At 59.1% G+C, this 51,071-nt stretch overlaps 1 protein-coding gene across 3 annotated transcripts; it reads right to left on the reverse strand.

Moving 5' to 3' along the window:
- Positions 1–17,022: 17,022 nt before the first annotated feature.
- Positions 17,023–25,165, reverse strand: HES1 (hes family bHLH transcription factor 1). 3 transcript variants are annotated; one of them, XM_088131617.1, is made up of 5 exons: positions 24,810–25,165; positions 24,612–24,707; positions 24,058–24,145; positions 23,438–23,547; positions 17,023–23,151 (listed from the first exon to the last, which is right to left on the reverse strand). In XM_088131617.1, exons 1-5 carry the CDS (start codon positions 24,915–24,917, stop codon positions 22,663–22,665), a joined length of 891 nt encoding a protein of 296 aa, XP_087987743.1. In that variant the 5' UTR covers positions 24,918–25,165; the 3' UTR covers positions 17,023–22,662. The 3 variants fall into 3 exon arrangements, with proteins under 3 accessions (XP_087987743.1, XP_087987744.1, XP_087987741.1); XM_088131618.1 differs by having other exon boundaries at positions 22,868–23,547; positions 24,810–25,163; XM_088131615.1 differs by having other exon boundaries at positions 22,868–23,547; positions 24,612–25,165.
- Between the last annotated feature and the right edge of the window lie 25,906 nt (positions 25,166–51,071).

Raw genomic sequence — 51,071 nt, forward strand, 5'->3', positions numbered from 1 at the left:
AACTCTGTGATATTAATCCTGACCTTGAAAGCAAAGCTGTTCCTTCTTTGTTTTTCAGGTCCTGAGTAATAAACAGTGTGATCTCCTGACTGAAAGTGTCCCATCCGAGTCCATCTCAATTTGCTGGTGCCTAAGTCACCCACTTGTAATCATTTCACTTCATCTTCCGCTGTGTTGAGGTTTCCCACGTTCGTGCTTCTCACGTTCCCTGTTCCTCCTGTAATTCCATCTTTGCAGCTTCGGATTTTCTTTTCCTGAATGGCAACATCAGCCGCTAGGCGTCCTGAAGGCCTTGATCTGGCCGCCCCGTAAACACCATTAGGGCTCTGAAAGACCCTCAGCTCTTCCTCAGGAGCATGCCGAGTGCCATCAACCTGAGGGGCCATCAGCCGGCACTACATTGCCAGTCGTGTCATATTTTCTATCCATGCTGCCTTCTTAGTAAAAATACAGGAGTGGTTTACCATTGACTTCTCCCGCGCAGCATGACCGGACGCCTTTGCCGTTGCCACGAAATGGGTCCTCTGCCTCCGGCATCTTCCTCTCGCTGCTGCCCCACACGGGGGCCCGCTGGCTTTAGCTAGGCAGCTGGGGCGACCTCCGTGCCTCGGGTGGCCCCACTGGGCACACGAACTGTTCCCTGAGCACACGCTCCAGGCGTTCTTCACTCATCCCTCCCAGGAAGAGGCAGCACAGGACTGGGGGGGGGGGCTTGGCCCCTTACCTCCCCAGAAAACGTGGCATATAGTTTTCAGAATCACAGGTTTTGACCCAGGCAGAGATTTGAGGTACTAAACACACATACCACAGCAACCGCAGACAGAGGAAATGGGAAAATTCAGGAAGGAAAATAAAAGGCAAAAACGTTACTGGGGTTGTTCCCACAGGGACTGCTGCAACATCAGCTTCAGCCTGTCTCCTGGCAGGGGGGCTCCTGCCCTTTTCCTCAGAAGCCCCCTTCATGTGCTTCCTGTTCAGAAGGGCTGCAACACAGATGATTCTAGGTAATCGATTGCCCCATGATTAGTCAGTTCTTATTCTGCACTGTGGATAGCTTTAATTATCAGTTTACACTCTTCTTTTTTTAAAAAAAGGTTTCATAGTTTAAAAAAAAAAGCTCCGAAGCACCAGCAGACAGGGCAGAATGAGAGGCAGAAGCCACAAGAAGGAAAGTTTCATCAGAACTCTGCTGAGTGACGTGGAGTAAATGTTACCCAAGGGAGCACTGCCAGATAATTTAGTCCTCTGTGTATTGTCGAAGGCTTTCACAGCCAGCATACGATGGCTGGTGTGGGTCTTCCGGGCTGTGTGGCCGTGGTCTTGAAGTCTTGTTTCCTAACGTTTCGCCAGCACCTGTGACCGGCATCTTCAGAGTGCAGGAGCACAGACAGGAGCGGTTCTCTCCGTGCCCAGGGTGAGGTGACCCTTCTGTGGGTATTTATAGAGATCTGAGGGGGGGAGAAAGGGGGGGATTGGGGGTGTGGGGGGGGTTGAGTTACTGAGTGGCTGCTTTAGTCCTCTCTTTTTAGTCCTCTCTTAATCGCCACGTGGAAGGAACTGCTATTTCCTGCTGATGGTGGAAAAGCTGGTTCCGTGCAGTGGAAACCACCTCTACAGGAGGCATGCGCTGATAACATTTTGCTGAGCAGCTAATTTAAAAGCCAAATGAATGCAGTGTGGTGCCCCAAATCAGTTCTCAGAAAACCTTTTCTTAAAATCAGCCAAAAGAGAGGAGGGATTTGGACTAGAAACACGCAGGCTGGATTCACACAAGATGTTTAGCCTAATTGCAGAATGAACCAATTTTCTGGGTTTACCCCACGCTCTGAACCATGGTGTCACCATGGAGCTGAGGGTTGCCCAACTCACTAAGCCACCAAAGAAAAGTTAGCCAGGATTAACACTATCCAAATTGGCATGTTCTGTGAATGAAGCTGACTCATGTGGTGGCTAAGTCAGGGTGGGGCAGAACCTGCCACAATATGTGTCTTTTCCCAGAGGCTCCAAGCAGCCTTGGAGGCTGGGGGGTTACCTGATCTATGCTCTGATCTGTGGAAATGGGCGAGGGGAAGGGCTCGTGCCTGCCTCCCCCCAAACTGGGGCTCTAATTCAGAGGAGCCCCTTTGGCTAAAGAAAGAAAAGTTCAGAGATTTGCCTCACACAACAGGCCTTGGGTCAGGATGGAGGTTGACTCCTCTTGGGTTTTGGTCTGTCTTCTGGTCACTGTATTTTTTTTCTTAGATATATGTGGCTTTCTTGTTAACTTTTTCATTGGAAGCTGCCCAGAGTCACTGTGTAGCTGGGTGGTCTCAACATTGAAATGATAAAATGAAAATGAACTGGGTTGACGTGCTTCACGCAAACAGGGAAACCCAGCCAGATCTGGGGCGTTTCAGCCCAGGAGAGCCGTGGGCCTGCAGCTTGGGAACAACCAAGAGGAGGTCTTTCGGCTACCGGCTCCTGGCTGCCTTCGAAGCACTGAAGAAGCAGTATAATACTGTATGTGGGGAGAAAAGGGCCTTGTGGGAAAGTGGGGCTGGGGGAGGGAAAGCAAGACGGAGGGGAGGGGGAGCAGCATTTGCTTGCCCTAGTTGTACCTGGGCCCCACCTGTTGCGTGGCTTCCTCACCGTGGCCCTGGGGGAGCCCATAAGTGGGACCCCACAGGCGGCGTACAGCCTTCATGCCACGGAGGAAGCGGGCTGGCCACGTCTCCGATTTCTATGTTGGGGGAGGGGTTGAGAGGGAAGGAGGGTTGGAAACCCATGCCATTACCATGCCTCATATCGGGGGGGGGGGGGCTCCAATCCCATCTGCTCATAGGTTCTGCGGCTTTGGCCCCATGGAAGAAGCAGGAAGAGTCCCTAACTGGCCACCTTTTTGCTGGAGTTCAGCGGGCAGCTGCACTCCTGCCGAGGTTGTCCCCTTGCGCTTGAACCGCACCTGCCCAGCACTGGTGCTGGTGCCCTCAGGCCTCCTCCTCTTTCCCCTTCTCTTCTGGGCAGTATTTTGGGTCCTGGCCTGAAGGTTAATGGGCAGCCTGATGGGGCTCCTGCCAGCTTCCTCTGTGCCTGGCGGCCCCTGGGGTTGGTCTTTGTCCAACTCCGGAGGGAGCAGCACGCGATGCAGCTCCAGCAGCAAAGCCCCTCCACCTCTCCGGCCACAGGATCTGACAGGAATCGGGGCAGCCTTCGAGTCAGCTCCCCCAGCAGAGAGGGCGTTGCCCTCTGACGACGAGGGGAGCCCGCCCAGCCCAGGAGGAGTCTTATTCCCTGGGGGGGCTCCCCAGCACCCCTACCAATGCTCCAGGGATCCCTTGCCTGCTGCCTCCTTCCTTCTGGGCTGAGGAGAATTCTCCTCATTCCAGCCCTGCTTATTGGGGGGGGGGGGACATCCCAGCCTCGCAGTGGAGAAAAGAGGCAGAAATGAATGTTCTTCAGGTCATCCTGCAGTAACAGCCCCTTCCTTCCCACCCCCCGGGCCCTGCAGGAAGGGGGGCAGCCCAGGAGCTCGGCCCAGCCCATTTTCCAGGAGAGGGGCCTGCCCACTTCCCAGGACCGCTGGGGACAGACCCCAACTTTCTCTCCTGAACGGCAGATCTTTTGGCACCACCGGATGTGTGGGTCTTTTGGCGGGGGCTTACTGCCATCTGTCTTCAAGGGAGCCCTCCTGGATGTGCCCTTCCTTTCCCAGGCTCTGTGCTGGTGCCACCTGTGCATCTTGGGGGTGAGAATCAGTGGAGCCCCTTAGCAGAAGGAGGAGTTCATGACACCACATCCTCTTTCATATGTGAACACCAGGCGCTCCAGGTGCAAAGATGGCAGCCCCTGAAGGGGCTCTCGGAGGGGCAGAGGTGGCTCCAGGAGTGATGCCAGGGAGAGGGGCTGTTTTCTGCAGCCAGTTTAGGGGTACGGCTGTGTGTGTGCAAATGCTGGGCCTCCTAGCATGGCCCTGGACAGATCCTTCTTCTAGACCCTCAACCACCTCAAATATACGCTGCAATGAAATGGTAGTACTGGCGAGAAGGAAGAAAACCCTTTAGAATAACAGGAGAAGCAGCAGTCATGTGGGGTGATCCCTTCAGCCTTCACTACAGCAGAGCAGGGAGGAAGAGGAGGAGTGGCCTTTGACAGAGAGACAGGCCTGAAGCTCTGGACGAGCGGGCGGTGGGTGGGATTCTCCTGCCGAGGTCCTGGGGTCATGACCGTATGCAAAATGTCTGGAAAATTTCTGGAAAAAAGCTTTCGCTCTTTTAAGGCGGGGGGGGGCATTTTCCAGAAATTTTGCATCAGGTGATAAGCCATGTAAAATGTCTGGAAAATCCCCTCCCACCCTTGTTCAGCACACAGTCCAGAAGGGTTGGACTTCCAAGCCAGGCTGGAAATTACGGGAGCTGGAAGGAAGGGCAGGTTTGGCCATCGGACCCCTCTCCTACCCCACTCCCTGGCTGATTAAAGCATCCCCCAGTGAAGGCTGTCCAGCCCCTGCTTGAACATCGCCTCCCCCTCTGGGTGGCCCATCGGCTCCCCCGGAACAGTTCTTGCTGCAGGAAGCCTCTTCTAGCGTTCAGCTGGAATTTTCCTTCCTGTAACCTGAACCCAGGATTCCGTGCCTGCAGTCTGGAACGAGGGGGAACAGGTCCTCATTGTCTTCTGCGGACTTCCTTTCAGCATTTTCCACCTCTCACTCCCGCCTCACACGGGGGCAGCAAAGACTCGGAAGAAATGTGCAAAACGAGTTGGGATCCAATTAGCGGCCTCGATCCGGGGATCAGGCATGGTCAAAAAAGTCAAGATTGCCATGACTGTGCAATCAAACTTTCACCGGTGCATCACAGATTTCCAGAAGATCGTCCATGGGAACCACCATCTCAGGATTCATTCGTGATGCAGCGTCTAGAAGCAACCGCGCTGCCTCATGTGTGGATCCATTGCGTGGACCAGCGTTTCTCAACCTTAGCAACTTTAACAGACCCTACAGTGACATCAGGACTCAGAAGGAGGACAAGATAATATCAGAGCATTTCAGCCTTCCAAGACACTCCATTGCAAATCTCAAAGCTGCCATTTTGAACAAGGAAGCTATGCCAGCATCACAGAGTGACAGACTGCCAAACTCACATACATACAAACAAGAAGTTTCACGCTGTCTCAGAAGATAGTGACAAACATATTGGATGTTTTAACCCATTACAACTCCTAATTGATGAGGTGCAGGTAGTTCTTTCTTAACCACGGTAATTGAGACCAGAATTTCTATCAGTAAGCAAAGCAATCATAAAGTGTGACGTGACTGTGCCACATAGTGACAGCAGTTCTGGCATTTCTGGTTGCCGTCGTTAAGCAAATCCCACACTGTCATTAAGCGCGATGTCATGTGGTCACCATTTGCAACCTCCTGCCGGCTTCCCCATTGACTTTGCTTGTGGGAAGCCGGCAGCAAAGGCCACAAATGGCAGTCATGTGACCGTGGGAAACTGCAGTGTCATAATTGCAACTACGAGGACTGGTCGTAAGTACAACTCCTTCAGCATCATCGTTTGAACTTGTCATCTATCTCACGTGTAACCTGCACCTGCATAACCGCCTTTTCTCTCCTCCCCCCACTGTCTTGCCCCATCTCCTTCTCAAAGCGTACCTCAGTTTAGCTGCCCCACACCTCTGATGAAGTGAGCGACACTCACAAAATCTTTGAGTCGGAAGAGGCACCGCAGGACTCCTGATGTCCATTTCCAGTGGGTTTCCGCTGGCTCTCCTGTAGATGGTAAAACACATTCTTCCCAGGATGCATTTGGCTCATTCCCTCTTGAGTGGATCTTAGCTGCCCAAACGGAGCAGCACAGAAAGTGGGGCCCAAGCCGGCCCTCCCCTATACACCCCCCCAGCCAGCCTCGGTGGCAAGTGCTGAGCCCGAGGCCAAGTTGCAGCTGCAGAAGTTTCAAAGCCAAGCTCGTGGGCCCTCTGCACATGTTCCAGCTGCATACCTTGTTCTGCCCTCTTTCCCATCTCACCCAATGAGAGACCCCCACAAGCCACAGGGAATGGGCAGCCTGCCATTGGCCTCTTTTGCTGGCTGGAGGTGGGGGGAGCCTGGAAATCTGGGCTGGGTGGTCCGGACACACTTATCCAGCCAGTTACTGATCTCTGCTTGGCTGCTGCTAAACTGGTTTGCTTCTTCTCGGGTTAGTGTGTTGTGTGAGCCCATCGTATGCCATTCCATCTGGGCAGAGACTGTTCTGAGCACATCGTTCCAAACAGCTGCCCCCCCCCCCAGTGAGATGTCACTTGGCTTCAGTATGAAAACAAAGGAAAATCTTCCTTGTGCAGAGAAGGGTCAAGGATGTGGTGAACCTCGTGTCATTGGACACAGGATGTCACGGGTTACGTAATTTGCGCACATAGTGATATTGTCTCAGGCATGACGTCATCGCGGCTTGTCCCAGGGGCCTATTCTGCCTTGCAGAAGCTCTAGCAAACACAAAAGCCCGGCCCGCCCAGGTTCCTCATCTTCCAGCTGGGGAGCACAGGGCCTGAGCAGCTTCCTGCCCACGCCTGCCCTGGGCCATCTTCCAGGCCAATCCCCAGGGGCTCCATGGAGAATGGGCTGGTTGACCCCAGGAGAAATGACCTTCCTATCCTGCCAGCCTGGAGAATGTGGCATCGGACAGGATGAGCGTGGAAGGGGCAGAGCCCCGCTTGCGGCCCCTGGGAGCGACCTGCCCTTTGGAGCCCTGGGAGGTGCCTCCTACCCCTAACCAGGCAGCGTGCCCAGCAGCTGAGCCCTGATTCTCTTTCAGAAGGCCTATGGTCGCCCAGGACAGCTCCCGTCCCTTCTGAGACAGGAACGGTGCATGACTGCTACGTACAAGGCAACCAGGTCGGATAAAGAAGCTGGCAGAGGCAAGTTAAGCTTGGTTAGTCTTCTCACAGCTCTTGAGCTCTCCACGCAGCAGGGAGGCAGGCGCTGTCGCTTGGGAGAGGGGCTCACGCTGCCCAGGGGCTTTCCCTTTCCTTGCCCCATCCCACACTTCCTCCGGGTGAATTGGGGTTCCAGCACTCCGGGTGTGCATGTTGTGGGTGGGGAGCTTCCCCCACGACTCTCTGGGTGGTACCAGAGACCTGCTCCACGTCCTGAGAGCATCCTTCTGGCCTGGATGCTGGGAATCCTTCCCCAGAAGCCTTTCTGGGGCTCTGGAATGAGCATGGCCTCCCTGCAGCCACACTGGTTGCAGGGAACACTTAAAAGCTCCCTTCCCCAACCCCCCCTTTAGCTTTAGCCACAGGAAGGGAATGACGGTGGGAGAGTGAAGTGACCCAGGAGGGGGCTGTTGAGCAACACAGAAAGGTGACCTTAATTGGCTCCACTCCCAGCTGAACTCCCCCTTAAAGCTGTCCCCCTGGCCTGGAGGCTGGGCCTGAGGTCACTGTGGCCAGGGGCAGCAGTGGGAGCAGCATGCATGTCCAACGGGGCCAAAGCCCCTGGCTCGGAAGTGGGGGGGCTGCTTGCCCAACCTTCCCCCCAAGCAAGAAGGCGCCTGGGAGCACCTTTTCTGACTGACCGATGGCAGCTGCAGAAGGTTACCGGGAAAGGTGCTCCCAGGCCCAGGCTCTGCTTCCCAGCCCCCCAGCCCCCAGGACTCCCCCTGGGCGGCTTGGCCAGGAAGGCCTCTCTAGCCCAAGGGGCAGGCGGTTGCCAAGACCGAGGGCGCCCCGTTTGCTGGGCAGAGGCTGCAGCCAGCCTGGCCAGGGCATCCGGAGGTCGCGTTCCACCTTCCTCGAGGGCCCAGGTTACTGAAAGCCTCCGCATGGAAAGAGAAGGCAAGGCAGGCAGGCTTCAGGTGACCAGCCGCAGAAGAAGGAAACGGACCGGGGAGGGTTCGCCCGGCCTAGAGCACCCGGAACAACCCCCCAGGCAAGGGTTTCCTCCCTCCTGCCAGCTCTCCCTCCCTCGGGACGGCCCCCGCCCTCGGTGGCTGGGCCGGGGCAGGCCAGACGCTGGCCGGCCAGGCGAGGGTCCACGTGGCCAGAGGCGGCCACACAGGGCGCCCCGCCCGCCCCGCCCCGCCCCCCAGGACCGATGCCCACGTGCGCAGGCGCCTTCGCTGGAGGCGGGGGGGGCTTCCTTGTTAGCGGCTAATTGGCGGTCCCCTGAGGCGAGGTGAGGGGCCGCGGCGCGGGCTCAGCAGCGCCTTGTCCGCGGGCCTCAGCCCTAATCAAGTTATCCCGCCGGGCGGCGTCTGAGCCGCCAGGCTGGGCGGCGCTTGTCAAGGGGAAAATGGGCTGACAAATTCCAAGCAGCGGGGCGCGGCGCTCTCCTGCGGGGGGCCGTGAAAGGTACCTGCCACCTCGGCGCGGCCTCGGGGCTCCCCCACGCTGGGCGTGTGCTCCTTTCGAGGCCAGCCCAGCGGTGGCCCGGTCCCGGCGCTATTGTCCAGCCCGGGAAGAGCCGCCGGCTGCTCTTCCAGCCCCGGGACCCGCCGGCCGGCCGGGCGCGCGGAGGGAGGCGGGAGGGGCGCGGCGCGGCGCGGCGAGCAGGCGCGCGCCCTCGCGCAGTGGGAAGAGCCCTGCGTTGTCCGTCGCTTCCTCTGCAGGCAACGACCGGAACGGTCCCTTTGCAAAGAGGGCGGCAGCCCCCCCCGCCCCCGCCCCTGCGCCAGCTGGGCTCGGAGCTGGCACGGCCTCTTCTGCTTCTGGCTGGGCCCTAAAACCTCCCTCCTCGACTCAGCGCTGCTCCGTAATGCCAGCCCAAAGCCTGCCCTGCCCCCGCTGCCCCCGCTTCAACATGTTTCCGGAGGGTTTGCTTTCCCAGGGAGGAAAAGGAACGTGTTTCCTGCAGGAGAGGAGAGGAGAGGAGAGGAGAGGAGGGGGCTGGCCAGCCCGTCTTCCTAGAGCCGGACTGAAGGGAGAGGTCCTTGGGCAGGAGGGGGGCCTAGGAGGCTCAGCTAGGCTGATGCGGGGTCTTGGAAAAAGCGCTGTACCTTCTTCCAGGTTGGAGCCAGGAGGGAACTCCCTCCACTCACCGCTAACGGGCACCCTTGGACTTCCCCGAAGGCATCTGGGGGGAGGGGGGGAGTTGGACAAAGAGGCCTTTGGTACCTTCTGACGCCCTCCTTGTACATCTCACCCTTCGCTGCCTTTTCAAAGCTTTCCTGAGAATTATCTGTCCCAAAGTCCCAAGCAAACCACACAGACGTTGAAGATTCCTCATCCTGCCCCCACTCCCCATGAGAGGAGATCATAGTTGGGGAGAGAAAGGGGTTAGGGTTAGGTCTTGTGAATGGTGTCTCTTGAAGGTGTCAACTCCACACTCCCCCAAAGCTGGACCAGAAAGAGACCACCCTATAGGTAGGTCCAGGTGGGAAAGTCAGGAAACCTGAAATGGTCTGCAGGACCAAGACCAGTTCTTGGGGCTTTGCTTTCTTCTCCAGAATCCCCTCCAAGCACCTGAGTGACCGGGAGGGAGGGAGAGGTCTGGCTTCCCAGAAAATACAGGGACAACCTTCTTTGGTCCTTCAGAGGCATTAGGATTTGGGAGGGCAATGTAGGCAAAGAGCTTCCCTGATCCCCTGGAAATTAATCTGTGCTCCTAGCAGCTAGGTCTGCAAAGGAGGCCCCTTGCATTATTTACTCTGAATGGGGAACAGCCCCCTCGCCCCGGTTCCCACAGAGCCCGGCCCTCCATCAGCCCCTCTTCTCCCGACTGAAGGCGTTGTCCACCTCATCTCCTGAGCCTCCGCAGTAAAGGGCTCTTGCTAAAAAAAGTGCATGCTGCTAATCTGGAAATAAAGGTCACTTTCGCGAGCCCTCGGCCCTCTGCCACAAAGGCCCAGGTATGGTGTGCTGGCAGGGAGCGACCTTTACGAGCAGCAAGAAAGCGCATCACAAACAGCTGCACAAAGGCAGCCGGGCGCTGGGCGGGAGAGGATTTGGCCTGCCCGGGCTACCTGCTGCTCTGCCACAATGGAGGCCTGCGCTTATGCGGCGAAGATGCGAAGAGAAAGGCCCGAGACAATGAGGAGACAGGCCATGTTCAGAAGGGCCTTGGGGGCCATTTGATCCACCATGAATAAGTTATGTGCCCCCTCCCAAAGCTGCTTTTATGTGTCCCCCTTCTCCACGAAGGCCTCTGATCCCAGGAACAGCGCAGTGCCACCCTGATGCCACTAAGTGAGGTGCCGTCTGCTGCCTCCAGGCTGTGCCCTTGGGGCACTGGGGAAGGAAGAGGGTCCAAGGCTCAGGTGTCCTTTGGATTCTGGAAACCACAAGCTGGCCATGCAGAGGTAGCAGATGGGTGCAGACACCCCGCTAAACTTGGTTAATCCTTAGAACTGGCATAGGTTTTCTGTGGCTTAGCCTTCTGCTGAACTCAGACTGTTTGGTCAGTTTATGGTTATGGTTTGGTCAGTTTATGGTTATGAATTAAATCAGCTCCAGGTCAAGAGGGTTGTGTGAATACAGCCATGAAGAGGATTAAGAGCAGTAGACTCTTTGGCCAGGGGTCAGCCCTGGGGTGCCATCTCCTGTTCTCAAACCGTCAGGGGTCGTGAAACAAAACACAGTGTCTTCCCTCCCAAATGAAAGCACCTCAAGTTTCAAAGAATGGGCCTGCTCCTAAGATGCATCTTTATTGTTGCGAGAAACATGAAATTTGAATATTTGAAAAAGCGTGGACTATGCATTGTGCACATGACAGACGGAACCTGGGATGGTGATAATGCTGGTTGCGTTATTGATATTAGAGTAGGGAAACATATGATCCAGCTGGTTACTGAATTAACCTGTACTTTGGGTTTGCAAGAACCATCAAACCAGGAATGAGCCAACCAGATTTAACGCTAAATAGGCTTCTCAAGTGCATGAACGCAGCTGTGAGGTCTCCAACTGACCTGATTCAGCATGTCGTGAGGATGCAGCCAGGGAAGTCACAGGCAGGACAGCTGTCTCCAGGAAAGGGCGTTCTCCACAATTGTCAGGCAAGTGGAGAAAGATCTGGAAAACATCCTGAGATTTCCAGAATGCTTCCAGTGAAGGCCCTCGATAAAGAGTCCCAAGTAAATGCAGCGGGATAAAAGTGGTTGAGGCGAAATGGACAAGCTGGAGGAGAACTGCAATCTATTCCGGACTCTGGTGGGAAGAGCACCAAGGGGGTCTCTCCTTAAAGCAAGCTAAATGAACTGGGGGAGGAGAGCAGGGAACAGTCAGCCCCCCTGCTGCACCAGGCGATTAGCAGCAGAGAGGAGGGGGACTGCAAAATCTTCCTCGGAAGAGGCCAGATCTCAGTGCTGCAAAAGCAACAGACGCTGCCCAGAATCACTTGTTTATGAGATGGGTGGCCATATAAATATGATTGATTATTTAATTAATTAATTAATTACTGAAGAACAGAGGTCAGGAGACTTGCAGACCTGAGGGCGAAGTCCTGTCTCCTCTACCCATCCAAGCTCACATGGCAGGACCACTTGGAGGTGGGCAGCTGATTGCCTTGTGGAGGTACTCAAAAGCCACCCTTCGTGCCATCATGTGGCTAGCATCTTGTCCCTACACAGAAGTGCAACAGACCCCCCTCAACTCACCTTTGTAAGTGAGGTGGAACCCCCATGGCTGCCATCAGGCTGGACAACTCAGATAATTAGTGGTGCAACCTGAGGAGAGAGGTCTACGAAGTGACCCCTGGCAATTCAGGATCCAGGTTGGACGGTTGAGGAACCCAGCCATCCCTGCTCCTGTGTACCAATAGTGCATAATCTGGGATGACCCAGTCGGTGGGGGGAGGTATGCACCCCTCCTGTGTAGGTGGGGTGAAAACGAAAATGCCAACAGGAATTGAGTGCCTGGAGAGACCCTGTTTTGGGATGGCTTCTGTGCCTTCACCTCTCTCTTGAAAGAGCTGGTCATTTCCCAGCCATGTGACTCACCAAGGTGGGAGGGCAACCTCCCCAGGGGACAGTTCACACACCACCCCCACTGCCTCTAAGAACATGAATGGGGCTGTTGTCCAGAGTGACAGCACAGCCCCCGGCTCCACAAGACCCTCTAGCTTCAGCAGAGGACAAGAATCAGTGGGTCCACCTGAGCAGTGATCCAGTTCTATGGGAACAGGGTGCTCTCTGAGGGCCACGAATCCATTTGGATCGGGTTTCAGAATGTCATGTAAATCTTTTAAAACCTTGTGAGCGCTTCTACAGCAGGGTATCTTGGAGGCCGTGGATGAGAACAGGAGGGCTCAGCTCTTCTCCTGTCAGGCCTAGCCCAAGGAAATCCAGGAGACCATACAGAAATTATCCAGCAAGGTTTATTAGCTACAACCCATTTACAGGAAACTTCCCAGACTGGAGCCCAGTTCCCAGGCTCAGCCAGTTCATACCGATGGTATTTCTCAGGGAGGTGCCAATCTCCTCCACTTATCTCTTCCTCGCTCCTCTGGAGATGAGAGCACATTTTTTACTCCCCTCCCACCATTCCAGTCCATCACATCTCCTGGTTTAAAGCTTCTGAAGCTCAACCAGGGAGCCGTCCTCAAGAAGGAAAACCCACCGAGCCTCTTAACGCAGTGGCACAGTATCAGTCCTCCACCAGCCCTGTAAACTGGGTTGGTCTTGGAGAAGGCAGTAACTCTGCAGGTGTGTCCATTCCTGGTCTAACGATCTCCAGGTAAGAATCGGAAAGACTCATGCCTGAACCTGCTTGTCCCATTGTGAACTAAGCCCAGAGGAGGCAGCTACAGATGTTCTGCCAGCCTAGGGACCCAGTTCCTCAATCGTTCACCCTCTGCCATGGCCTTCCACCCACTGGAAGGAGGAGCGCCATGCTCTGCACAAAGATGTGCACGAGCCATTACCATAAAAATGTGGGAAATCATCAGAAAGATAGGAAATAAACTCGTCCATCTGGTTGGGAATTGTGTGCGTGTGTATTTATGCATCCAGGGTTTCTCTCCCTGGACCATTTGGGTCTCTTCTCTGCTGGGCACAGGATGGAAACTTTGGTGCTGCTGCTGCTGTGGCATCTTGCCACTCCATTGCTGATTGGCAGAAAGCTGGCACTCCTGCTAGAAAGAACCCCCACAATGCCACAGTGGCCCTGGGCCCCAAGGATAACCCCTCATGGAAATGGCCCATTCTAATCAGCTGTTCTTTGGACAATATTATCTGCCTGAGTAGCGGTGCACATTCCTGTGCAAAGAGCATTTAGGAGAAGAGAAAGGCGCCTTCCCAAAGGGAGCGTATGTCGGCTCGTTCACACAAGCTGCTAAAACCCAAGACACCATTCCTACACTCAGGCAATGCGATGTCATCTCCTCTCATCCAGCTTTCTTCTGGATGGGGAGGTTGGGGACGGCTAGCTGGCTGAGCGCAAGAAGGGCTCTTTGGATGCCTGGGAGAAGACCCAACCCCGGGCCGTGCAGAAAGTGTGGAGAACCGAGCCATGCGGCCTGAAAAATGATCCGCTGGTGGCAGCTCCGAAGGGCAGGATGAGTCTTCCCTGGCCTCTCTTTATCAGCTTAAAATATGACCTGCCAACTGGGAACACTTGCAGATAAAGCACCAGGGGAGCAGCGGATCGAGACCCTGATAAGGAGATATTTACTGAGCTGGCCCCAATCCTTGCGGAAGGGCCTCCCCAATGAGAGTCTAGTTGCTGCCGCAGCCCTCTCAATCCAGACACAAAGCACAAATTCACTGGCAAACTCAGCCCAAGCAGGGAGCCAGCGCTTCCCCAGGCCCCGGTTTGGCCCTGGATCCCTTGACCGGCCAGCAGTGGGGGCCCCCTTGGTTCCTGCATCCTTTGCTTAAAGGGGAGCTTCCACTGTAGGGTTTGATGGAGACACCGAGGGTGCCAGGAGAACGGCAAGGAACTGGGCCTTAAGCGAACGGTGTTCTGCGCGCCCTGTAGAAATGGGTAATTTCTGCGAGTCTTGCTGAGATCCTCTGTGTGTCTGCGTGCGTGTGCGCGTGTTCGTGCATGTGGCCTCCAAGATGGCAGCAGAGCTCCAAGCAGCCAACGTGGCACCCCCAACCCAGCGCTGCCTGGCACTGCCACTGACCTATGGTCTCCCCCAGAGCGGCCTCCCAGGGCCCTCTTCACAGGCCCAAAGCTGGTCTTGGCAGCCAAGTCAGTCCACCCCTTACAGGCCCCACCTTCGAGGGGACCACAGATGGCGAAGATGGAGAAGCCAGGAAAGAAGAAGGGGAGCCGTGCGTGAGCACCCGCTGCATCAGCGGCATCACAGCTGGGTTTTCACTCAACAGGCGGCTACCGGATCTGGGCTGGGTGATCCCAACCGGCCCCCAAGAAAGCTTCCTTTTGATGGCCACCTAGCGTTGGTTTTGTGGACCAGATCTGGGAGCCCCACATGATCCCGTGAAAGTATGTGCAGAAGGTTCTCCACAATGCCTTTCCTAGCAGTGCAAGCTATCCTCAACTGAGCTCTTGGCCCTGTTGGGGGGAGGCAGGGCTCTGCTTGCGGGAGGGTCAAATGCCACAGTTGCTCATTCTGGGCAGTTTTGGGTGGGGCTGGTGCCCTTCTGGCTGGGCTCCAGATGTGCAGCTGGAGCCTTCTCTGGGCTTGAGAGGGGGTGCCTCCCTGCCCCCTTAGCCCTGAGGCCGTTGAGTGCTTGGGCAGGTGTGGCAGGGGCTGGTTGGGCCCTTTGAGGTCTGGGGTGGGCTGTGTGTTGGTTGGGGGGGTGAAGGTGTGTTCTGGTCTGGGAGGAGGGAGCAAGATTGGAGGAGCTGAGGGGGCCAGGAAGGAGCATCAGGATGGTGATGGGTAGAGAAAAGCATGGTGGACACCTGGGGGGGTGTACTTGGGGACTCTGAGCCCGCTGTTTGCAAGTGGTACTGGCCCCCAGGTTCAACCCTCAGTACCTGGTCGTTGGACCCTTGGTGGCCCTGGGCTTTAGGATGCCAGGTCAGCCTGTAATAAGGCTGTGATCTTATCATGGAGGAGGATGCTGAGCTGGTGTCTAACTGAAACCTGCCTGGGCCCGGAGGGGGGTTGTCCCTCTGTCCAAACTGAGCCTACCTGGGTTTCAGGTTATGCACTGGCTGAGACCCCAGGGGGGAGGAGAGTGGCTGTTATCCACAACCTTGAAGACTCTCACAGGCCCTCCTTCACAGGTAGTCAGATGTGAGGTGCTGTGGTTGAAGTTGGAACAGCTGGGGTGGCTGCTGGCGGACTGCCCCTGCTGCTGGCAGCATTCCTGCCAGAGCTGTTGGCTTCTGTTGCGGGCTAAAGAGAGAGTCTCTGAGGTTATTGGTGCTCGGAGATTTCCATTTGCTGCCTGGTGGCCTTGAGTCGGGGGCAGCATGGACCTGCCCAAGTCATCAGTGGCCCAGTGATACCAGTAGGCACACATTAGATCTGGTTTTTGTCTTGGAGCAGCTGCAACATGATCTGGTGATGAAGGGTTTGCACCAGTCGGTTGCCATGGGCCAATCGCTCTCTGCTGGTGTCACCTTCCCTATGGGTAGGGATGACCTATTTGATTGGCCTCCCAAGTGCCTGATGGACCCTGTGGGATTCCAGATGGAGCTGGGGGTGTTCCTTGAGAATCTGGCAGACGGTTTGCTGAGGGCTTGGCCACTGCCTGGAATAAACGGGTGACTTGGGCCTTGGCCCACATTGCTCCTATGCAGCCTTACCCTGTACACCGCTCCTGTGAGGGACAGTGTGGTGTGCCCCAGCCTCAAGAGGACATCCTTGGACCCAACTGTTTTAGACAGCTCTCATCCTGTCTCCAGCCTTCCTTTTTAGGGATGGTTGTGGAGATGGTGGTCAGGATGCAGTTCCAGAGGACCTTGACTCAGTTCTACCAAGACTAACGCTTCCAGACCTAGGCGATGGTTGGGACTGCCTAGCCCTGGGAACTCCATCTTTACTCCTAGATGGGGTTGTGCTTCTCCATTCAAGAGTGATGCACAATTTGGAGGCCCTCTTGGACTCAAAGAGCAGGTGGCGGCTGTGACCAAGAGGGCCTTTGCACCATTTCGCCTGGTACCCCAGTTGGGCAGCCCTCCAGAGAGTCACTCATGCCCTGATCACAGCTCAGCTCAGCTCTTGCAATGTGCCCTACCTGGGCCTGCCCTTGAAGACCACTCAGGAGCTTCAGCTGGTCCAAAAGGCAGCGACACGGGCAACGGTGGTGGGCTTGCCTGGACAACTCTGCTGCACAGCTGTGTTGGTTGCCCGCATGCTTCCGAGCGTCGTTCGCGGTGCTGGCCAGGAGCCATAAAACCCTACGTGGCACAGGGCCTGGTTACCCGAGGGACCGTCTGTCTTCCATGATGTCTCCCTGGCCGGTATGATCCCGCAGAGTGGGTGCCGCCAGGTCCCCTTGATTAAACCGTGTCACCCATTGGGGCTCGGGAAGTGTGCCTTCCCTGCGGCGGTGCCTGCCCTCTGGAATGAGGTCCCCCAGAGGTGCAGATGGCCCCCACCCTGGCGATACTCTGGAAGCCTCGCCAACGCCTTGGGGGCCCTCCTCTTTCACATGCGTTGTTGTCTGAATTGCCACCTTGTACCCATTTGGCAATTCTTTTTGGATTAATTTTTATTGCGTTCTTATTTGCTTGGTGTTTTAAAATTGTTTTTCACTTTGTGAGCTGCCAAGCGTTGGTTGGAATTGGGGGGCATCAAACACTGAATGAACGGGTGAGTGAGTGAGTGAGTGACTAAAGGAATAGATAAATAATCCTAACCCCTGGTTAACAAAGCATGGAGCCTATGATGATTTATTGGAAAGTCTGGCTAGAGAGCATGCGGAAGCAGGAGCCGCTGCACACCGCGCGTGAAACTGCAACCTGTCCGTCCTGCTTAAGCCTCGCCGAGCATGATGTAGGAGCTCAGCGGGGTCAGGCACTGCCGCGCTGCAGCCCTCCAGACCCAGATTCGAGCTGTTTCATTGCTCAGTTGGTGGTTTGGGGAGCTTCTCCGCTTCTCCACTCTTCTGCTTTTTTCATCCTTATGTGGCTGTTTGAGAGTCATACTTCCACTGCTTGGATACCTGGAAGAATCGATAGTTCCTAAATGATTGTAGTAAACAAACCCACAGCTGCTGCTTTGATCGCAACCTTCAGTGAATTTTGTGTCCTCCAAGGTGCTTCTCTCTTGCCCCTCCCCTCCCCTCCCCCACGGACTCTTTTAATCGGTTGCCGTGCACGGGTCTGTTCTGTAATGCACTCCACCTCTCCACGCCTGGCCGTGTGCAAATATGCCGAGCAAACCGCAGTGTCCTGAGCCCCCTGTGCCGGTGGGCTGGAGCCGCTCTCGGGACTTAGCGGCCCCTCTGGCTAAGGCACCAGGGCTGCCTTCCGATCCCAGAGCTCTGCTGAATCCCTCCTGGGATCAAAGGCTGCGGCACTCCCGTCGCGGGCTGAGGAAAACGCGCTTCAAACCCCCTCCCCAGGGTGAGTCCAGCCCCTCCCCATCTTCCACCCTTGGAAAAGTGCAGATGCCTTTCCTCTTAGATCCCCTTGGGGACCCCGTTAAGCACCATATACTTTCCAGCCCTACTAGTTAGGGCAGAATCTCTCCCTCCCCCCCTCCCCCCGGTGATGGAGGTCTCCTTTGGTTCCTTTGCCAATCTGCTTCTTCCCTCATTTTCTGGTTAGCGCAATACACTGAACCATGTACTCAGCGCAGAGGCTGGGCTCGCACAAGGTACTAAGATGCAAAAAAAGGGGGGGAGGGAAGGGAAGGGAAGGGAAGGAGTAAATCAAGGTTAACCCTAACCAAGTTTAGGCTATAATGCCAGTGCACCACAAAGTTTTTGCCTGACCTCAGTAAGTGTTGCAAGAACAAGCCTGCGTCAGGTGCTGATCCGAGCCAGCTGCCTGGCCGGATCCATCCCACTGAGCTGACTGCTGCTGCCTCTCCGATCACAGCGAATGGTGTGCTTGAGTTGGAGTATGTACGTACCCATGTTTGGGGTTTGTGTGTCCTGGATCTCTTTGGGTGCAGCGAGAGTTTTGCTGAAGAAGAGAGCACTGAAGAGGTTACCCAGCTGGGTAACGAAACGTTTGCAAGAGAACAGCCAACCTCAGAGAACTCCAAGGACTCCACAGTTTTGCTAGTGGCAAGAAAGGGACTTTGGGTCACCCAAGACTCCAGGTACCCTGGCTGTGCTTCTCCGCAGTCTTACATGCATTGGGTAGACACTGAATCTCTCCTCCTCCTCCTCCTCCCCCCTCCGCCTCTCCAGACAACCTGACCCTCCTTCTGTAAACATCCTGCCAATAAGGGGGGGGGGGCGGCGCTCTGGCAGATTGCCTGACAGATAAAACTGCTGGCTGATTGAAGGTGCGAAAGGGGGAGCACCCTGCCAGGCCCTGCTGGGTGTTTCCTGGCTGGCAAGGGCAAAGTGGAATCGTGGGGCATCCACTGGGGAAGATGTCAGCCTTTGTCCTGAGCTGGGGGACAGTGGGGGTAGTGGAGGAGAGGACAAAGCTGGGGCTCCAAGTCCAGAAAGCTCCAGGAGAGGCTTCTCCAGGCAGGGCCTTCGCAGCCCAGAGCATCTGCCTCCTCTGAATCCTGTGCCCCCCCCAGGGCAACGCCCAGATAGCTACTGATCAATAAACACCCTTGCCTGGGCTGACCCACTGCCGCCTACCTCTTCATTTATGGGCGCTGCTGCTTGAAAACAGAAAAGCCTTGATCTGGCAGATGAGTTCTTCCCAGACCTCTGGCTGAAGTACGCAGATGAGCATTGAAAGGTAAAATGAGCAACCTTTGGGGCTTCAGATCTTTCTGGTCCTGACAAGGAAAAGGTGAGTATTTCTGAAGGGAGGGACCCTGGCACGTTAAATGTGCCTTTGGCAGTGGATGGCAAGCTTCCTTGCGAAGAAGAAGAACCAGGGTGGCACCTGAGATTTCAGAAGAGAGCTGCGACCTCAAAGCAGCTTTTGCACAGGAGGTGAGGTTTCTGGCATCGGCCCCTGGCAAAGTCCTTCCTGGGGAAACCGTGGTTCAGATGGACGGAGGGGATGGCTCCATCAGCCCACGCGTGTCCTCAAAGGTGGAGCTCAGAAGGACTTTGCCAGGGAAGACCCGGTTGCTCACAGAAGCAGGCTGGAAAACCTGCATGAAGCCCTGCATGAAGACCAGCGGGATCCCAATGTGTGAAAAGGGTTTCCTTGATTCGGCTTGAGCCACGCTGCTGCTCCCGTTTCTCTTGCTTTGGCCTTTCCGCAGCCTGGAGGGGCCTGGCTGCGGACTTCTCTAATGGACGGCCCAGATGCCCACCTGCAGCTCAAGGGGGCAACTTGCATGCTGAGGGGAGCCACCCTTTTAACTGCCCTCGGTAGGGGCTGTGGCACCGGGTGGGGGAAAGAAATCCCTGCTCTCCGCGCTTCCCAGTGAAGAGCCCGACTTTGCATGGAGGGGCAGTCGGGGCCCTTGTGATACAAGCCTGCTGCTGCTGCTGCTGCTGCTGCTGCTGCTGCTGCTGCGGGGCAGGCAGGCCCATTCCTGCTCCCACTTGGTGTGTCAGAGGCGCCTTCTGCCTGGCGGGCTGCCCACAGCCCCTTTCTCACGACCTTGCCTCTTCCGGAGGTCACCGGGAGCCCTTGCTTCCTGCCAGGAGGTCGGCCGGCTGCAGGGGAGGTGAGGAGGTCCAGCCAACAGTCCCAGTCCCAGTCCGGAGCAGAAGGCCTAGTCCTGGAGGGAGGAGGCCAGGCCGGCCCGGGTACCCTTGGAGCTGGCGGGCCACAGGCGGGGCATCGGCCAAGCGCAGGCCAGGTCAGTGCTGTGGCCAGGGGCTCCCCCAAGGTGGGATTCTTGGCTGAGGAACTGGACGGAGCACACAAAGGGCCTCCTCCGCCCCTGCCCAGAGGCCCACCGGCCACTTGGTGTGTGCGCGCGTGCGTGTGTCCCCAGAGTGGGGGGAGGCTCTGCTGGGGGGGAGGGGAGAGGTTGCGCTTTAGATGCCTCGTCATGCGCACGAGGAAAAGGAAAATGCCCATCTTTGGGCGGGAATGGTTGCTTGCACTTATTCACGACTGTGGGATAGGGTACTCCCCCCGCCCCCTTTGTCGGAGCGGGATTATCCGTCTGTTCGCCCCCGGCCCGGCCCGCCTTGCCTGGTCGTCGGCAAGATGTAGTTATCCGGTGGGCAAAGAACCAGCGGCGCCGCCCGAGGGAGGAAACCGGGCGACCGGCTTTCCTGAGCCATGAGCATCTCCCGCAAGCCCTTGCTCGTGAGCAGGCGACACCCCCCGCCCCCCGCCCCCGCTCAGCCGCCGGCCGGCCGACCGCGCTGCCCTCCTGGCCGCAGGACCGCTGAGAGGGGAGGGGGGTGGGGGAGCGGAGGGGCTTCCGGGGGGGCGTCGGGTGGGAGGCAGAGCAAGCCTGCGATCACCGCGGGGTAGAGGGGGAGAGGTCTCCAGCACGCCCCCCGCTCCTCTAACAATGATTGACGGAAGGAAGCAGTCTGTTGGGGGTGGGGAGCGAGGAGAGCGAGGCTTGGTCTGCCGTGGAGCGGAAAGTGGGCGAGTCCTGCCGGGAAGGGTCCCTTGAGGAGCCCCCGCCAGTGGATGCCCTTGGGGGGCGTGGGCTTGTGCAGACGAGGGCTAGACCCCCTTCCGCTCTGCCCCCCTCTCAGCATTCCTTTCCCAACACCTGAATGCCGGCAGGCACCTGGCCGCCCCGCAAGCCTGGGGGGAGGGTGGGCTTTTGAAGAGCAGCGCGGACTTAAGACTGGGGGGCGAAGAAGGGCCCCCGGGATCGGAAACCTGAGCCAGCTCTTTATCGGGCGCTCCCATCGCATTTGCAAATGGGCCGTGACCAATAGGGCAGGGGGCAGAGCGGCTCCCGGGGAGAAGCAGCGAGCGGGCGGGCGGGCGCGCGGGCGGGCGAGCCGCCTTTGCCTGCTGCCCCCCGCGCTTCCGCAGCCACATCTTTTCTGCGTTAGCAGGCGGAGGAAAGGCGGGGGCTGATCACAACCAGATGGGGCGGGTGTTAAATCATCACAGCCAGGCCAGGACGGGCGTGGAGGGAAGCGCGCAGGCGAAGGAGAGAGGGGGCCTGGGTTTCCCCGCTTCCGAGAGAGGCAGCGGGCCGGGAAACAGGCCGGGCCGGGCCGGGCCCGCGGGATGGACGGTGAGGAAGCAGCCCTTGTCCTGGCGAGGAGGGGAGGGCGGATCGGGGCTCTGCTGCGCGCGCTGCTTTGTACCCACGCGCCCAGCCTCGCTCTCCGAACTGGGAGAGGGCATTTTCACCAGCATCCAGCTGGCTTGCCACCGGGACGCATGAAAGCTGCCATGCTCAGCTGAGCCGAAAGAGAAGCCATCCAGGGGCTGGAGCATGCGACAGGCTGCATGCGTGCAAGCTAAACTTAGTTAATGTTAGCCTTCATTTGGGATAACTTGTTGCGCTCACTCAGTGTGTTAGGTAAGCCCAGAAGATCCATACATGGGGGCATGAAAGCAACTGTGGTCCCCCTATCAGCTGAGGGAGGCAGAGCAAATCTAGGTTTACCTGGGAGCCCGGCTCCAGGCCAGCTCCTCCGCAACCTTCCCAGCTGATCCGCCCATGCAGCACCTCAGGTGGGCCCAGGTTGTGCTGTTTGTTCCCTGTCCGATGCCTCCCACCCCGAGGCACCTACAGCTGTTTGGTTACTCTTCAAGGAGCCCACCTGGCATTCTCCTCCTCTCTTAGTGACCCCCCAGCCCTGGTCTTTCCCAGGATGGGGATTGTTTAGTTGCTCAGTCACTTCCAACTTTGTGACCGGAGGAACATCATTCTGCCAGCACCGTCACTCAGTAATGGCTTGGGCCATCAGCGACGGGATCCGGCCCCTTGTCTTCCGCCCGCCTCTTTTCCAGGTGGCAGAAGCTGCCCAAGGATATCTCTCTCTGACCCCCGCACAGAGGCTGCATTCACACGACATGCAAACAAACAAGATTCAGAGAGTCAGGTGAACTAGGCCGATGTCTAAACATGGAGGTTCCATTAACCATCAGGAGAAAGGCATCTTCCGGGACTCTCCCTGCTCCTGAAGGGCCGCCCAGATGAAGCTGCTTGCCAGGGCAGCCCTCAGGCGCCCCGAGCTGCATCCCCAAAGGCGGCGGGTGTGGAGCTGCCAGCCTCAGCAGGAGCGCAAGCAGCTCCCCGGTGGGGATCTTCCACGGGGGCCAAGACATCCTGTTCTGGGCCGCGCCGGCTGATGCTGTTCTCCATCCGTCAGCTGCAGATGGCTCCCCTGGCCCAGTTGGCCAGCTCAGCGCCTGGCAGGGATCTCCATGGGATTCCAGGGCCACGAGCTAGGCTGGGAAGCTCCAGAGCCTCGCTAAGGGTGGCAAGAGACCCACCCTCGGCCGCACCCCAGGCGTCCTCTTCCTGAGCCCAGCCCAGCAGGGAGAGGACCCCAGCACGGCTCCTCTGCTCCAAGGAGCAGGGAGGGGCAGGCCACGCTGCCCTCCTCTCCAGGCGCAGCCAGGACTGCCCCAAAGGCGCAGCACCCTCCGTGCCCTCACCACTCTGGAGGCTGATCGTTCAGGCCAAAGGCCAGGACCTACACCTGACCCCCCCCCTCTTTTGAGTCCTATCTGGATCCAGACTCTGCCTGCCCCCCTGCAGCACATATACCCACCACAGGGCTGCGGCCTGAGTGATGGTCAAAGTCTTTATTTCTATCAAAGCTTCCAAAAAGGAAGGGAAGGCTTTTCATATTAAGAACAAATCAATCTTTGGTACTGCTTAGAATTAAAAAAAAAAAAGGCAGGTAGAAAGACAAGGAGGGCAAGTACACTTGAAAGCCCCCCCCACACACACGCACACCCATGCAGGAGGCAGCCAAAGGAGAGAAAAGGAAGCCCAGGAGGGGCTTGTGGCAGTCTCAGGGAAGGCACAATCCAACTGGAGCAGAAGATCCTATTTACAAGCAGAGGGACAAGGCTCCCTCCCAGGCGGCGGAAGAGGAGCCAAGCGAGCTGGGGCCCCGCACGCAGGCAGTCGCGGGACGGCCACCAAAGGGCCTGCTCATGGAGTCCCGGGGCAAGCCGTGGTCCGGAGTGTTTACCAGGGTCTCCAGAGCGAGTCTGCTGGGAGCGATGGGGCACCGGATCCTGAGGAGATGGTGGCAGCGGCAGGGGGAAGGCCTGAGCCCAGTCCCCCGTTGGTGTAGAGTGGGATGACCGCACTGCCGTGGGGCGCAAAGGCTGTGTTGGGGATGAGGAAGGCAAACTGCCCGTCAGAAGCCGGCACCAGCTGGAAGCCACCACACACCTTGGTGCTCTCCCCAGCTGGATTGCTCAGCTTGCAAGAAGCCACGCTGCCAGAAGGGGGCGCTGCACCAGCCGGGATCTGTACCAGAGGCTGCCCAAAAGAGGCTCCGTGCTGGGCCCCTGGAGCTGGGGGCAGTGCTGCAGACTGTGGGGTGGGGTAGTTCAGGGCGCTGATCTGACTCAGACAGCTGGCCAGGTGTCCAAGCAGCCGGTTGCGTACCTCCGTGTTCACCCCCTCACAGGTGGAGAGGAAGCGAGTCACCTCATTCATGCATTCGTTGAAACCTGCCCGGTATTTGCACAACACTGTGGGATCCGTGTTGAGTGCAGCTGCAAGGGAGGGAAAGAAGTGCAGCAGTTGGGGGAGGAACTGGAGATTGTGGCAGGCAGGCAGGCAGGCAGGCAGGCAGGCAGGCAGGCAGGCAGGCAGGCGGCTCCAGGCCCCTCTCCCCCACACGCGGCTGAGCGCAGGCACGGGCACCCACCGTGTGACTGGCGGCTGCTATTCTCTCCCCCCCCTCCCGCAGGAAGGGTCTGAACCAAGCCAGGCTGCAGGCATCTGGGCCTCTGGGAACTGGACACCCACGAGCAGCAGGAGGCTGCCTCCCCTGGCCTGCAAGCTGCCGCCCCCCCTCCTCCTGCCCCACGGCCGCCTGCTTTTCCGGAACAGGAACGGCTTGGAGTTGTGGCTATAAATAAGAGCCAGACCGTGGGAACGTGTGCCTGAGCCAAGTCAGTAAAAGGCAGCTTGGATGGCATTCAAAACCACAGGCGGAAGTCTGAAAGAAGTCACCCCTGAAGATGGGGAGGAGGAGGGGGGCCAGCCGCCTGGCCACTCACCGGTCATCTGGGCCCGCTGCAGGCTGCGCAAGTGCTTCACCGTCATCTCGAGTATATCAGCCTTTTCCAGTTTGGAATGTCGGGAGCTCTGCGGGGCAAAGAGGAGGCAGGAGGGACATGAGCACCAGTGGGGATGGGGCTTTAGCTCAGCTGGACGCCAAGAACAGCCTCCCTTTCTGGCTGGAGGAACTTCCCCCAGAAGGGAGAAATGCCTTGCCCCATCCCCAGAACAAGGAATCAGGCTGGCGGTTGTCACCGGGCAGCAGAGGCTCCCTCCCCACAGGTCAGCAGAGGACCTCAGACGCCCCTTCCACGCGGAGGGGAGGACTAGGGAGACTCCTTCCTGCCTCTGGCTCCTACCAAAGTCGCGTCCCCCCCACCCCCCGCACCACGGCAGTCCAGCACATCTGGACACGCACTGAGGCGCCCCAGGCTCGTCCCGTCGAGATTCCCGCTGGGGAGCCGGGCCTGGAGCATCGAGGGGGCGTTCCTCGCCGAGCCCTTTTGTCACCCCCGTCCCACCCCCCCAGCGGCTGCGGCCCCCCGCCGCTTACGTCCTTCTTGAGGGCGTCCAGGATCAGCGTCTTCAGCTGCCCCAGGCTCTCGTTGATCCGTGCACGCCGCCGCTTCTCCATGATCGGCTTGGACGACTGTGGGCGAAAAGGGGAGTTCCAGCGGTGGGCCGAGCCGCGGGAGAGGCGCCCCCGCCCCACACCCCCCGCCCGGGCCCCCCGCGCCGCCTCCTTCTTTACCTTCCGCTGCTCGGCGGCGGTGCGCGGCTTGTCCGGGGTGGCGTGCGCGCTGGCCGGGGTGGCCGCCGCGGGGGAAGAGGAGCTTTTCTCCATCAGATCGGCGGGCATCGTGGCCCCGCCGTGCCCGACGTGTCGCCAGGAGAGCCGGCGCGTCTCGGGGCCCGGCGCAGCGGTCTTCCACAGCGAATCGAGCGGGCAGGGGGTTGGATGGCGCGTGAGCACCCTCGGCCGCCGGCTGCGGCGGCGGCTGCCAGCACCTCCACGCACGGGCACACCCTCCCGCGCTTCTCTGCGGCCGGAGCTGCTGGGGCTAGTGCGGCCGCCCCCAGCCCTGCGCAACCCCGGCCGGCTCCCTGCCTGGCGGCCGCTATTTATAAACTGCCCTGCACGCGAACGGCTCGTGTGAAACTTGCCAAACTTTCTTTCCCACAGTGACTTTCAGCCAATAGGAGCGGGAGGCACGCGGCCCCGCTCGTGGACGGTGCCCACCCATTGGCTGCTCGGCGCACCGACCGGCGGCCAATGGCGCACGCCTGGCCCCCGGGCACCAGAAGCCGCGCTGTCAATCAAACGCCCGCGTTAACCCTCGCGGCGCTGTCGCCGCACCCGGCCGAGGAAGGGGGCGCGGGTCGCTCGCCTCTTCGGGGAGGCGGCTCAGGCGGCGGCGCCCGGCACGCGAGGCTTTCAAGACTGGCGAGGGAGGCCTCCGGAGCCCCGCCCAAAGGCCCGCGGCGGCTCCCCGACGACGGGGATCCCCCTTTTTGGCCACAGCACTGGGATGCGGGTGGCCGCGCGTGGATGGACGTGGGTAGAGCGGCGCGGAGAGGTGTTTCCGCCAGTCTGGGGGTGGGGGCCGGCCGGCCGGCTGGCTCCCCTCCTCGGCTCCAGCCGCCTGGCTGCTAGCAGGAGCTGCGCCCGGAGCGCGTGCCGGAAGGGTTTCCTGCAGCCGCCGCCGCCGCCGCCGCCGCCAAGGGCGAGGCGGGCGGGCGAGTGCGGCTTGGCGGCTGGGGGAGGGAAATGGGGCGCACGGCTGCAGCCGCCGCCGCCGCGCCAAAGCCTGGGAAAACCCCGCCTTTCGGGGAGGGAAGTGAGGAATGCGGCCTCTCGGGCGGGAGAGGGCAGCGGGGCAGCCGGCCTCCCCTCTCGGCGGCGACGCTCCTCTCTCCAGCAAGGGAGCAGCAGGGCCGCCCCGCGAACAGTCGCTCTTGGCCGTCGCGGAGCCGCGTTGAGGGCGGGGGGGGGAAGAGCGCAGCCCCCCCGAAATGGCTGCTCCCAGGAGGAGCAGCGGGGCGGGCGGCTTCCCTCTCTCTGCCGGATTCCTGGCGGGCTCTCAGCCGCGGCTGCCAATTTTAGCCGGGCCGCCCTGCGCACGGAACCGCCCGCGAGCCCGTCACTCTCTAGCCATCGTGTGAACGCACCCCGCGATCACTTGAGAAACCCGCGGTCAGGTTTACAGGTCCTTTTAAAGGGGGGACTGCCCCGCCCCCCAACAGCAAAATGCTTGAACCGATCAAACGGATGAATGTTTTTCATCCAAGGCAGCAAAACTAATTAGAATATGCCAAGAGTGATTTCACATGTAGTTACCGAGCTGTTGATTTCAGCGGACAGAAACCAGCGGAGCGGCAGCCAGCAAGAAGAAAGCTTGGGGCGGGGCGCTCGGAGTCTTCAGTAAGCCTGGGCAAGCAAAGCACGAGCCACAACGTCTGTTTGGGTCATTGCCCACTCTTGGTTACAGTGGCCCCCGGGAGAGCCGGGCCTCAAGGCGGCTGCTCCTTAGCCCAGATCCAAAGGAGGCCGCTGGGTCAGTCCCTTGGGCTTCCTGAGGGGGGCCTGCAAGGAGGGCGCCCCCTAAAATTGCACTGCAGCCAGTCTCTGTGTCCAGCACCCAGGTTCCCATCTTAGCAGATTGGATGGTTGTCAAAACAGGGATGGTGTTGGGTTGGGTTTCTTACTCCTCTAGGGCCCAGGGGAGGTGGTGCTCAGCCAGTCAGCAATTTCCCAGGTTTCAGCAAGATGCCTGCCTCCTTGCCTGCCTGTTCACCCCCCGCCCCGCCCCGGACTAATGAGGAGCCACCACTGGGCACTCCTGGAAGGTTTTGGCCTTCTGCCGGCTCTCCAGGCCGCAGAGATGCAGACCTCCCGCTCAGTGCAGGCTACAGTCGCAATGTGGGGAGGGGGCTGCTCTCTGGTGGCTCTGGCTTCCTGTCGGGGTTCCGGAGAGGAAGCCAAGCCAGCAGCCAGAGTCCTCCCCACTCTCTGAACTGCCCCCCCGGTTTCCTACCCCCCCATCCCGCCCGCCCCCTCCCCACAAGCTATAAGGGCAGACCCACCGGAGCCGCTCCTTTGGTGTGATTGCTTGGCACTTCCAGAGGGCCTCGGCTGCCTGATCGCGGGGGCCAAGGCAGCCTTGGAATCTCACCTGCTCTCGTCCCACTAACTGGCTTGAGATTCATGAGATTTGGGGGACAATGGCTGGGGAGGCCTTGCTCATTCCTGCTCTGCCTGCCTTTCTTCAGCCTTTCCCCCTCCAGTTAATGGGCAAGCAAAGCAGGGCCTCTTCCATTGGGCATTTTAAGTTTGAGCCTCCTTTGCTATTAACCCTCCTTTGGATGCTCAGAACTGGATTCCAGCCCCCATCAGTTGGCTTTGGAGCCAGTTCTGGGGGCATCTGATTGACTACCTTGGGAGGCCTCCAGCTGGCTGAAAGGATGCTCCAGGTGAGCCAGGCTGACATCTGCATTTTTTCTCTCCTCCCGGATTCAGAAAAAAAGGCCTTTCTACTGAAAGGGCAGGGGGGAAGAGCCCACAGCCTGCCTTTCTCTGCCCTAGAGAAACCCTAGGGAAGGAAGCGGCAAGGCAGGGTGCCTTGGAGCATGTGCAAACTGCCATCCCTCCCTGCCAAGCAGGAGAGAGTGGGATGCGAAGCCTCCCAGAGCTAGTCAAGAGTGTGGCTCAGATGTGCTGCACAGCATGTGCCCCCCAACAACAGCTGCTTTGTAGCTGGCCACCCGCCACCGCCCTGGCCCTCCCCCAGAAATTCTGATCCACAGCTCCCTCTGACTCTGATTCTGAGCCAGGGCTGCTTGGGAGCAGGGAAGGGAGGCTTGGATTTGGGGCCCAGGGCTGCAGCCAGAGGGCTGGAGCTGCCTTCTGCCCTCCCGCTCGGATGCCCAAGCCCAAGAGAGGCTCTGCTGGCAGATCCCACAATCAGCGAAGGTCCAAACCTGGGTGGGGGGCGAGGGGGAGGCCCAGAGGGCTCTGGGACACTCTTGCCTGCTCTGGCAGCTCTTGATGCGATTTGCCGGGAGGGAAAGGCAAAATCCAGCCTCCCGGCCCGGTGCTAAAGCTGCAATCGCACGGGGGTTTGGGCAGGGCGGGCTGGAGCGTGCCTGGGCCGGGGCCACCCCGAGAAAGCCTTCTGTCTGGCCTTGCGGGCAGGGCTGCCCGACGCGGGGCTTCTCCGGGAGTCCCGGCTCTGCAAGCCAGCCCGTCCAAGCGTCCCGCAAGGGCCGGGGAGAAGATGAGCGCTCCCCGGTCAGCTCAGCTGAGTCGCCGGCGGCAGGCCGGGTCCGAGGCCACTCCACCGCCGGCGCCGGGCGGGGAGGGGGGCCTCCGCTCGGGGCCCGTCCTCGCCTGGGCCTGCCGGCTCCCTTCGCGACCCCCTCCATTTTGGCGGCCGATTCCCCCGCGCCGACCGAGGCCGCTGCTCGGAGGGGAAGCGGCCGGGCTCCCTTCCCTCGGCCGGCTCCCGGCTCCCGCGCTGCTGAATCCGAGGGGGCGGAGGAGGGGGGCTATTTTGCCGGCGGCCCTGGAGGCCTTTCTCCTCTTTCCTTCGCTTGACTGACTTTCTCACACTTGCGTTCCCACCGCCTCTCCGCCGGCTCCGGCCGCGACCGCCGCCTGCCAAACGCCGCCTTGCTCGAGTGAAAAGCGCCCCGCCCCCTCCTGCTCCTCGGCGAGGGCGCGGCGCGGCGCGGCGCCCCCCCGCATCGGGCCCACACCCATCGCATCACCTGACCCGCCTCTTCGCAGACCGTGAGAAAAAGGGCGTCGGGAGGGGGCCTGCTCCATCCCGCCGGGGTCCAGGGGGCCCGTGGCGCCTAGGCCGAAGGGGGCGGGCAGGGAGCGCCTGCGGGATCCCCTCTGTGGCGGCCCGGCCCGGAAGTACGGGCGAGCAAGCCCGAGAGCGGGACCTTTGCCGCGGGGCCGCTTGTCCGCCTTCCTGCTCTTCCTCCGTTCGCGAAGCAGGGGTTTGCAAGACTGTCAGGAAAGAAAGCCCGTCCGCGCGACCCGCCTGCCCGCTTGCCCGCCTGGCTAAGGCTTGGAACCGGTCTGCATCTGGGGGGATCCGGGCCTGGGGGTTAGGCGGGGAAGCCCGTCCCTCCCTCCTCCCAGGAGCCAGCGACAAGCGACTGCCCCCCTGCTGTGGCGGAAGCGACAGGGATGAGCAGCCGTGAAGTCAGCGGGGGGGGGGGGGTCGACTCGAAGGGGGGCGCAACGTTTTCCCAGCCCGAAGGGCTGTTGCAAGCCCTGAGCTCAGGCTCGGAACAAATCCACGCGCACGGAGCTCCGTGCCGAGGGAGGCCGCAGATGCGTTCCGTATTTGCTCAGCCGCACAGACGTGAGAGCGCCGTGGCCAACGCGGCTGCCGGTGCAAGATTCATTCCGGCTGTTCTGGCCTGGGGTTTGGGGGGGCGGAGTGGGGGAGCAGGCAGGTAGCGGAGCGCCCCTCCAGGGCCTGAGAACCATTTTGGACATGCGAAAAGATCATCGCTGCCCTCGGGGGCAGGCCGTCCTTCCGTTCCTCGCCCCGTGAGCTGGAACGCAACATTGCTCTGGGTTTTCCCTTCGCTGTCGGGCTTTGCCTGGGAAGTTAGGAGCACATGTAAAAGTACTGTGTGCATTCATTAATTGCTGTGCGGGTTGCTGCAAATGCACGCAATATGTTGGGTTTTTGTTTGTGGAACGACTTTGGCAGAGAAGCGTTCTTACAGCTACAGTATTATGGATTGGTTCAGGTAAAGTAATTGCTGCTGCTGCTGCTTTTCTGGGCTTGCTTCTGCAGCTCATTCTCACGCAGACAGGCCAGGCTGCAAAAAAACAAAACAAAACAAAAAAAGACTGTAAATCTGTTGTTTCCTATGGTAAAGTAGTTTAAAAAAAAAATTAAACCCCCATTCTCTTGGACAATTTCTCTATGGATTGAATTGTAGGTATCACTCAGTATGGACTACTGATTTGCTTATTTTGCTTATTTCTGTGAATCTAGGAGAAAAGGTAAACGTGGGTTGTTCTGAATTTCTATTATTCCCTACAGTGGAATTCTCAAGACATATTTTGAATTTTGTTCCATCAGAATTAAATATTCTGCCCCGTTTTCCAAGAGGGTCATTTTGTAATTTGTTCCAAGTTCCATTTTCCCCCATTTTGGGAACACCCTTATAACCCAGTCCCTTTGAATTCAGTGGTTAAATTTACTTTCCACCATAAGGTGCCATCCAGATATATTGAACATCAGCCCCCCCGCCCCAAGAATTTCCAGTCAGGACAGTTAAAAACTGGCAATTCTGATAGCTGAAGTCATGGGATCATAGAGTCCTGGAGTTGAAAGGAGCCACTGAGGTCATCCACTCCAACCCGCTGCTCAGTGCCAGGATCTAAACTAAACATCCCCCACGGTCACTTCAACCCATCCAGCACAAGGAAGCCTCGCGCCCTCCCCCTTCCTGCTGTTATCAAGAGTATCATGATTGGAATCTGCCTCCCCGTAACTTACATCCCTTACTCTGCGTCCTGATCATGCCGCTAGCCCTGGAAGGAGAAAGGCCTCGGCATTCTACAGCGGGACCCCCTTCCAGGGATTTGAAGAGGGCTATCCTGCTCCTCTCTGGAAGGCTACACAGGCCTGCAGGGCACCAAGCTGGGAAAGCCGGATGGCCATCTCCAGGAAAAAAGCTGAATGCTCTGATGAGATGGTTAGGGACTAGAGGAACCCGCTGACTTGGCACACTCAGGGGCAAAACCAGCTCCACTCAGTGTGGTCGCTTCCCTGCTCCCATTTCCCAAGACACGCCCTCGCTGGTTCCAGGATAGTGATTCTAGATTCCTGCCCTTTGGTTTCCCAATCCTGACCCCCAAGAGTGGTTTCTAAGTTAAATTTTCAACCTGACCTTCAGGTGTTTCCCTCTAAAGGTGCCTTTTGGAGTCCACATGTTAATCCAGTGACTGGGCTGACAGCTTACTCTTAGGGGACAACTGGCTTCCTGCTCTGGATCAAATGACTGTGCAATTCTCACTCTCATAGATACATGAATGGGCATGAGGACATTCCAGCCTTATACGGTAACAAAACCTGCTGAATCTTCTACCTGAAAGCTTTCTGTCTCTTTGAGGAGTGGAGGCTGTTGGAGACCTTCCCTCATGGGAGTCACAAGAGGAACATGCTGAAGACCCTTCCTCCGTCCAAGTGGAGTCTGGTCTCTGCAAGAGCTACTGGGACCCATCCCTGTTTGCTTCCTCCCCAGAAGAAGTGCACTGGATCGATGCCAGCAGGGGAACCCAGTTCAAAGACATTTCCGGGACACATACAAAAATCCCACCTGTGCTTTCCAAATAAGCTTCCACTCCAGTGAGGATCTTTAGCAGCTTCTGGTCACAGGACACCACTAAATCTCATAGCCAAGCACATGCAACCTCCCCCAGCTGTACAAGACTCACATAGTGGAAGGACAATTATTGGGGCCACAGTTTATGCTTCTTTCCCTGAATTATGTATCCTTTATTTCAGGGGAATGTGACTTTCAGTCATGTGTGCAGAATTTAAGTCTTATTTTCACAAACAGGCTCCTTAAACATGCACACACACAAGCGTGCACACACATTTTATCCATAGTTTCATTGGTTGCACCAATCTGTAGTTTTCAAATAAAATCTGTTAGTCAGAAAAAGTGTTACCAACTTCTGATTTTTTAAAAGATTTTTTAATTCTGCCTTTGTTACAGTATTTTTATAAATAACTCAAGGTAGAGAACATACTTGATATTCCTTCCTCTTCTATTTTCCCCACAACAACAACCCTGTGAGGTGGGGTGGGCTGAGAGAGAGGGACTGGCCCAAAGTCACCCAGCCGGCTTTCGTGCCTCGGGCGGGACCAGAATTCACGGTCACCTGGATTCTAGCCTGGTGCCTTCACCGCTAGACCAAACTGGCTCTCCTTTTTGCCACCCTTGACTAACACTGCTCTCCTCCTACCATGTCAAAGAACATGCAGCGTACCTTCTTTCTTCTGTCACAAAAAAATCTTTTTAAAGGCTCACATTCTACGCTGCTCAGATGCCCTCCCTCTGCACAGCCCAAGTTATGAAGAATATAAACGATAAAGTCTCCCTCAACTCAACCTCCACTATGGTGTTGTCCAAGATGTGTCTACGTAGCTTTTCAGGCTAAGATTTAGGGGTAGCAAAGAAACCCTGGGACTAGGTGCTCCTGATACTGGAGCCTTCTCATCTACCTCTGTGAACATCTGCAATCCTCTGAAAAATCATGCAAGGGAGCTTCCATGTGGCCCCATTTCCATGCTGAGTAGTCTTCCAGAACATTTTGAGGTTGGCCATGTGGCTCTCTCAACCCCTGCTGAATTCAGCATGAGCACCACAGACCACAGTGCTCCTTCCAGCCCATCAAGAGGAGAGCGGAGAAATGGTCATTTGGTCAATTCCATCTGCTGAGCTGCAATACTTTGCAGAGTAAGAAAAACACCTTCATACGGACATGACAGGGAGGAAATAAATGGCTGCCCTCCCCCCCCCCCCATCAGGCTTGCAAGGGACAGGCGTTGGACTGTTTTGCAAACCAGCTGAACTGTTGCTGTGAGAGGAAAGCTGCATGGCTGTCCAGACATCCTGCTTCTTGCACAGAAGCTCCCCGATTGTGATGGTGGCACAATGCACAGCGCCAGGTGCTTTCCTCACAGGCCCAGCCACAATTGGAGGCTGCTATGCAGGCCTTCTGCGCTGGCAGCCTAGAGACAATGAGGGCTTGCTTGGGCCTGGAGCCCAGGAGGCGAGGTGAGGGGGCACCTTGGCAGGCTACCAGGTCCTTAAAAGAATGCCTACGAATTGGCCTGAAGGATTCAATGCTCACCTCCTTGGTGAGGCTGAGAGTTCCCAGTTCAGATGGGTGGGAAGGGGGGTAGCGAGGGTGAAGCCAGAGTTTCCAAGGAGGGAGAAGCGGTCCGAGCAGCTCCAGCCAGGCACTGCAACCAACCCGGAGGGAAACTGCCCAGCTTCGCAAGGACAACGGGGCACAGTGCTAGTCTTGGGTCCATGCAGGGCTGTATGTGGAGGAGCCCTGTTCTGACTGCCGTCACCACGCCTGCTCCTGGTATCTTTGCATGTGAATCCTGCCTTCACTGGTCCCAAATCTCCTGTATTTGGATTTAATGGAGGAGACCAGTGGAGAAATACCACCCTTTGGGCACACTTTCCCCACATGGAGGATTCTGTGGATTTCCATCCTGTGTCCTCTTACCTGCCTTTGCTCCAAGCTCAGCTGCCCTGTTGCTGCCAGCCGTCTTCATGGAGGCGGTGCCCCCTCATCCTCCTGGCTGGCCCATCTCCAGCTCTACCATGTTCGTGTAGAGGCACAGCAAAAGTTTATCCGAGGGCACTATTCTGTTGGCCCTTCTATTTCTGTTCCCTTTGAATGTCTCCAGACACAGAAGTCGCCTTTGTCTACAGCATCGCGCCCCCTCCCCGGGCTGCTTCATGCCCACCTCAGAGTCTGTGGAACTGCAGGTTAAACGCGAGTTGGTTTGTTTCCATGGGCATCTTGTAGTCTCATTCGCTGGTTTGGAGGATCCTCTGGAGCTCCTTGACTTCACCGACCTGAAGCGTTTGGGCCAGTGCCAGCTCGGCCCTAGAATCATCGGCAATCCGGCTTCCAGTCCCAGCCCCTCCTCTGGGGAGCTCTATGTGGAATGCCTTCCAACGAGAAAAGGAGCCTTCGGTTCGGGTGCTCTGGCCCGGTTTGCCGAGTGCTCTTAATGGAGCCTGGGGGGGCAAGGACTTGCAAGCAGTCTCAAATGAACTGCTGAACTCATCTTGCGAGGACTAGATGGGCCCCAACAGACCCAGGGGTCCCCGGCGTGAAACTCCAGTCGATTAGCTCCCCCATTTGGGCGAACGGTTTCCTCTGGGGAATGTCACGAGTGAGAGAAAGTCCTAGCAAGACTTGTGAAGACAAGGTCTCTGGATCCCCTCCGGCCACTTTCTGGAGCCTTCCTTCCCCCAGGAACAAGATGGGGTTGAGGTAAGGGCAGAAATGGGGGGATAAGCCCCCCCTCTATAGCACTGCTGACCTGGATCGAGCAATTCCTCCCTGCCTCCTTGCAGGGCCAAGCCAGCTGGTTTCTGCAGTTGACTTGGAGCCCTGCACCCAGCCCAAACCTGCCAGGTGGGAAGCAGCAACGGATTGTTCACCAGCACCTTTATTGCAACCGTTAGACCTGCCACTCGATGGGCATCAGCATGCTAGCAGAGTTGGCAAGCGGGCTTGTCCACCGCTCTGTCTGTGCTCGGTGAAGAGACCCTGCCCTGCCTCTCAGGAAAGGCTTCCATGCCAGAGAAGGCAAGTCTCTTCCAGGCAGGGTAGCCATCTGAATCAGCCACGTGGCTGCAGAAAGAGCCCCAGAAGCTCCTTGGGGCAACCAAGGGCACTGGACTGGTTCAGCAGGCCCAGGGCCCCTGTGAAATGCCCCTGCAGCTTCTGCCCCTTGGCGGGAGCCCTTTCCAGGGCCGCGGTCTGTAAGGCCAGCTGTCCCAGTCCCCTGCGAGGCAAGCTCCAAGTGCTGCCCGACCTCCTCCTGCTGCGTGGCGTTGCTGCCTACCGCCCCCCACCCTCCGTCCCCAAACTCACCCCCACCCGAAGAAGCTGAGGCATCCTTGCTCTGCTGGCCCGCACAGGGGTTTGGATGCTAGCCTCCAGCCTCTTTGGATGCCCAGCATGTTTTAGCAGGGGAACAGGTGGCAGGGTGGGCAGACCCAGTGCTCACGGCAAGGCTGCTCCAGTGCAGAGGCAGCCCCTGGGCAGGCTGGTGAGGGAGGGGCTCCAAAACGGAGGAGCCCCCTGAGGCAAGGATTCAAGCCTCTTGGCTAGGCGGGAGGGTGGGTTACTCAAAACTGCCCCCCCATAACCCCAACCCCAAATGATACTCTGGCAGGACCCAATTGTTTCTCTGGGGAGCGCCACTGCTGCCCCCCACAGCCACACATTAAGGGGCCCTTCCCTACCTACCCAGCCCAGCGGGTGACAGGCAATCCCCCAGGTGTGACTGGCTGGCCTTGAGGGCCCGTCCCCCTCCCTACTTGATTCGGCAGCTGTCGCTCAGCTGCCACAGCTGGATGGATGGCTTGGCTCTCTCGCTCTCTGCCAGAGGCCGCTCTCTTTATTGGTGGCTGTTAAGCCAGGCCGCCTGGCTGAAGTGCCCAGGCAAAGCGCAGCATTTGGGAGAGGAAAGTGTGGGAACAAGGGGGGGGCCCTGCAATCCCAGGGCAATCAGGGCCTGCCCCCCGCCACGGCCCCACAGCTGGCAAAGGCAGCCCGGGCTGCCAGTGGGAAGGGCAATTCAGGCGGGAAGGGGGGCTGCTTTCCAGGGGGGGCCTGGACGCCTGGGGCAATAAAAGAGGGGTGAGGGAGTTTTGCATCCTTCAAATGTCGGCCACAGTTTTGCAGGCTGGAGGCAAACTTTGGAAGCTCCGCTTGGGGGCAAAAGTTCAGTCTGGAGGCTGATTTGATTCCTGTGGCTGTGATAGATTTGACCATCTCTAGGAAGCAGGTCTTTGCTTTCTCCACCGAGGGTCCCTTTCCATCTCGCCTCTTGCAGAAGGGAGAAGCGGGGCGGCAGTCGAGGACTCCCCCCAGAAGAGCTGCATCTCCAGGGCTGAGCATTGGGCAGGAGGAAAGCCCCACAGCTGCCGCTGGATGCTCAGGTCGGGCCTGGCTGCTGCTCCCCCACGGCTCTGGCTGCCCCTTCCCTCCTCAGCTTTGCTGGGGCAGCTGGTCCAGGGATGCTCCTGTACGTGGGCCAGGGGCCGGGCCCGGGCCCCCAGGCCCTCCTTCCTTGGCTCCCTTGGGGCTTCTCTGTGTTCAACTTCCCTTTGGGGAGATGCCTGGCTGGGGACCTGTCCAAGAGCAAACATTTGGCTGGAGATGAGCGCTTCAGGGAGGAAGCTGGAGGAGGGCTGGAGGAGGTGCTCTCAAGAAAGAGGGTGACCCAGACATCAAAGCCCAACTTCCTGCTGTTCAGTGGTCCATTTTTCTTCTGCCAGTCAGTGGAACTGACCAGAATGCCTGGCAGGACTTGAACACTGGGTCCCAGGAGGGCATCTCCCCCCATGGATGCTGAGCAACCAAAGGTTGGGGCTGACCCTGTGCCAACACCCGTCTCCCCAGCTGTCTGAGCTGGGCCTTCCATGATCTCTCACTTGCCCCCCTCCTGGCCCACTCTCCTCGCCAGCCAGCCACAAGGGTCAGAGCCCAAGGCCTACCAGAAGGGAGCTTCCTGTCTCTCCTGGCCACGTGTGCCAGTCTGATTGCTGTTCAAAGAAGGGTTGGCAAGGAGAGGGGTGGGCGGCTGAGGTGCCTGCGGGGGCAGCGAGGCTCTTCAGGGGTGCTTTTTGCTCCCCCATCTGGCCCATGCTGCCCAGTGGGCTCTCATGCTCCTCCAGGGCCTTGGCAAAGGCTCCTCTTGGGGGGCGCACTGGCCTCTGGGCTTGCTGTGCCCAGCAGCTCTCTGGCCTGGCCTGCCCGGTTGCTCAGGGTGTTGGGACGAGGTGAGGGGCAAGCGGAAGAATTAAGAGCCTTCCAAGCCAGAGCAGAGTGGCCCTTTGAAGCAGACAGGATTAGCCTGTCCTTCCTGAGAGGAGAGGCTCAGGGTGCATTGCCTCTTCCCTGGAGGGAGGAAGGGGGTGCAGGCTGCACACCTTCCTGCTCCCTGCCACTTCTGCCGCTGCTGAGGTGGGGGAGTGCCAGCCCGAGCAGCTCCAGCCTCGCTGTGATCTCAGGCAGCTGCCTCGTGTCCTCTGGGGTGTCTCCTCAGGAGAACCAGGGCCTTCCTGCAGCCAGCTCCCTGCTGCCAAGGGGATGAGGCCCAACCCCTGCCTGCTATCCCTGGATCCTCTGACGGCAGGACTGGGTCCACACCACGCTCCTGGCCACGTCAGGGCAAGACGTAGCAGCTCATCCACCCAATCCCGTAAGCGTGGCAGATGGCAAGCTTGGGTAGGGTATTTTTTCCCCTAACATGTTCCCAGGAACCCAGCCCGAGTGGTCAGTGGATAGCGCTGTCCCCAGAAAAGGGGCTAATCCAGCAACCAGGTTCCTGCTGGATCCGGGACCAAGAGCCACAACCTGGCCATCCTGCTGGCTCACGTTTGGCCACCTGGAGGGCCCAGCCCCTGTTCCTGACTCCTGTGGCCTGCGTGCCCAGCCGGGCTCTGGACCTTGCCAGCTGTGCCACCGCAACGCTTTGGCTCAGTCCTCCAGAGGCCAGCTCCCCTGTGGGCACCTGCAGGGGCCAGAGCTGCCCTTCCGTGCCCGGACCGGCCTCCGCTCCACCTCCCTCCTGGGGGTCAGGCCGCGATGGGTGGGGCAAAAATCTGCTTTGCTCGCGCTCCTGCTCGGCTAGTTTTCCTTCCACCCGCACTGGTCCTGTGGCACACAAAGGCCCCCCGTGGGGGTCTTGCCCCCCCATGCCCTGCGCCTGGCTCCCGCGTGGCTTTCCACAGCCCCTCCCTTCCCAAGCCCAGCCGTGGACGATGAAGTGTCAAGAGAGGGCGCAGGGCCCAAGCGGCAGATGCTACCTGTGCCCTGGTGACCTCGGGTGTGTGGCTGACGCTTCAGGTGTCAGCCTGCAGGGGCTGTCAGCAGGCTCTTCGCCGCGCCTCCGCCTCCACAGCTTCATCCCGCTGCCCCTGCCTAGCCAGCCGGCCTGACCCTGGAAGGCCTTACTGCCTCTGGTGGCTGCTCCCGGGAGGGCTGGCCGGGCTGGTGGCTTGGTGGCCTGGATCTGGGGGCAATTCTTCTGTTGGCACTGCCGCATTGGCACCCTCGGAGTAACCTAGGTCCGAAGAAGGCAAACGGTAAGGAACGTGGGAGGGGGCCTCAGCTGTCACTGGGCTGGGGATGCTCACCCCCCCCCCCGTGCAATGGCCCTTGGTCCCGCCATCTGTCTGAGCAGCTGAGAAAAGGGCTTGGAAAATTCTGCAGAAAGAGTGGCCACAGGATTCCACCCTGGGGATGATGGGAATGGTAGTCCAACACCTATGGAGAGCCTCTCGCTGAGGAAAGAGGGTCAACAGCAATCCCAGGGAGGCCGAACCCTCCGGTAGTCTTGCTTGGTCATGTCCTAACCCTGGTAAAGTATTTTGCGGCTTCCTGTGTTGTGCAAACATCACCCTTTATCGTTCACTCAATTGTGCAAACTCAGAAGACGGAATACTTCAGCACCCAGGTGAAGCTTGTTGTGTGAACCCAGCCACTGTGTGCCACGCAAGCTCCAACGCTGGGTGCCCGCCACCGGTCCTGAGAACGGAGGCCATTCTGTCTTCCAGCAGTGTGGAGTCATTCAAGAGTCACAGGAGCTCTTGGATTCCCTGGCCATGTTCCGAAATCCCAGAGCCCTTGCCAGCTCCGACAGAAGAAAAGTGCGTGCCCCAGGTGCACACTTGGGGAGAACAGGAGGTTCATTTCCATCTTTCTCACAACCCCAGAAAGGATTGATTGATTTGATTTTAATCCTGCCTTTGTTTTTGGCCAACTCAAGGCCGCGTACATACCTCCCACCTCCCATCTTCTCCAGGATGCCCTGGGAGGTGGGCTGGGCTGAGAGAGTCACAGGCCAGGGCCACCCAGCCAGCTTTCATGGGTAAGAGAGGACCAGAAATCATGGTATCCGGGTTCCCAGCCCAGCACCTTCAACCCCTCCAAGAAATTCGCTAACTGTGGAACGAGGAGGTCAGAGGGAGAAGGTGAAGGCCCGCAGCTTATTGGGCCAGCATCTGCAGGGCCTGGAGCTGGCCAGAAATGAGCAGGCCCCAATCCAGCAGGAAGACCCCGACCACCTGCCCAGCCCCCAGCGTCTGGATCCACACTGGCCCCCTAGTCAGTCCTGGGCCTTTGGGGCTACACGGGCCCTCCCCCAACTCAACGGTAGGGCCCAGAGTGGGACATTGGCCAGGGGCCAGCCCAGGTGGGGGTTGTGGGGCTGCCACACCTCTTGTGCAGGGAGGGCCTGAAGAGCAAAATGGAGGCGGAGGAGCCCCCCCAGCCCCTCCTGCAGGGCCACGGCCCTTTGGCTGGGGGTGTGCGCCTGTGTGAATGCTCTTTTGAGCAGTTCCATTTATGCCAAGAATGTTTTCAGCTGGGGGGGCCCAGCCTCAAGCCTGGGCAATTCCTGGAAGCAGCGCTTGGCACGGGAGGACGAAGGGGACCTCCGGACTCGCGCGACCTCGTTTCGGACAGGCCAGCGCCCCCGCCCTTCCGAGGGTGGGAGAGGCGCCCCCGAGCACAGGGCTGGGGGAAGGCAGGGCGCCCGCCGCCGGGCGTCCCTTCCCCGCGCAACCCGGCTGGGGAGCGCCCGGGGCGCTGCCTTCCTGGCCTGCCTCGCTCGCCTGGGAAATTCGCCGGGGCTGCCCCTGCGCTGGCCGCGGCCCAAGCGGGGTGCTGCTAATCAGGTGCGCGGCCAGCCAAGGCCGGGGAGGCGGGACGGGAGCCAGCGCCGCCTGTCCGCGCCGCAGACGGTGGGAAAGCGCTGCGCCGCTGCACGCCCAGCGGCTGCCTTGGCGCGGCTCGAGGAGGGCCGGAGCGCAGCAAGAGAAGCCCCAGCGATCCCCTCAGGCAAGGCGGCAGGCAGGGACCGCCGCCGAAGCCGAGCAAGAGGTCTGCCCAGCGGGCAGCCTCCCTTGGGGCCCAACAGCGGAGGATCGGGGCCTCCCAGGGCGGAGAACCCTGCGCGTCCTCCCAGAGAGCCAAGGACAGGCGCTGCGGTGTGGGAGAGACCCTGGACTGAAGCTGGCGAGGGGGGGGATCTCCACAGCTGGCCAAAGGCTTGACCTCACTTTAGGACTACCTTCGGCGCCGGCTGCAGGAAGATCGCCTTCCTCTGCTCGCTGTTTGCAGGGCTCTTTGCTGAAATGAGCCGGTCCCGAGCAGGCACACGTTTCCCTGGTCCCTCTCAAATTCGGGGCACCTGCTGATCTTTCAGGAGGGCCAAGGAGCACCAGGCAGGATGGGCCAAGACCTGCAGCCGGGGAGGCCAGCCAGCCAGCAGCCGCCGTGGGTCATTCTGGGCAGGGTCTGGGCGTGTGGGGCTGAGGACAACGTTGCTCCTGGCTACCCTGCACTGGCTGCCTGCTGGCCATTGGTCCGATGGCCCGTGCAGGCTGTGTCCCTGGAAGGCAGAGACGCCCAGGAACCCTACAAGCGCTCTTAAGGGGAGGCCAGGCCCTGTGCACTTAGCCCCAAAGGCTTTCGGTCCAAAATCCCAATGACCGGGAGGGGGGGGAGTGGGGGGGCGGGGGAGGCAGGCAGAGGGGAAAAAATAGGGCAGTGTCTGCCAGAGAGCCAGTGTGGTGTCCAGTGTGGTGTCCTGGTTAAGGCATCTGCCTAGAAGCCAGGAGAGGTGAGTTCTAGTCCCGCTGTAGGCACGAAGCCAGCGGGGGTCCCTGGGCCAGACACACTCTCAACCCTAACCCTAACCCTAACCCGAAACCTTGCTGAGAAAACTCAGGGACTAGTCCAGGCGGTCTCCAGGAGTCAGCACTGACTCAGAGGCACTAAAAAAAAATGATCTGCAGGAAGACCGAGCGGAGCGGCTCCCCAAAGTGTGCTGGCTGCCTTTCTCTGGTGTGATCTGACAAAAGGGGGATGGAGAAAAACCAAGAGAATGAGGGGGCCAGATGTTTGGGGGGTGAGGCGGTTCAGCCCCCTCTCAGGATGGAGACTGGAGGGAAGACATCTGTTTGTGGCAGATGCCTCCCAGAGCAGCCCCAGGTCTGAAAGGTGGACCTCCTGAGAAGGTGGTGCTCCCCAGACGTTTGGGGCTGCGGCTCCCTGGCTGTGTTCACACAACATGCGTATTCCAAGTACTGTGCAAACCCTGAAACCCCTGGCCAAGAAGAGAAGCCCGCCCACCTCTCCCAGCCCAGCCCTAAAAGGGCGTTGCAGCAGCATCGGAACCAGCTGAGGAACCCCAACTTCCACCCCCACTCAGGGTGACCTGCCTGCTTGCCTCCTCCTTCCACTCCTGACAAGGGATTTCCTCAGCGCTGGGGCGGCGGCTGCTGCTGGAAGGCGGCTTTGCCGAACAAGAGAGTCAAGGACCTGGGTAGCTTCCCCCTCCTGCCCTGTAGCCCTCAGCTGCTCTAAAAACCTTTGCTTTTCCATTCTTCAGGGCCCTCTTTCTTGCAAAGCCAGGACCCAGGGATGGATCGCTGCTCCTTCTGAATTCTCCAGGACAGGACAAGGCTGGCCAGATCAAGCCTGTGTGAATGCAGCCAAGGAGTCCTCTGGGGATGGGGATAAAGGCCAAAGGGGACAGTTTGGGTTGAAGAGCATGTGGTGGGCCTGTGGCTTCCCCAGAAGGAGGGCTTGTCTGTCCTCCTCGCTTTTCCTTGGCCCAGAGATGGAGCATGTGCCTGGCAAGAGCCCCCTTGCCCCCCCGCCCCCTGGACATGGCACCGGCAGAGATCACCTCTGCCTGGAAAGCCGGGAGCAGCTGTCCCATGGAGCAGGCCTCCAGCAGTAGCAGGGGTGGGGGTGGGGGTGGGCAGGCATTCAGCCCTCCTCCTCTGACTGGTCTCTGGCACTCCATAGAAAGGGCTTCTCCTTGCCCGGTTCCTTCCTTCTCTGGGCTCCACCAGTCTAGCTCCCCAGCCTGGTGCTCTCAGCCCTACTGGACCAGGACCTTCAAGGTGGCTGGGCCTGAGCGAAGCCACTGCAGCAGAAACAGCTGGACTGGAATTCCGGAGGGGGCTGAGGGTTCTTATCAAGTGAGACGCCTCTGTTCATCAGCACACCAGAGCAGGAATGCCACGCCCTTGGGTGAAGGGGGTGGTTTTCACTGTGGCACCACCCTCTGCCCTCGGGGTCCACCATCTTCCTTGCCTTTTGCAGCCTTTTGCAGCCGAGGGCGGGCAAGTTGGTAGCCCTCTCTGGAGGGAGGTTATGCTGAATGAATGCATTTCTCCCCCCCCCCCAAGTCATAGGGGACAGCTGTCACTTGGTGTGTGCAGGCGGCTGGTGCTCTAAAAAGGGTGTCCTCCTGCGTGGGCTCGTGTCCATCATCTGTGCAAGAGGGGTAAGAATAGCAAGACAGCCAGCAAGCACCTTGTGGGCTTGTGTGTCAAGGAAGCACAGGCTGGCAGAGCAATCTGGACCCACGCGATCAGTCGTTAATCACTCCAAGACAGCTTTGCCTGGAATCCCCCTTTAACTGTCCAGGAAGGAGCAGCGGGGTGGGGTGGGAGGGAGACTCTGTGGGATGGGAAGGGGAAACAGGGAGAGATGTGGCCACATAGCAGCTCTAGGGCCTGGTGGGCACTCCTTGACTAACCCTCCCCCCATGGCATTCCTGCCCACCTGCTTGGGGTCACCCTGTGCAACCCCCTGGACTAACATGTAGAACAGAAGCCCGTGAGCAGAAGTGGTGGCAGCCCCCTCCCCCCAACTTGGAGGAGGGAGAAGGACGGCCCGGAGCAGCGGGTCTTTGTGACATGCAAAAGGGTGCCAAAAGGTGCTGTGTGTGCACGTTCAAACACGCCGGTGACTTTTCTTACATCCCGTAATTGGATTGTACGCCCAAGAGGAGGTGGCCACCATTTGAGGCAGAAGGGATGGGTGGGCAGCTGCACAGCCCCCAGCCTGGAAATCCTGTTTGCTGCTGGGCACACGGCCCACGAAGAGTCAGTCCTGCCGGGCTGCAGGAGTGCCCCGCGACGCTCGTAACCAAGCCCAGTCAAATGAGCATTGGCTGATCTGCACATCCACAGAGGCGATTCCCAAGTTGTGCTGACCCAAACAGGCTGGCAAGAAAAACTGGGTGGGGGGAAACGTGGCTGATCTTAGCGGCTTGCCTGCATAGATGAAGTGGCTCAGCTCAGCTCAGCTCAGCTCTTAACTTGGGTTCTTTTTTCTGGTTCAGCGTGTTGTGCGAACCCAGACAATGGATTAATGCAGTAACTGGGTTGAGCTGGGTGAAAGCAGCCCTCGGTGGCCCTCAGCTGCAAAGTGGGCTCTCTTGCCTGGCAGGACTAAAGGAGATACTTGTAAATCTCAGTTTTTGGAAGTAGATTCCAGCTGGAATCTGGACCTCGATCAGCCTCTTTTCTCCCCTCCCCTCCAGGAAGGCTTCAGAAGCTGGCTTGGTCCTTCTGCGTCTCTGGGGGGAGGTGGGAGGTTTTCTTCTCAAGACCACCGATGCGAGGGTTTCCACCGACCCAGGCCTGGGGAGGGCGGGGGAGAGGGGCTGTGGCCTCCGCTGCTATGGGGAGGGAGGGCCAGGCTGGGCCCCCATGCCAGCTCAGCTCAGCTCAGCCCAGCCCAGCCCAGCCCAGCCCAGCTGCCTGGGGAGGAGAGGAGATAAGAGGGGCTGGTTATCAGATGGTTTGTTTGTGGAGCTCAGGGCCTGGGCCTGCCTCCCACCCGCCCATTAACATTCCCCACTGCTGGGCCTTCTTATCGAGCAGAGGCGAGGGGGCGGTGGGGGAGGAGAGAAGGGGGGCTGCATGCATGCGCGCAGGATCTTGAGGTGAGTGGCCTCCATGCTGATGCAGTGTGCAAAGGGCACCAGCACAGCCCCTCTCCAGCCTGGAGCTTTAATTTAATTTATTGGATTTGTACAGCCGCCCAGTCCAAAATGATTCTGGGTGGCGCTCAGTGTTAGATAAAAAAGGCAATCAGCAAGAGAGACTGTAACTTGTTTGCTCAAGGCTCCATCCGCCCCAGCCTTTGCCAAGGAGGCCTGTCAAGGTCCCCCCAAGAGCTGTGGCCTCTTCCCTCGGGGAGGGGATTCTCCTCCTCTTTGCTCTGGGGCACGTGGCAGGGCAGGTGGCAGCCCCCTCTCTGCCCCATCAGACCAGGAGGTGGGAGGGTGATTCAGTGCCCATCTGCAAGACAACGGGGAAGCTCTCCCCCCCTCCTGTCACTACAGTTGAGTCAGGTTTGCTCCTCCCCCCTCCCCGGCCTGCACTAAAGAATGAGGCCCAGTGGCCCAACCCTCTTGGCCAGGCTGGCAGTGCCCAAGAGCAAAGCTAACTAGTACCAACTGCAGGCTGTGAGCATTCCCTGTCCGCCTCCAATTGGGGGGCTTTCAGAATACTCTGCCCCCCCAGAACTGCTCGGGTGTTCCGCCTCCCTCCACCTCCACGGGCAGCGGGCACCCCCTTTGGACATTTGCCACCTCCTCTGGGAGTGTTTTGGGAGCCCTCAGGGTCCTTGAAAAGGGAGGGTGCTTGCCGTAGTGGAAACCGGGGGGGGGGGGCAGTAAGGCCTCTGCCACAGCAGGAGTGTTGAGGAGGCGTGAAAAGCCCCCTCCTGTCTGCCAGCTGGGCTTCCAAGACCGTCGGACAGAGCAAGCGGGGGGAAGTGGGTGAGGGTGTGCAGGGACACCCTTCCCACAAAATGGGGCAGGGGCAGAAGGTGATGGTTCAGGAAGGGCCCCCTTTCTCGGGAGCTGCACGCTGTGCACCTCCCCTGCCTGCTCCCCCAGCCCAGGAGTCCAGAAGGGGATGGAGGGACCCTCATAGCAACCGGCTCCAGCTGCTCCTGGCAGGAAGGAAGGGCTAAATGCGGATTCTGCCTTAAGCCCTCCTGACGCCCCGGACTCGAACCCAGGAGCCCAAGCCCCTTAACTGGGGGGGGGGGAGAAAATGCTGCCAAGCAGCTCCCTCTCTTGGAGGATGCCGAGAGGTGTGTCGGGGCTCCCCCTGCCCGTTGCCGGGAGACTCTGTACAGACCTGTGAGACAGCAGCCTGCGACTTGCAGGCAGGGATCAGACCAGCCTGGAACCAGGAAATCCCAGTGGGGCAGCCCAGCCTGGGCATTTCAAGCACCGTCCCTGAAGAGGGAGGCGACAGCGGCCAGCCCCGTCCGGGATCTTGCCAGGGCAAGTCCGCAGGGCATGGTCAGAAAGGCCAGTCTTGCTGTTGGGGCGGCCATCTTGGCTTTTTCACTCACCCGGCAGGGTCCGTGGGGCCAGGTCCACGGCTCTCCACCCGCAGAGGGCTGGCACGCTCCTCTCTGGCAGAGGCCCCCAGGAATGCTTGGCCCACGCCTCCCAGGAACAGGCGGCCAAGTGGCCCGAGGGCTGCAAGGCCGGGCCAGGCCGCTCCCCGGTTCTGACCTCCGCGGGCGCCAGAGAAGCGAGTCCCTCTGGAAGGAGGATCCTGTGGCGGCTGCAGCACTCCCCCCGTTTCTCTCCCATTCCCAGGGAGGACCCCAGGGCTGACCGATGCTTGGCGTAATGTGGCGACTGCAAAGCTCTGGGGTGGGCTCCTCAGGGCAGCGGCCTGTCCCCTTTCTGCCCCTCTTTTGCCTTCAGCCGGGAGAGGGAGAGGGGCCCACCCTCCAAGCAGGAATGGCCAGCCGTCCTTTCTGGTATTCCAGCGGGAGATAAGGGCAACGTGGACTCGGGCGCTGCACGTTTTTCCACATTATTCTTTCCACACACCAGCTCCATGGGACACCCGCTGTTACCCCACCACCTCCAGCCCCTTGTGGGCAGCGCTGGCCTGTGCCCCGGGGAGGCCCCCGTTTTTCTGGGCTCACCTGATCCCTGAAGAGGCCGGCTCAGGTTGGGAGCCGCAGCCGCCCTGCAACCTTGCTGCGGATGCTGCTTCTGCCACCGCGGTGGCCTCTGCCTCCCTTTGGCATCTCCTGTTCCCAGGCCGCCGCAGCTGGACACTTTCTGTTTTCTTGGGTGGCATTTTAATGTGAGAAGCTGCAAACCGCACAGCCCAGGGTGGCCTGCTCCACTTTCCGAGAAGACCTGCAGCCGAGGGCCTGGCTCTCCCAACCTGCTGAACCTGGTTACTGAACCTGGTCCAGCCCACAGGCACTGGCCCTTGCCCCGTGGCAGAAGAAGAGCCTGAGGTGGGCTCCTTCCTCAAGGGAGGGCTTTATCTCAGCGGAGGAGCCACGCTCAGCTTGCTGCTGAAGGGTCCTGGCCAGGTTAAGGCTCAGCACTGGCCAGGCCAGGCCAGGGCTGGCCCTTCTTCCTTCCCCTGAATTGGGCCCTGTCCTCGCCCTTCAAAACAAGGTGCTCCAGACTGGCCCGCAAAGCATTCTGCGAGTATTAGAGTTTGCACTCCAAGCAGCAGAATAAAAAGGGTTGCAATACAGCTCAGAACGCACCGGGCATTCAAAGAGCCTCTGGAGCAAGGCGATTTGCAGGTCTTACAAATAAATCAACAAATAAAACCAAAACAGAACACACAACAGAAACTAAGGAGTAATATAATTATATTAAAAGCTGCTAGGGTGCATCACAGGAGTTAACAGTCCAGTGCTTTCTGAGGAAAGCTCAAGGTCCTGCTGGCTGAGCCTTTGGCCAAGAGTCTTCTTCACACATCTGGAAAGCATCAAATTGTGACATCTCCCTGGACCTCTCAGGAACCCAATGAGACAAACAAAACTGCTTTTGCCCCTTGACACCTGGAAGATGTGGAGGCAACTGCCCCGGGGTCTCCGTCTCCAGGCCCTCCAGGCCAGCTGCCCCAGAGAGAGGCAGCCCTGCTCCTGCCCCCTTCCAGCTGCCATGATGCCTTTGTGCTGATCCAGGCAAAGGCTTTCCTCTGGGCCCCCAGCTGGGAAGCAGAGTAAAGGGAACCACCTTTGAGAAAGGGGAAGGGTGGCTGCCGCCCCCAGCCCGCCCCTCTCCCTGGGCGCCGAGCGTGTCTTCCTTGCCTGCATTTGGCAGGTCAAGATTCATGGGCCTCTTGGCCACCCATCAAAAGTGCATGGAGCCACTTCCACCACAATCAAAGGGGACAGAACAATGAATATGAACTCAGGTTGAAACACCTCATTCCTGGAACGGATTGTTCCTCTGACATCCAGTCATTGAATTTATGCCCAGGCAGGTTGGAGCCAATTTTGGTGCGCAAACGAAACCGGGATTTCTGGCTCTGCTGGCTTCCTTGGGTATGCGGGGACCCCACAATGGGGGTGGTTTAACTGGGAGGGCTGCTTCTGCACACACAGGCGAGAGACCCTGGTTTCACTCACACGCAGAGCCCCGGGAATGCCTGTGGACACAGCTGCCTTTCCCAGCCCCTGCCCAACAAACGTGGCCTGAGCCAGAACCGTCGCCTTCACCCTTTCCTTCAAACCCCCAAGACGCCCCACCAAAGTTTCACCGACATGCCTCCCATTCAGAAAGGATTTAATTTTCCTCCTGCTCTGTAGGAAGTCCTGTCCCCTGAATTCCTCTGATTGCCTGAGCTGAGGCTGGATAGGTGCAACCCCCCAAACATGTCTGTAGCATCTCAGGGCAGCCCCCGCTCCATACTTCCCTGCAAGGCCAGCCTAGAAATCTTAGCAGCTCAGAAAATGGGTGGGGGCTGTTCCTTCGCCCACTTCCAGATAAACAAGATTTGAGAGGGTCACAGCAGCTCAGAGGGAAACTTAGAGCTGCCACCTTCCAAAGGCAGGTGAGGTGGTGGTGAGGGGATGGGCTACTCGCACAGAGCTTCTGTTGCCCTCCGCCTACCCCCCCACCCCCCATCCCTATTCCCTGCTTGGGCCCTTGCCCCGAAAGGCTAATTTGTGCAAGGCCAAGAGCTGGGAGACCTTTTGCTCTTAGTGAGCTGGGGTCTCCCATGCCCTTGCTTTGGGCCAGGGTTGAGGGCCTCTTGATGCCACCCCAGGGCAATCATGGAGGGGCTTTGGTTGGGGGGTTCCCAGGCTGTGGGTCAGGCCAGGAATGCTCTGCTTCAAAAGACCCCAGAGGGAGAGAGCAATGATGCACGATTCAGGCTCTGCAGATGAACTTGGTCTAGAGAACCTCCCAACCGCAGCAAGTTGCTGGCTTAGCCACAGAGGAAGTTGCTGGTTTGTGGGGAGAGACCCCCAGTCACATTTTCCAGGCCATCCACACAATGAACATCAAAGAGTTAGGAAGGGACAGCCTGCTTGTTTGCTGCAAATGAAAAGCCATTTTGTCCCCTTAACAATGCCAGGATTATTTGGAACCATTTCCTTGTGCCAAGTGGGGGGGGGGAGGAGCATCTCTCCACATCGCTCTGCCCTCCCCATGGCGCTGCGATTGCCTCAGAGCCACTGCCTGCCCCAGGCATCAGGAAAAGGTTTCTGGGCATCCAGCAGTCCCCTGGCATGAAGACCTGCTCTGTCCCCCGGGCTTGAGGGTGGCCCACTGTGGCGCTGTTTACGTCCCCTGGCTTGCTCCTTTCCTGCCCTCCCGGCCCAGCCAGGGAGGATTCTGCAGTTAAGGCGGCAGGCGGCCCACCAGACCAAAGGCGAGGCAGCTCGGAGGGGCCGTGCTCAGATTCCGGCCCTGCCGCTGCCTCAGGCCATACACACTTAACCGGGTCAGCTTTGGCCCGGAGGCTTCCTGCGCAGGCTCAGCGGGTTAGCCTTAAGCTGGGCTCTGCTTCAGTCAGGCTGAATGGCTCAGTGAATCCATCCCATGTGTCTCTTTCAACCGTCTTGTGCGAATTCCACAGCCGGGTTGGGTGACTCCAGCACAGTTCTGAAGCAGCCTCTTCTAGGATGAGGTTGATCACCCCCAGACTCAGAGCGGAGCTGGCCTTTTTGACCCACGGTGGGAGAGGCGAAGGGGTCCCCTCGGGCCGGATGCCCTCTGACGAAGCCAGCTGCCGTTCCTGAAAGCCTCTAGCTTTAACCAAATGGCTCCTCCTGGGTTCATGGATCAGGCCATGGCTCCTTCTGCCCCCTCCTTCTGGGCCCCCGACTCACCGGAAGCCCATGCGCCTGGCCTAGAGAGGGATCCCCTCCTTTGCGCCAGTCCTGAGCAGCTGGCCTCAGTGTCCTGTCCACGGCTGGCAGATGGCCCTCGTGGCTGTGGGCACCATGGGCCTGACCTGCCTGGGATTGGCCCAGGCCGCTTGGCAGCCCCTCAGACTAGGGACCCATCTCTCCCTGTTAGCAACAGCTCGTTTCTCACAATGCTCTCTTCTTCATGGGAACAGTTTCCAAACTGCAGGAAGGAGAGGGCAAAAATAATGTGTTGTTCAGTCGTAAGGAGGGCCCTGTTGCTACTCTTGAGAGAATAAGGTTTTCTGCCCTTGAACTTTCCAGAGCCTCCTTCCTCAAGCACGCTTCTGAGGGTGGCCGCGAAAAACTCCCGCGCTGCGGGTTAGGAATGCAAGAGCGGAACATGCACACATCTGGCTCGCCACTGGAAATATGTCTGCCAGATGTGTCCTAACAGCAAGTCAACTTCACGGTGAGTTAACCACGCCTAGCAACTTCAGGCTTCAAGGCCTCTTCCAGGGCTCTAACCAAATCCGGATGGTTTTCCCATTATGTCCTCAGCTTGACAACTGGAAATGGGAAGGTGATGTTCGGAGGAGGGCTGGAAGGGGGGGGAGGGGAGGGGCTGCGGAGGCAAACCACCGAGGGGCTTCAGCCCCTCCAGCCCAGGATCCAGGCCAAGACCTGGAGGAGAGGCAGGCGGCCACCTGAGGAGGCCCTTCCCTTCCCGACTTAAAATCCTTTCCAAGAAAGTCCTGGCTCTGGGCCAGAATCACCTCCACTGCCCCAAGCTTGACACGGATGCAACATGCAAAGGAGTCCTAGACATCCACAGTAGGCAGGCAGGCAGGCAGGCAGGCAGGCAGACCTTCCAGTCCTCTAGGCCAGCCTGACCCCACGCACCTGGGGCCCCAGGCAAGGAGGGCAGAGCCAAGGAGCCCAGCAAGAAGGTTCTGGGGCCGACCCTGGGCCCGTCTGCCTGAAACGCAGCAGGCCCGTGGGCGCCAGTCGATCAATCAATCAGTCAGCTGCTCTGCCACTGGAAAGGCAACGCTCAGCACCAGGCTTGGCATGAGGGAGTTTCTTCCAAGCTCACGGGAGGTGGGAAGACAACCGGCAGCCCCAGTCCTCCCCTCGGCCCATCTTTCTCTCCAACTATGTCAACACTCATGTCAGGATCCTCCCCACATTTCACAAAACCAGGTTTTATTCCCCCACCCGCCCTTCTTGCCGCCTCCTCCCTTGAATGCTCTGCAAAGGTCATAAAGCCATTCGAAGGTAATGGGCATTCCCACCCCTTTGGCCAGACTCATTAGCTAGAGGGGGAAGCACCCCAGAGATCCAAAGTCCGTCCTTCCCCTCTTCCTCAGCTGCTAAGAGGCCTTAATTGCTCTTGGGCCAATACGTGGGCGGATCTGCCGGGGACAGAAGGCCTCGGGGGTTCAGGGAAGGCCTTTTACTTAGCCTGCTATAAAACCATTAACAAGTTGTCCCGGTGGCGTTTCTCTTGCCCTCTGGCCTGGGTGCCGGAGGGAGCAGGTGGTGCCCTGGGCTGGCCAGAGAGGGAGAGGGGCGACTGCCTTCCCCTGGAACCCGCAGGAGGGCCCGGGGCCTGCGGACCAAGGCCTGGGCAAAGGCCCTGGGTTCCAGGGCCAGCGGATGGCCTAGCCAGAGCGGGCAGAGGGGCTCGCAGGGGCGTCTGCTGTGTGCCCTCCTGACCACGGCAACAGCCTCGCAGGCTTCAGGGGTTGAGCCGGAGGCTGGAGCTGCGGAAGAGAAAGGGAAGCTCCTCCTGCGCGGGCGGCTGTGCCTCCTCGTGGCAAGGCTACCCTGCGCGCCTCCGAGGAAGCCGACCGGAGCCCACCAAGTCTCTGCCCTCTCGGGGCTCCTCCCGCGGGCCCAGCCTCCAGGCTGCCCCGTCTGGGAAGGGGAGCGGGGCGGGGCAGCGTGACCCTGGCGGGCTCCTGGGCCCTCCCCGGCGCACAGAGAGGCCCCATCGTTGCCCGGGTGGTCGGGGCCAAAGGCAGCCCACGTGCAGCCTCCGGAGCAGTTCTTCGCTCCCGGGGATGCCTCCGCCTCCCCCTCCCCCTCCTCTCTGGCAGACGCCTGCCAAGGGGCTGCCTCCGAGGCCTGAGCTGGCCTCCGCCCCGGCTGGCCGTCCGGATGTCTCTCGCGGGCGCCCCGTGGTCCAGGGCGGCTGGGGGGGCTGGAGGATCGGCGCTTGTAATCTCCGGGCGGGCCCCCTTCTCT

This window comes from Python bivittatus, unplaced genomic scaffold (genome assembly GCF_059951505.1).
Source record: "Python bivittatus isolate LINGU-HERP-01145 unplaced genomic scaffold, Pbiv_v1 ctg000980_np1212, whole genome shotgun sequence".
In the NCBI taxonomy this organism is placed as follows: domain Eukaryota; kingdom Metazoa; phylum Chordata; class Lepidosauria; order Squamata; family Pythonidae; genus Python; species Python bivittatus.

Coding starts and splice junctions, on each gene's coding strand:
- HES1 (XM_088131615.1), bottom strand. CDS start 24,917: ATGCCCGCCGATCTGATGGAGAAAAGCTCCTCTTCCCCCGCGGCGGCC. Junction 24,146..24,611: donor TGGACGCCCTCAAGAAGGAC/GTAAGCGGCGGG, acceptor TTTGCCCCGCAG/AGCTCCCGACATTCCAAACT. Junction 23,548..24,057: donor GCAGCGGGCCCAGATGACCG/GTGAGTGGCCAG, acceptor CCTCCCTTGCAG/CTGCACTCAACACGGATCCC.